The following is a 70012-nucleotide window of genomic DNA, read 5'->3' on the forward strand; positions in this document are numbered from 1 at the left end:
ATCCAAAATGAGAGGAAAATCAAGCTGCATCATTTGTCAGCTACATACTGCTAAAGGAAGGACACTACAGTATGAAACTGTCCAATAATGACGTTATAACTCCTTGAATTTAGCTTTTACACGAGAGATGGTTTGTATTAACAAGGCTTTCCTGGGGAAGCAGCTTACTTAAGTGTGTCCAGTTAGGTAGTTTCATTTGGTTGCCTCCAAAAGCCAGACATAGCCAAATATGCTAATGTAAAGGACCTCTTGTTTTATTCTACATCTTAAAGAGCCATCAGTACAATTTCTGATTCCTGAGTGCCTAACATATGGCAAACACCATACAGTCACATGACTCCGTCAATTGTGATGGTCAGGGCACAACCATTGTAGAGGGAGAAAAAATCCTGATTCCTGAGGTCTGTTCGCTTATTGGGAAGGAGAGCCTGGGCAAACCACTGGCCGTTGTTCGTTGGTTAGAGAGACACCAAATGAATCACAATATAGTTGGGTAAGGTGGTCCTGGAGAGCAGTCCTGGTTGAGAGATGCTGGCCAAAGGGAGTTTCCTTGAGTTGCACAGCAGTCAGATCAAACCAGGGGAAAGGCCTGGGGTGAAAAATAAATAAATACTGTTACTTTTTTTGTCTGTTCCATATATCTGATTAGGCTGTTAAACATTTCCTTTAAAGAAAGTTTTCCTCCACTTGGAAAAAAAGTTCTTCATTTTCTTATCAAACTAATCAAAATTCATGGTTAAATTTAAAATTCAGCTGGAACTATTCAATGTTTATTTAATTTTACTTATGATGAGTTTTCACACTTATGTACATTTCTCTAAGTGTGTTTGGGGAGGAATTCATAATTAAACAATGATTACAATAATGACATCCACATCCTTTTCAGTATATTTTCCTTGATTTAGGAAGAGAATACATAAGAGGATCATGGATATTAGGAATGGAGAAGATCTCATTTCTTTTAAGATATCCTCTTAAAAAAAAAATAGACACCCTGTTCAACTGTATAGGGGAAGAAGTAGAAGTTAATATGCAAATGAAAATGGAGCAATGTTAATTTGTTAATTTAAATAATTTAAGTAATATTAATTTAAAAAGCATTAAGACATAGGGTTGTTACAGTGTTAAAAAGATCAGGAGTAAGGCAAGGATTTCTGCTGTCACCACTCTTTTCAACATAATACTGCAAGTTGTAGCCAGTGCACTAAGGCAAGAAAAGGGAAGAAAAGGCATACAGATAGGAAACGAAGAAATAAAACTGTCCCAATTTATAGATGACATGATTGCCTATGTAGAAAATCCCAAGGAATCCACAAAAAAATCTCCTAGAACTAATAAATGAGTTCAACAAGGTTGCAGGATACAAAATAAACATACAAAAATCAATTGTATTTATATATATTAGCAGTGAACACTTGGGCACCAAAATTAAAAATGTAATTCCATTCACACACACAAAAAGGAATACTTAGGTGTAAATCTAACAAAACATGTACAGGACTTGCATACTGAAAACTACAAAATGCTGATGAATAAATCAAAGATGATGCAAATAAATGGAGAGACATACTGTGTTCATAGATGGGAAAACTCAACATAATAAAGATAGCAAGTCTCCACAAATTAATCTATAGGTGTAATGATAAAATAAAATTAAGTGACAACACCAAATGCTCATGAGGATGCAGAGAAACTGGATCATACATTGCTAGTGATAATTTTAAATGGTACAACCACTTCTGAGGAACAGTTTGGCAGTGACTAAAAAAAATAAACATTCAGGGGCCGGCCCTGTCACCGAGTGGTTAAGTTCGTGCACTCCACTTTGGTGGCCCAGGGTTTCACCAGTTCAGAACCTGGGCACAGACATGGGACCACTCATCAAGCCATGCTGAGGCGGCGTCCCACAGACCACAACCAGGGGGACCTACAACTAGAATACACAACTGTGTACTGGGGGCCTTTGGGGAGAAGAAGAAGAGGAAGAAGGAGGAGGAGGGGGAGGGGGAGGGGGAGGAGGGAGATTGGCAAAAAATAAAATAAAAATAAAAATGAAAAACATTCGACGACCATATGAGCCAGGAATTGCATTCCTGAGCATTTGTCCCAGAGAAATGAAAACTTATGTTCCCCCATAACCTGTATGTGAATGTTCATAGCTTTATTCATAATAGCCAAAAACTGGAAACAACCTAGATGTCCTTCACCAGGTGAATGATTAAACAAACTGTGGTACATCCACGCCAGGATACTACTTGGCAATCAAAAGGGATAAACTATTGATGCACACAGCAGCTGTGATGAATCTCCAGAGAATTACACTGAATGAAAAAGGTCAATCTCAAAAGGTTGCAGACTATGTGATTCCATTAAATAACAGCCTTGAAATGACAAAATCATAGAAACGGAGAACAGATGAATGGTTGCCAAGTTGGGGAGGAGGGGCCAGCATGCAGGATGGCTTGGTGATAGAGCTGTTCTGTATCTCGACTGGGTCACTGTCGAAGTCCTGGTTGTGGTCTTGTACTATAGCTTTACAATATCTGTATATAATTTGTACCATTGAGGGAAACTGGATAAATGAGTACATAAGATTTCTTTGTATTTCTTAACTGCTTGTGAATCTCAAAAGAAAAAGTTTAATTGAAAAAAGGGGGGATACCATTAAAAAGTATAATCCACCAAGAAGATATAAAAATTATGAACTTTTATTCATCAGATGATATGGCTTCAAACTTTATAAAACAAAGATGATTAGAAACATAGAGAATTTCAGAAACCACAATTACAGTGACAATATTAATATGCCATCCCTCTCATTCTCACAGATCTGATGAAAGAGAATGTAGAGCAGTATTTCTCCAACATTAATGTGCGCATCACTGGGATCTTGTAAAAATGCAGATTCTGAGTCCATATATCTAGGGTGGGGCCCCAGATTCTGTGTTTCTAAACAAACTCCCAGATGATGGCATGGATCCCAGGTAGTTTGAGTAGCAAGATGTAGCAAATTTGAATAACACAGGGACTTTGTGCCCAACAATGCAATCGTTATTTCAAAGGCCAATAGCACATAGCTAAAGAGATTAGATGAACATTCTTAGCTCTTATTATTTTTATAATAGTAATGTGACTGAAATCTTATGAGCCATAAATATTTAATTCAAGAAGCTAAGAAAAAGAACCACAAAATAAAGCAAAAGAAAAGAGGAAGGAACTAATTATTAAAGATTAAAATGTGGGGCCAGCCCTGTGGCTGAGTGGTTAAGTTCTCACGCTCTGCTTTGGCAGCCCAGGGTTTTGCTGGTTCAGATCCTGGGTGTGGACATGGCACCACTCGTCAGGCCACGCTGAGGCGGCGTCCCACATGCCACAACTAGAAGGACCCACAACTAAAATATACAACTATGTACTGGGGGATTTGGGGAGAGAAAGCAGGAAAAAAAAAAGATAAAAATGGAAATGCTTGAGTTAAAAAACAACAGCCCAGGGGCTGACCTGGTGGTGTAGTCATTAAGTTTGCATGCACCACTTTGGCAGACCGGGGTTCGTGGGTTCGGATCCCAGGGTGTGGACCTACACACCACTCATCAAGCCATGCTGTGGCAGCATCCCACATACAAAGTAGAGAAAGTTTGGCACAGATTTTAGCTCAGGCACAGTCTTCCTCATGCAAAAAGAAGATTGGCAATGGATGTTAGCTCAGGGCCAATCTTCCTCACCAAAAAAAGAAAATATAAGTACAACTTTATGCCATCAAATTTGAAATCCAGATAAAAATGAAATATTTTTGCTAGGAATTACCAAAATTGACTCAAAAAGTAGTAAATCTGAATAGATCATAAACTAGAAAAACTGAAAAGATAGTCAAATTTCAACCTCCCCCAAAAGATATTTGGGCCAGAGGGATCTACAGTTAAGTTCTGTCAAATCTTCAAGAAATCTGTAATTTCTGTGTTACTTACACTGTTCTATGATGCAATGATAAAGGCTTCCTAATTCTATAAAGTTAATACAACGTTGATACCAAATTTGAAAACTACATACCAATTTCAGTCATGAGTGTAGATGTAAATATCTTAAATAAATTTCAAGGAAACATCTGGAAGTGTTATTATTACATAGGGTTTATTTAAGAATGCAAGGAAAGCTTGACATTAGGAAATCTACTTATGTCGTTTACAACATTAATTACAGGAGGGCAACAATATGGAACCAACTCTATACCTGCATTTTGGTTAATGTGACTTTTAAGTCTTTTTGTAATCTATAAGGTCCCCTTCCTCTTTTTTTCTTCTCTGTTTATTTGTTGAAGAAATTGGGTTGTTTGTCTTCTAAAGTTTCCCACATTCTGGATTTTGCTGATTATATCTCATAGTCACTTAACACTTTCCTGTCTCTTGAATTTCCTATAAAAAGGTAATTATATGTATAGACTTGATCAAATTCAGGTTCAATTTTTTTGGCAAGAATATTTCATCAGCATCCATCTATATTTACCCAGAACCATATCACCTCTTTTTTTTTTTTTTTTTTTTTGGGTAAGATTAGCCCTGAGCTAACATCTGCTGCCAATCCTCCTCTTTTTGCTGAGGAAGACCGGCCCTGAGCTAACATCTGTGCCCATCTTCCTCTACTTTATACGTGGGACGCCTACCACAGCATGGCTTGCCAAGAAGTGCCGTGTCTGCACCCGGGATCCAAACTGTCAAACCCTGGGCTGCCAAAGTGGAACATGCAAACTTAACCACTGTGCCACGGAGCCAGCCCCCAATCCTCTTCTTTTTGCTTGAGGAAGACTGTTGCTGAGCTAACGCTTGTGCCAATCTTCCTCTATCTTGCATGTAGGGTGCTGCCATAGCATGGCTTGATGAGCAGTGCATAGGTCTACACCTGGGATCCGAACCTGCGAACTTAAACCACTATGCCACTGGGCCAGCCCCAACTTTTGTTACTTTCCTCATTTTTCAAGTTATTTTTTTTAAAGTTCACATAAAAGAATAAACGTGTGAGAAGGATTAAGATTTTGGAAAATAATAATGAAGAGGACTTGCTCTACCAGATGCCAAAGTATAGGTGGACAGTATAGTAATTAATTACAGTATGGGAATAGAGTGAGAGGTCCACAGTGCAGAATAGAGTCTAGAAATATACCCATGAATATCTTGCAGTTTATCAATGATAAAATCATATTTCAAATTGGTAGGAAAAGATTGGCTACTCTATAAATAGTGTTAGGACAATTGGCTTTCCAAAATGAATAAAAGATATCAAAAATCCCAAATTGATTATTTAAATATTTTAAAAATAAAATACCAGAAGAAAATATAGAATATCTTTGGATGAAGAGGGTCTTCATAACTTGAAACCCTGAAGCCATAAAGAAGTGATTTGACAATTTTGACTACAAAAATTAGAATCCTCTGAACAGCAAAAGATACCAAAAAGAAAGAGAAATAAAATGAAAAATATTTCCGGTGCACATAACATATTCCTCCTGAAAACCTCCTATAAACAATAAATAAAAGCAAACAATCGAAAAGAAAAATAGGCAAAGAACATAAAATGAGAAAGAGAGAGGACACAAGAGCAACAAGTTTGGAAGCTAGAAAGAAAATGGACCAAAAAATGACATGGAGCTGAATCCTGAGTCAGCAACAGGGAAAGCCAAGGCGCAGTCCATTTACATCACAGAGCCCTCAAGACTCGGGACGCAGTGGACCAGTACATCTGGAAGTGAGGGTGAGATGGGGCTACAAACAGGCTGACGGGTTGAAAATCTTAAAAAGATGAGACCCTCCCAGTAATGGTACTCCCAACGCTGCACAATCAAGAGAGTGTCCCTCCCTCTCCCCAGCAGCAGTGGTATTCTCTGGAGAGGGTTAGACAGAGGGTCTCTGAACAGGGGGACCATAGGCCTCTTGAGGGCAGGAATTTGCGGAAAAGGGGAGAAATAAAGTGAAAAAATACATACTGAGTGATGAGACCACCTGTCTTCCTCCACACACACACACAGCTTTCTTTACCCAAGTTGGGTCCCAAAGACTTAAAGATATCAATATTCAGGGTTTCCCAAGGAAACAGCTTACCAAATCTCTCTCTAGTAAAGACCACAGTAGCGAACGCTGAGTTGCCAGTGAAGTTTTCAGTAACCAGGATCTTAAATATGAGCAAACAGTCAAGGTTCTCCATACACTTGAAGAAACCCTCTAAAATGAATGGTAGAGACCAAAACAAATAATCAGAAAGCAACTTGGAGGAAACTCTTCAGAGGAAAAACTCTATCATTTATATTCTCACAGGGATAAGAGATGGTATTGCCTAGTGAAATGACAACAGGATGCCACATAAAAAATATTTGGAGGGGCTGGCCCCGTGGCCAAGTGGTTAAGTTCGCGCGCTCCGCTGCAGGCGGCCCAGTGTTTCGTTGGTTCGAATCCTGGGCGCGGACATGGCACTGCTCATCTAACCACGCTGAGGCGGCGTCCCACATGCCACAACTAGAAGGACCCACAACGAAGAATATACAACTATGTACTGCGGGGCTTTAGGGAGATAAAGGAAAAAATTTTAAAAATCTAAAAAAAAAAAAAATATTTGGATCTTCAAAAAAGAAAATCTTTGAAAATCAAAATACAGCAAAAATGAAAATATGCTCAAAATATGAGAGCAAAGACAATATAGTTGAGGAAGTCTCTCAGAAAGCACAATAAAAAGACGAAGATACTGAAAATAGGAGAGAGGAAGAAAATCAGTGGATTGGTTCAGGAGGTCTAACATTTGACTAACATATCCAGAACGAGAGAATAGAGAAAACAGATGAGAAGGGAGGAAATTATCAAAGATACAGCTGGAGAACTTGCGATCCAAAATCAAAAGGACCACTGGTGTTCTTTCTTTTATGGGTGGCAGTTACATGAGTATTTGCTTTACAATAATTCATTAAACAGTTTATGAATTTATGGAATGTGCATTTTCTGTGTATGTTATATTTCACAGTTTGTTTAAAGTTAAAGAAAAAGAATAAAAGGAAAGGCCCATCAAGAGGCCAACACAGTGAATTAAAATAGACCCACATCATGACACATCATAAAATTTCAGGATACTGAGGTGAAAAGATCCTATAAGCTTCCAGAGAGAAAAGAAACACGTTTCAGACAAAGGGTGAATTCAAGAATTAGAATGGCACTGCACCTTCTCAGCAGCAGCTCTAAACACTGAAAGACAATGAGCGATGCCTTTAAAATTCTGAGGGAAAATTATTTTTAACCTAGAATTCTATCCCTGGCTATGTTCTCAATAGAATAGCAGGCAAGAATAAAAACATCTTCAGACATAGTCTTTAAAAATTGCTTCCTATGCATCCTCTTCTAAGGAAGCTACTGGAGGAGGATACGATCTACCACAGTGAAGGAGTAAACCACACCAAAGGAAGAGGGATCCAGGAAAGAGATCAGCACAAGAGAGAGGTGAAGGGAACAAGGATCGGGGAAGGAAAATCACCAAACTGAAAATGTCACAGGCCATCGATGATTACTAACACAGTGTCACAGTGGTTAAGATCGTGCACTCCACTTTGGCAGCCCAGGGTTCGTGAGTTTGGATCCCAGGTGTGGACCTACACATCACTCATCAAGCCATGCTGTGGCAGTGTCCCACATACAAAATAGAGGAAGATTGGCACAGATGTTGGCTCAGCGACAATCTTCCTCAGGACCAATCTTCCTCACAAAAGTAAAATGCATATATGCATACACATTATAATATAATGACAATATAAATATATGCTTGTAAAGGCAAAGATAAAAAGACAAAAATACAAAAACCATTAGAAGTAAAGTCTAGGAAATAGTATTTTGGGGCTAAAAGGGCTTTCACTTTTCCACTAGTTGGATTTTTTACAAGAATGTATTCTCTTTATAAATTTTTAAAGATAATGTGAAAGGGAAAAAGGAAAAAAGCATCTGTTAAGACAACAGGGGCAGGCCCCGTGGCCGAGTGGTTAAGTTCAAGTACTCCGCTTTGGCGGCCCAGGGTTTCGCCAGTTCAGATCCTGGGCGTGGACATGGCACCGCTCGTCAAGCCATGCTGAGGCGGTGTCCCACATGCCACAACTAGAAGGAACCACAACTAAAATATACAACTGGGGGGATTTGGGGAGAAAAAGCAGAAGGAAAAAAAAACACGATTGGCAACAGTTGTTAGCTCAGGTGCCAATCTTAAAAAAAAAGACAAGAGTGGGAGAAATTAGAATGGCTAGCTGTCTGATACCTTACCTTCTCTGAGGTAGGTTCTTGGCGTAGACTTTGCTGACAAAATCTACTAACTGAAATTTGGGGCAGGACGCTCCGTCTTTCCCACAGCTTTCGAAGTGCACGGAGAGGAACAGTCCATTCAGAAGCTGCAGCACTTGTAAGTGGGGCATTTCCCTGGCCTTGCAGACGTTTAGGGCGGCATAGAAGACTCCCTCCAGCCACTTGATATTGAGGACAATTCCCCCTACACAGCAATGAGAAGGAAATGCCAGTTAGCACCACCTGAAAGGTTTGCGGGCAACCCAGGACGAACCCAGACAGTGCACGGCCACCTTTTTTCCAAGACGGGCTGGTCATATGAACCTCAGGATAAGCAAACACTACTCCTTCCTAGGCCAAGAGCCCTGCTTGTGCCCTTTATAACGCAGTGTGTGTTGACCCTACCACAGGACAACAGGTAGAACTACTGCAGACGTCGCTAATGGCAAAAGCATCTCTAAAAACCTCTAGAAAGATTCTTGTCAATAAGAAGGGACTAGGGAAAACTGCAAGAGTAGAGCAGGGAAAAGCCGTTTTAGTCCCAGACACTGCATCCTCCTGTTTAAATTGTTTCCAGTTCATCCCTAAACGGTCCAGATAATCAGACTTCTCAACTTTCCCTAATAAAGGCTGCTTTTTGCCACCAAAGCTGTTCCCCTACAAAACTAAATAGCTGAGAATGTATCTAGCTTGTACTTTCCCACACAACCCCAACACACACACACACACACACACACGGATTTAATAAGATAGCAAGAGTCCAAGAGGAGGGTAATTTTCAAACAAGTGCCAAAAAATATGGTGAGCTATTACCAGCAGGATTGTAGGGGCAGGTAGCATGAAGAATCACAGGATCCTGGAGAGCAGCTGTGATGTCCTTCTTGGACCCCCAGATGTTGACAGAATCACCACACTGATAGTGAGGCCGCAGGATACTGGTATGGTTCAGTAGCAGTCTCAACCTGGAAGGAAAGCCACCAGGACAGGGAGTGCAGGGCCAGGACTGGACTAAACCACCACATGATCCACTGCCTTCCCATCCAACCCAACTACAGACCCCCCGGCACAGCCCTGCTCCGAGGCAAACGTGGGTGTGGGTCTGCGCTGAGCGCCCTGCTTGTTACGGGAGTGTTCAGCCACCCACCTAGCAAACACTTATTGCATGTTACCATGTGCCTGGCACTGGGCAAGACACCAGGGATACAAAAATAGTATTTGACCCATGCTCTCAATCACTTTTCGTGCTGTTGACGGGTGGTTTCCCTTCTCGTTGATGCACTAGGGGAACACAAGTCAGCTTCCAGTAGTGGCAAGCAATGCTGTATTGCCATTGTAAACATCTGCACATCAAAGAAAATGTCCCACCCACGAATGCTGTTCGTGGAGAAGTGGGGAAAACACAAGTAGAAAGGGTGGCTGGGTCCGTCTGCCAAGGAAGCTGCTTCCACCTCACACCTGGGAGTGACCCGCTCTAAGAAGTAGGGGCTGGGCTGGAGGGGGCAGGCAGAAGTCAGAGATGAGGACACAGCAGTTCTGCCAGTTCCATGCTCACCCTAACAAGATACCTGGGTATTGGGACGGCAGCCACAAAGCTGTACACAATGCAGGCTTTGTCAAGGCTGCTGTTAATTTCCATGCAGATTTTAGGCAGCTGAGATGGCAGGCAGCAGAGGAATATGACGTCGGCCCAGACCACCAGAGAAGGGTTATCATAAAAGCACTGGATTCCCAGTTCCCGGAACTCAGCTGGAGGGATAAAGGAAGACAGAGATCACAGTGGAGCTGAGTCGGACCTGAACGGCACCCGCGGGGAGAGGAGGAGGAGGATTTGATCTCGAGTCTGTCGCCACATCCATCAGAAGAGATTGCCCATGTCTTCTAAAAGCCGCAGGGCAGTGCCTAAGCCATTACTAAAGCAGCTAGGGCCACCACAGCCTTGCTTGAGATTCCAGGTAATTCCCCATTATCTTACTTTCAGACCAAATGCTAGAATTTTTCAGATTTTTTTTTAGGAAGAAAAAATCTGAAAGAAGCCTTCTGTTCCAATTCACTGAAGGTTTATCATGTGCCTGATAATCTACAGTGTACTTTATGTACGTGATCTAAGGGACTCCTCACAAGGACCTTAGGAGGCAGAGACTAGTATCATTCCTTTATTCTAGATGAGGAAACCGAGGCTTCCAGAAGTCATGTGACTTGCCCAAAGTTACATGGCTAACTGGCTTGGGTTGGTGGGAAAGAGTGGAAGACTAGGGCCGAGGCTGGCAGGAGTTTGGAAAATATACTTACAGTTTCAGTAAAGTATACACAGTTTAATGTTAATAAGATATTTATAAATGTAGAGGAAAATGAGATAACTCACGTAGTTGCACGAAAACACTCATTGGTAGTTAATCATTTGATTGTGCTTATTGCAATATGGATTTTCAAAAGTAAAAATGTAAACTCACATATGGCAATATGTTGTAAGTGTTATTGCAAAACAGAATATTAGACATTGGAGGGGTCAGTGCTTATCTTAATCACCATGAGTACATGATAAACTTGATGCTGAGGGTGTCTGGGTACTCATAAACCTGGAAGATGAATAGGACAAAGAGGAACTTTAGAAAACACGTACATTCTTCTTTCATGTGTTGTTCTCAAAAGTGCATAGAAGCTGATGCTGAAAATTTTGAATTCTTGCTTCTTTACACAACATGATAAATAAAAATGGAACTTTTTATTAATAAACATATTGCTTCCCAAAGAATATATGCCCTTTATTGAAATATCATATATTCTAGTCCTATTGATGAGATTTAAGGAATTTGCCTTGAGTGGTAAGATTTTTTTGTTTCCTTAATATAGAAAGAACATTTACAAATCAATAAGAAAAATAAGGCACTCCAACAGAAAAAATGGACAAAAATAACTCAAAAAAGATGAAATAGCAATACGCCCATAAAAATATTCAATGAAAGATATATTAAAACAAGAAAAGTTTAAAAGGTATATTAAAGTCGTGATTAAAAAAAGAGATTTCCAGAATTGACAAGAATGTGGTGAAATAGGTGTTCTTACACAATGCTGGTGAAAGTTTACACCTAAACAACCTTTTTTTTTTTCCTTTTTTTAAATTAAGGTTATGAAAGTTAACATCCTTGTGAAATTACAGTTGTACATCATTATTAGTCATGTTGTAGGTACACCACTTCACCCCTAGTGCCCTCCCCCACCCCCCTTTCCCCTGGCAACCACTGATCAGTTCTCTTTGTCCATATGTTAACTACCACCTATGAGTGGAGTCATACAGAGTTCGTCTTTCTCTGTCTGGCTTATTTCACTCAACATAATACCCTCAAGGTCTATCCATGTTGTTGTGAATGGGATGACTTTGTCCTTTTTTATGGCTGAGTAGTATTCCATTGTATATATATACCACATCTTCTTTATCCAATCATCAGTTGCTGGGCACTTAGGTTGGTTCCATGACTTGGCTATTGTGAATAATGCTGCGATGAACATAGGGGTGCATGGAACTTTTGGAATTGCTGATTTCAGGTTCTTAGGATAGATACCCAGTAGTGTGATGGGTGGGTCATAAGGTATTTCTATTCTTAACTTTTTGAGGAATCTCCATACTGTTTTCCATAGCGGCTGCACCAGTTTGCATTCCCACCAACAGTGTATGAGTGTTCCCTTTTCTCCACAGCCTCTCCAAGATTTGTCACTCTTGGTTTTGGATATTTTTGCCATTCTAACAGGTGTAAGGTGATATCTTAGTGTAGTTTTGATTTGCATTTCCCTGATGATTAGCGATGATGAACATCTTTTCATGTGTCTATTGGCCATCCGTATATCTTCTTTGGAGAAATGTCTGTTCATGTCCCCTGCCCATTTTGTAATTGGGTTGTTTGATTTTTTATTGTTGAGTTGTGTGAGTTCTTTGTATATTATGGAGATTAACCCTTTGTCGGATAAATAACTTGTGAATATTTTTTCCCAATTAGTGGGCTGTTTTTTTGTTTCAATCCTGTTTTCCCTTGCCTTGAAGAAGCTCTTTAGTCTGATGAAGTCCCATTTGTTTATTCTTTCTATTGTTTCCCTCATGTGAGGGGCTATGGTGTCCGAAAAGATTCTTTTGAAGCTGATGTCAAAGAGTGTACTGCCAATATTCTCTTCCAGAAGACTTATTGTTTCAGGCCTAATCTTTAGGTCTTTGATCCATTTTGAGTTTATTTTAGTAAATGGTGAAAAAGAATGGTCGATTTTCATTCATTTACATGTGGCTGTCCAGTTTTCTCAGCACCATTTGTTGAAGAGACTTTCTTTTCTCCATTGTATGGCCTCAGCTCCTTTGTCAAAGATAAGCTGTCCATAGATGTGTGGTTTTATTTCTGGGCTTTCAATTCTGTTCCATTGATCTGTGCATCTGTTTTTGTACCAGTACCATGCTGTTTTGATTACTGTAGCTTTGTAGTGTGTTTTGAAGTCAGGGATTGTGATGCCTCTAGCTTTGTTCTTCTTTCTCAGGATTGCTTTAGCAATTCGGGGTCTTTTGTTGCCCCATATGAATTTTAGGATTCTTTGTTCAATTTCTGTAAAGAATGACATTGGAATTCTGATTGGGATAGCGTTGAATCTGTAGATTGCTTTAGGTAGTATGGACATTTTAACTATGTTTATTCTTCCAATCCATGTGCATGGAATGTCTTTCCATCTCTTTATGTCGTCGTCGATTTCTTTCAAGAAGGTCTTGTAGTTTTCGTTGTACAGATCTTTCACTTCCTTGGTTAAATTTATCCCAAGGTATTTTATTCTTAAACAACCTTTTTTGGAGGTCAATTTGAAAGCCTATAGTAGAAGTTTCTTTGAAAATTAAAGTATACCTACCATATGACCAGCCATTCCACCCCCAGGTGTTTACCCAAGAAAAATTAAAGCATTTGTCCACACTAATATTTGTTTGCAAATGTTCGTAATAGTCAAAAACTGGAAACAACCTGAATATCCATCAACAGATGAATAGATAAACTGTGAATTATTCATGTAATGAAATACTCAGAAATAAAAAGAATATCAACATGAAACAACGTGGATATATATCTCAAAGTAATTACACAGGGTGAAAAAAGTCAGATCAGAAAAAGTACAAACTGATGCCATTTAGATAATATTCTGGAAAACGCAAACTAATCGGTGGTGACAGAATTCAGATCAGTGGTTTCGTGGGCGGGGGGCTGCAGGGAGGTAGCGAGAGAGAAATTACAAGGAAACTTGGGGATGATCAGTAAGTTCATTACCTTGATTGCGCTGATGGTTCCACAGGTGCATACTCGTGTCAAAATGTCAAAGCGTACACTTTAAAAATGTGCGGTTTATTATATACAAATTATATCTTACGGAAGCTGTACCTATTCTTTGGTAATATTATTTTTAAAACTATGTACAAGGAAGTCCAACTACATAAGTCACAGTTACATAAATTATCATACAGCCATACTTTGCAATACCATACAACCTTAAAATCATGATTTTGAAGAATGTTAAATAATATGAGAATATGCTCATAAAACATTAAGTGAAAAAAGCAGGACACAAACAACTTTGTACAGTATCAATTACTGAATATAATCTGACATAATCAGAGAATAAAATGGGAAGGAAATGATAATTCTGGTAAGGAGAGTATAGGTAGTTATTATTTACTTCCCTATAGAGTAATTTTCTAAATTTTCTATAATATACATATGTGATTTTACATTTTTAAAATCATTGAAGTATAATTTACATACAGCATAACACACAGATCTGAAGTATATAGTTTGCTCTTTTTTTGTGTGTGAGGAAGATTGGCCCTGAGCTAACATCCATGCCAATCTTCCTCTATTTCTTGTATGTGGGATGCCACCACAGCATGGCTTGATGAGCAGTGTGTAGGTCCTTGTCCGGGATTGGAACCCACGATCCCCGGGCCACCAAAGTGGAGTCTGCAAACTTAACCTCTACACCACTGGGCCGGCCCTAGTTTGCTCATTTTTGACAAATTCATACACCCACGTAACTTATACCTCTCTCAAGATATAGAACATTTCCATCTCCTCAGAAAGTTCCCTTGGGCCTCCTCTCAATCTCCCCAGAAATAACCACTGTTCTGATCGCTCTCACCGTAGATTAACAAATGATATCATTACAAAGCATCTTAAAATTCAGTAAATGTTATTTTTAAAAACACAAGTCTAAATGTTTGGAACTGGTTAATACCTAGCAGTTGCTAAGTGGTCCAGTTAGAAGATCTGAACTCTGTTTGGAAAGCTTCTCTGTATCAAAGACCCAGAAAGATATCTCACCACCAAAGGCACAGAGGAGGGAGATGGATATAAAACATTTAAGTGGAGGGGCTGGCCCCGTGGCCGAGTGGTTAAGTTCGTGCACTCCGCTGCAGGAGGCCCAGTGTTTCGTTGGTTCGAATCCTGGGCAAGGACATGGCACTGCTCATCAGACCATGCTGAGGCAGCGTCCCACATGCCACCACTAGAAGGACCCACAACAAAGAATATACAACTATGTACTGGGGGGCTTTGGGGAGAAAAAGGAAAAAAAAAACATTTAAGTGGAGAAGAAAATTGTTTTAGGAACACGTTAAAAAACTATCTTTCTAGCTTGTCTCAGGGCTGGCAAGCTGAGAACGAGCATGCTGCATGCAAGGATTCCTCTTTCAAATGACTCTTTCAAAATGTCCTCGTCAGTACCTAAAAGCACACCCAAGCCCCCCTTCCTACCACACACTGCTCCTCACCCAGGGCCTCTGGCCTCCGAGTGGAGATCCGCAGACTTTCAGCAGGGATGGGGACCAGCTGAAACAGTACATGAGCCAGCTGCTTCCCAAGGCGGCCGCCTCCAATGATGCCCACCTTTAATGCACCATCGTCAGGAGTGTGAAGAGATCCAGTTGAGAGACATTTGGAAGTTTGCTTCTCATGTAAAGATTCTCTGGGGAATGAACACACAGACACATACATAAGGACACGCACACCCTGTAGCTCTTCTTGCCATCCACCTCTGACATTCTCTGCTTTAACTTTCTCATGTGGCAGCATGGTGGCACCTTAAGGACTTCAGAGATAAGGCATTCCAATTATGTGCCACTTATCCAGCAACGCCTGAGTGAATTTTCCAGAAAGTAAAGCATACTCCTTCAAGGAACCAATACTTGTTTAAAACATTTTTAAATGAACATTTTTTTGTTACATGTATTGTGTATTTCCCTGCCTTCTTAAACACAAGGTCTGAATATCTAACCATTTCATTGACTCAGGACCGTCATTGAGAAGAGCCACTATCAGACATCGTCTGGGAACACTGTGGGCCGGTTCCTCCATGGGTTGTTTCCTATGCAGACAGCTGTCAGCGTCATCGCTATCAGGATAAGGGCACCCCTTTCCTACTGTACACCTACTCGTTCCAGTTTGCTAGTTCAGTTCTGTACAGATCCAGGAAATTAGGTAACTTAGCTTTTTGCAAATCTTATGATTTCTAAAAGTAAATGGTTTATAAGGGAAAACAGATCTGAGAAATTGAGGATCAAAGGTTTGAGGCCACTCTTTCCAGAGGTTCACTGACTGTTGGTTCTGGATCTGTTTCCTTGGCCCAAGGCGAACACACACTGAATACATAAGGGATTGTTTTATGTTGTTATATGACAATCTTACAGTCTGTATTTCTGTAAAAATTGGAGTCTTAAAGCTTTAGAGTTTCTAGATAAGCATCACAAGCCCCATTCTATTGAAGGCTTGGTTAAAAGGAGAGCGTTTTCTCTCAGTGCCTGATCCTTCCAAATAGAAAATGCCTCCTGGAGGTTTCACATATTAGTTTCTCACCACCCATGTGGGATGCAACCAGTAGGTCTGTGCATCCTTACCAGTCAGCCATTTAGCAAGCTCAGTGAGCAGCCTGCCTCCTTGCTGTATCTGTAACATGTTCAGTTCAGATCTAGTCCCACCATCTAAGAGTTGATCTAATTCAGAGACAAGTTGACTGAGGCGGGGACAAATGCTCCAGGAGTAACCTGGAGTTTTAGAATCCAGGATCCTGGTCCTAGGTACCTGGCTCTCCCATGGCTCCTATTTAAGTATCTGAAGCCACATTGTACTAAGATATCAGAAGCCAGGGCCAGACTAAGAGCTTCTCTGCCAATCAGTATTCTTGGTTTCAAGCAAGTCACCTGGCCATAAGGACCCCCAGTGTCCCAAGTGGCTTTCCTGAGGGAGAATTCCACTATTAGTTCAGCCCCAAAGAAAGAACCAACCCCATTTTCAGCCAATAGCTATGGAATAGCTAGTCATCGGTAGCTGTGGAAGACAAGCTGGTGGTCCCAATGAGTAGTGAGTGAATGGATGAATGAATTGATCATTTAATCAATTCACCCACTGAAAGGAAATCACGCAAGCTTGCTCTATTACATAACGACAGCCAAGGGAACCTGCTATGCATTTCCCTGGTGCTTTTAGACCAGGAATGACTGACTGTGGGTTGGAAAAGGTAGGAAGACACTCCCCCTGCCAAAGTTATCCTCCAACATAAACAGTTTCAGTCATTTGGATTCTCCACAGTGAGATTCTTCTCCATCTGCCTGACCTCGGAGACCTAGCTTACCTCAAATTACAGAGTAGCTTGCAGAAGAAGGTTGCATGGGCACAGGCCTTGATCATCAGCCCCCGAGAACGGCCCTGCAAATACAGCCAGCAGTGGTCTTCCTCTTGAACCCCATACTCAAACTGCAGGGACTCAAGGTCCTTTAGCAAGTCCATTTCCAAGCCACCATCTCCTGCAGCGACAGATACCAATCAATTTGGTTCCCTGTCCTGGAAGAAGAGGGAGTCTGCGCAGCAGAGTGTGAGTGCCCAAGTCACAAGCTCTCGTGATGACGGGCTAAAGCACCTCTCCCCTTCCAGTTCTGACCTGCGGCTCTCATCCGCTTCTCCATCTGAGTTTGAGGCCTGGAGGATTCCCAAGCACTGGCTACCCATGAATCAGGGAAACCTGGATTCATGAAAAACGTGAACAAAAATCCAAAGTAATGTTCCTCTGCATAGGCTATGGGCACTTTTTTCAGCTGATGCATTTGCATTAGCAATGGGTTTCACAGGTGCTCCTGGGCCAGGACCTTCTCCCTTCCATTCCCTCCTAGATTTTAGAAATAGGGCTGAACACTCACTCAGATCACACTTCAAAGAAATTCTTCCCTTTCACTAAACTGTGTTTCCCCATAGGGTAGAAAAGACCCCAAACTAAATATCACGGTCTCCTGTCTCGGGCAGGGACATCTAGGTTTTAGAAAATGAAGCCAGAGGGCCAGCCCCAGTGGTCTAGTGGTTCAGTTTGGCTCTGCTTTGGTGGCCCAGGTTTGGTTCCTGGGGGCAGACCCACACCACTTGTCTGTCAGTGGCCATGCTGTGGTGGTGGCTCACATACAAAATAGGGGAAGATTGGCAACAGATGTTAGCTCAGGGCAAACATTCCTCAGCAAAAACAAGAAAAAGAACATGAAGCCAGAGATGTGTAAGCTCATCTACATATATCTCTTACCAACCAAACTCAGAAGATGGCTCCTCCTCAGTACTTCTGGCCCTGGAGGGTAGGAACTACATTTCCAGGGAGAATTACCCAAGAAAGTTGTCATAATGACTCCTAGCTACCAGATTACTTCAGTCTCTGAGTCTTAAAGGGGCCAGCCCCACCTAGAGGTTTTCCTGACCGCAACATGAGGACATGAACTCCTTTCATGGCTTCCGGGAGCGCTCCACCAGGGCAGTATGGGACCCTCCTCTTCCCAAGAAAAAGTCTGGATTTCTAGACTTTTTGCAGACTGGAATATCGTACAGATCTTAGCACTACTCAAGGAGTTCTTTTTCCAACCCCAACTTTTTGTGTTTAAGAAATCAATGAATAAGATGAATATGTTCTGGGGATCTAATGTACAGCAACACGACTGGAGTTAATACTCTACCGCATACCTGAAACTTGCTAAGAGAGTAGATCTTAAGTGTTCTCACCACACACACAAAAGTAACCATGCGAGGTGAGGATATGTTAATTAACTTGATTGTGATAATCAGTTCACAATGCACATCAAGTCATCACATTGGACAGGTTAAATATAAACCACTTTTATTTGTCAATTATACCTCAATAAAGTTGGAAAAACAGAAATCAAAGATATTCAAAACTAATCTATTTTATAGCAATGGCGAAATTGAGATAGAATTCAAAACTACTCATCTCTAATCCTCTTTGTAAATTAAAAAATTTTGAAGTGAAATTCACATAACACAGCCAATTAAAATGAACTATTCAGTACATTCACAACATTGTGGAACCACAACCTCTCTCTAGTTCCAAAACATTTTCATTCCCCACAAAGGAAGTCCTACACCAATTAAGCATTTACAAGAGTCCCCTCTTGTCCTTGGGAGATACGTTCCAAGACCTCCAGCGGATGCCTGAAACTGTGAATAGTGCTGAATCCTACATATACTACGTTTTTTCCTATACATACACACCTATGATAAAGTTTAATTTATAAATTAGGCACAGTAAGAGACTAACAACTAATAATAAGATAGAACCATTATAACAATACACTGTAATAAAAGTTACTGTAGATCTTAGCAACCTCAGACAACGATTTTTTTCTTCCCATATTGAGAACTTTCACCTTTTCACTGAAAGGAAGTACTTTATAGCTTCTCTTTGGCATATGCGAACTGCCAGCATCACTACTGTTGTACTTTGGGGTCATTATTAAGTAAAGTGCTACTTGAACACAGGCACTGTGCTACCGAGACAGTGATCTGATAACCGAGACAGCTACTAGTGACTAACAGGCGGGTAGTGTGTACAGCCTGGAGCTGGACAAAGGGATGATTCATGTCCCGGGCAGGATGCAGCAGGACGGCACAAGATTTCATCACGCCACGCAGAACGACAAGCAATTTAAAACTTACAAATTATTTCTGGAATTTTCCATTTAATATTTTGGACCTCAGTTGACCACAAGTAACTGAAACCTCAGAAAGCGAAACTGTGGATAAGGAGGGATTACTGTCCTCCCATTCCCCACCTGCCCTCAGGCCCTGGCAATCACCAATCTGCTTTTGTCTCTATGGATTTACCTTTTCTGGATATTTCATATGAAGGGAATCATACAATACGTGACTTTTGATGTCTGCCTTCTTTAATCGTTTTTAGAGGAGGGCTGTTATGTCACCCTCTCAATTTCTTTAAAAGCAGTCTCCAGCACTTGAACTGAGGCACGTGCCAAGTTCTCAAGTCTAACAAACACTTCCTTAGACTAAAATGTTGCAAGTGAAGTTTCCTGCTCTAAAGGAAAGAACGGCTCAACACTTCCCAGGTCAGCATGACAAGCACAGCACCAGTTAACTTGTACCAACATGGATCCTAGGCCCATCCTTCACTTACACATTCTCAAAACTGGGGATTCAGTGGTTATGGCTTTGTAACATGTCAAGTTGGCTAGGCTGACCTAGATTTGCCAGAATTCCCTTCCCTGTATGTTTCCAGTGAGAATGCATAAAGATTTTTGTGCAAGATCTGGAGGGTGGAAGTGAAACAGCAGCCACTTTGTAGTTATGCTTGCAAGGTCGGCAGGCACTTCAGTTAACTGCTGGTGACTCTGTTGGTTGGGGTAGCAGCTGAGCCTGCGACACCTTCCTCTGGGTCTTCCCGCAGCTTCTCACACTCCTGGCCCAGGGGTGTTGAGCTCTGTGACAAAGACCACCAGCTAGCTTCTGCAGGACACCCCTTTCATCAAGGTTGCAAGCAGTAAGAACTGACACTGACACAGGTTCCCGTCCATTCCCATGGGCTCCAGGCTGTCCCTGCTCTCCCTCACTTTATACCCTTCTTCCCTTCCCTACTGTCTGCCCTATGGATTTCCAGCTCTACTGCCAGACATGAAGACAACCTTCCAGAGACTGTTTAACCAACTGCCATACTTGAGTAAGGTCAAATCCCTGTAATGAATCCCACATACAGATGCGAGAGAGAGAGGGAACAATTGACTCCTAGCAATCTGCTTCTCTAAATGAACCCTGATAGACTAGTTAATAAAGTTACAACTGTTTCTCTGAAGATGAGCCAATAACTTTAGCACAACTTAGCAAATTAAGCTCCTGTTTCCTTATTAGCAAGAGAGATGATCAGGAAAGGAACGAAATGTGAGGTTACCTGGAATTTGCAAAGGGGATTACAAAGAGGAGGAGCAAAAGTTGGAGTCTGGTTCCTTTAAAGCAGTGTTTCTCAGCATTGGTATTCCTGACGTTTTGGGAAGGATAATTCCCCATTGTAGGGGCTGTCTCGTGCATCGCAGGATGTTTAGCAGCATCCCTTGCCTGTATCCACTAGATGCCAGTGGCACCATCCAGTTGTGCAACAAAAAGTGTCTCCAGACATTGACACACATCTCCTGGGGGCAAAATTGCCTCCAGGTGAGAACCACATTGCCCTAAAGCATGCCGTGTGCCTCCGTATGAGCATCGTCTCTTTTCCTCCCACCACTTCACCCACTCCAGTCACAGGAACATAGATAAGCTCTGAGAGAATCACGCCCTCCTATTACAGATGAAGATAACGAGTCCAGAGAGAAAGGGACTCACCCAGCGTCACACAGCTTGACAGTGGTAGAGCTGGGACAAGAGGCCAGGTCTTTAGTCTCCCAGCTCAGTGCTCCCTCTGTTAACCACACGGCCCTGCTTTCCCATAAGCAGTTACTCCAAAACCGAACATGTGTTGATAGGCTGCTGAATGCAGTGACTGAGGCAGACTTGTAGTGGTCCCAAGAGACAGGGCAATTATTTCATTATTCTGCACAGAACAACCAGGAGAGAAAGAGAAGGCACCAAGGAAGAAACAGCTTTATTAGGAGACTAGACGTGTCCAGGAAACCCAGTTCAGTCACAGAGAAGAGAGGCTAATATTGGTAGAGGGCAAGAATCTAGCATTACAGAATATTCTCTTGAAAACCAAGTGTGAAACTAAAACCTCCATCTTAATATCCTAACAGTCAAAAATGCTGCTGAGTTTAGCCCTGGTGAAACTTCTGGAAGCTCCTAGTAAAATAAGGACATTTATGCATAAAGGGAGAGCTGTCCAGCACTGCTGAATCCAAGCTCCATATAAGGTTATGGGTCTGGGGTGGGAGAAGTAGAGGAAAAGGTAAGGGGGATGTTCTCATCATTCACACAAGGCCATCTCAGTGTGCAGGTCAGAGAGGAAATCAAGCTTTTGGACAGAGGGTAGACTGGGGCGGCAGATGGACGCTGGCTGAAGAAACACAACGTCTGGGCAATCTCTGTCATAACAGGGAGGGCTCTGTGCAGTCTGGGGTGAGGGCGCCTCCAGCAGGTCCTGGCAACACCGGCAGCCCTTCTTGAGGCCCCTGGGAGAGAGCCATTTCAGTTCTGTGCTGACTTCATTCAGAGCAAACTGCCAATGTTCAGCACCAAGTCCAGGGTCACAATTAGCTGAGGGAATGGAGAAGCCACCCTATGACACCTGTACCTCTGGGTCTAGGAGACTTATTTTCTGGAGCAGTCACGTTTCTCAGACCAAGAGAGATCTTGCCCAATATGGGCTCAATCTAGAAATCACTCCCACCTTCACGTGAGCACCAGGTGGAGAGAATCCTTCTCATAAGTCAAAGCTTTAGGTCTTGGCCCTTAGATGATGGCCTTGGACAGAAGGTCAGTCTGAAGCTGTCTGTGCCCAGGCGCTGGCTTCTGTCCCAAGAGGAAGCAGGTACTTCCTGCTGACCTCGGGCCCAAACGATGTGATGCTGGAACTCTCCCACAGAAGAGCACTCTCTACTTTCACAGGTAGGAAAGGAAGAAATGAGGCAGCTTTCAGGGTAGCTAATGCCACTTAATTCTTCCATCGAATTTGCTGTGGAAAGAACAAACAATGATCAGTTTTCACTGATCCCTACAGAGAGGCAGAGGGAATGCAATAAAACAAGGCTCACAGCTAGCAATTATTCAGAGATGGATTAAACACCCATGCGGTATCTTACAAGCCTGATTTAGGGCATTTATTTTGGTTCTGCCCTCCTCAGGTCCCACTAGCTTTAGATGACCCTAGGGTAGGTCCCAAAATATCTAATGGGGAACTAAGCTCCATATTAACAAAAAGCTCAGCAATTTCATGCTATGAGAGACTAGCCAGACGTGTTCCCCAAATAGCTAAAACCTATTTCACCCAAACTGTTTTATTTCCCCCAGGTAGGTCATATCCAGCCCCAGGAAACTATACCGTCTAGATATTCTGAATCTGTAACATTTCGCTCTATACTTCCAGCAGTTAGTCCCTCCTACATGCTATGTTTAACAATTATGAGAACATTACAGTGAAGTCTCAGCCCAAGCTCCCCAGATTACCCTTATATCATCCCACATCTCAGGAGTAATTTCTCCTGCTCAAAGTAGTGCCTTTGACCTTTAGTCCCACAGGAGACCCTTACTTCCATGTGGCTCAGCTAACTGCAATCCCACCCAGGCCTTGGGAATGTCTCCTTGATGCTACTTTGTGAACTGTCTCCTGAGACTGCCGGAGGGTAAGCTGGAGCTGCTCACCGAGCTGTGGAGAATGGCATCAATCTTCTCCTCCTCTGCAGATCCTTTATCCACCTTACTCCTATATGCTAACAACTGCTGACGGTCCTTCAGGTCCCGGCAAGTCTGTACACCAAAACACACAACACAAACCCCCATTAGCCTTCTCTATGAAGGCCCTTTTCTTTTTGTCACTCCCACTTTGAGCCAAGGTTCAAGGAGAGGCCAGGAGGCTATAGTGAAATGAAAGTGGGGTCAAGCTCCCGCAGAACTTCATGCTGGAGAGACGTCTACAGAGCTTATGTGGCGTGATTCAGTCTATGAATTCTCCGAGTGCAACAAATTTATAAAAGCAAAGAAATCAGCCAGAGGGCTGGGAAAATAATACAGGCATGCTGGTCTCCAAACTACCTCTTGCCAGACCATTTTGTCCATTAAGTCAAAACTGATGGAAGCATCTCAGGATGGAGGACAGCGAATAAACCCCACTTTTTGCTGAGGGTCTAATTCAGGGTTCTTTCTTGGGGACTTACATCAATGACGACATCATGGCACTTGAACTTGGTGGCTAAGTTCAACTTTGTGTCCACATCTTCCACCAGATTGACATACTCCTGTAATATCTGTGGGAAGAGGTACTTCTGACTTATCATTCTCAGACCCATAAAACACAGAGCTCTAAAAGGTAGAAAAAGATTTCTGAAGAAGGCAGAAGAGTTCAAAATCTGACATCTCCAACTCGCATCATCAACCACAGGATTAGTTCTGCAATGGGAAATGAGGTAGATTCCATGCAGTGTTTCCATGTTCCCCCAGTGGAGAAGGGAAGAGTGCATTCCTCCTTATCCTAGAGCCTTATGCCAGCAGCAGGCACACTCTAGATCTGATCCAGTGCTGTGCCCATTTCTCCTTGATGTCCTTTCTCAGTGAGCTCTCCTTCTGTGTCATTTGAACGGTGTGTCAGTGGTCCACACGGGCTAAACACCGTAGACATCCCTCAGAGAGAGCCATCTGGGATTACTTCTACAGGGCAGAGGAGAACTTCCCTCTCTGGCCTTTTCTATCTCAAGATCCAGTACAGCCATTATGTTGCCTTTAAGATAAGACCAGAGCAGGTCAAGTCTACCATCACTGACCAGTAAGAGACTAAAAGTTAGGTCTACAAGAGGATCCTGTACCCAACTCTCTTTAGGAACCATTACCTGGACAGGGGCACTGTTCTTATGCAAAATTTCCACAACTCGATGGAAGCCAATGGGTGCTCTCTTCTTGGTGTAGCCCAGCCAGTTCTGAAAAAGGAAGGTGGGGCAGCAGTAGCTAGGCCAGACATACTCGACACACTCTGAGCTAGTCCCCCTACATTTTATGGTCAGAGCAGAATAACATGGTGGTGAGAGTGGATGGATGGGAGGTGGGGGGTAGAGAAATGAAAAGAGATGAGCTTTTCAGAAAAGTCAAGGAGGGGCCGGCTCCATGGCTGAGTGGTTAAGTTTGCGCACTCCGCTGCAGCAGCCCAGGGTTCGGATCCTGGGGGCGAACATGGCACCACTCATCAGGCTACGTTGAGGCGGCATCCCACATCCCACAACTAGAAGGACCTGCAACTAAGATATACAACTATGTACAGGGCGGATTTGGGGAGATAAAGCAGGGGAAAAAAAAAAAAAAGATTGGCAACAGTTGTTAGCCCAGGTGCCAATCTTAAAAAAAAAAAAAGAAAAAGAAAAAAGAAAAATCAAGGAACTTAAAGGGGTAGAAAGGAGTCAGAGGTATGAAATAAGTTCTTAGATCTGGAGGCAGTAACGCAGGAAAAAAGTCTGTGAAACACAGTTAAATGAAATAAGCAATTTACTTAGTAATACTTGTAGTATGAACTTATCTGGGTAGAAAAATCTTATCCTCTACATCTTTATATTTATATAAAGAGGTGTATCTGTAAATTCACGAGGAAAGTTCTGGAAAGCTACCAATCAAATTTTTAACAGCGTTTCCCTTGAGGAAGGGAGTGAGATAGAAGCAGGTGGTCAATGGAAGAGAACTTCAGTCTTTCCTCTATATATTCATAGAGTATTTCATTTTGACGCATGCATGTATTGCTCTGGTAGTTAACACAGCTAATTACATAACTAACAAAATGGAAAAACAGAAAATTCTCAAATCCATAATCGAAAAATGGATACTTAAAATGTAAATCAGTAGAGACATGATCACCAGATGTAATGCAAGATCTTTGATTAAATCCTGACAGCAAACACAAAAATGAACACAAAACAGCGCTAAAGAGCTATTTTTTTTTTTTCCTTTTTCTCCCCAAAGACCCCTGGTACATAGTTGTGTATATATATTTTTTTAGTTGTGGGTCCTTCTAGTTGTGGCATGTGGGACGCCGCCTCAGCATGGCTTGATGAGCTGTGCCATGTCCGCACCCAGGATCTGAACTGGGGAAACCCTGAGCTGCCGAAGCAGAGCGCGTGAACTTAACCACTCGGCCACGGGGCCAGCCCCTAAAGAGCTATTTTAAATATAGACTACATCTAATATTACTATATTAATGTTAAATTTCTTGAGAGTGATAGTAATATTGTGGTTACGAATGAGAAAATGCTTAAGTATTTAAGGGAGAAGTGTCATGATGTCTGCAACTTGCTTTCAAGTGGTTCAGCAAAGAAAAAGGCATATTTGCTTTCTCTTTTTCTTATACACATGGAGAAAACATAGAAAAAGAGAAACTAAATGTGGCAAAAATATTAATAAATTAGTGAAGTAGATAAAGACTATTACTGTTCATTATACTATTCTTTCAACTTTTCTTTAGGTTTGAAATTTGGGAAAATGAAAAGTAGGGGGGGAAGTGTAAAGCAGTAACTGGAACTAAGACTCCTGTGAGGCAGGGGGCAGCAAGATGGTAACTCCGTGGCGTGAGCAGCACGCAACAGTCCAGGGCTCACCTTTGTGGTGAAGAGGGCATCCACATCATGCCAGGCTCGAAGCTTGGCGCGAGCAGCCAGGGCTGTCAGCACATACTGTTTGTCTGGGATCTAGAACGCAGAGACCAGGGGAAATTAAGCGGGGGAGGTGCTCAAGACTTCTGGAGAAGAGAGGCACAAATACTCCCGGGTGTTGATTCCACCCCTTACAATCCAGAAATCGCTCAGGTCATGAAGAACGCCTTCATTCCCGGTCCCCGCACTGCTGCAGGCCACCCAGCCGAGGCGTTCTCCTTCCCCCGAACTCGGTCCCTTCTACCTTGGACCTCGAACGTCGAGGGACTTACTGTGCAGGTACAGTAAAGCAACATCCACTCCATGTAGTTACTATTACTGTTACCAAACACTGACCCATTTATATCTACCTTAAATGTCTTCTTCAGGTTGACCGGACTGCTGAATGTCCCCTAGGATGAAAGTGGAGAAGGAATTTTAGTGCTACTGACTTGCCCAATGCCACCCAATCTCCCATTTTCTAGTCCATCACCCAGACATTCTACACTTCACTCTGTAACCATTTAAACCCAGAAATTAATTGAAGAGAAAAGCTCCACTGGGTCTAACTGGATATCACCACAACCCGGCTTAACGGGAGTGGAGAGGTATGGAGTATTTCCCAATTTTATGCTAATCCTATGATCATTAGGATCATGTCCACCTATGATCATTGATCATTAAATTCAAGCTTCTTCAAAAAAATTTTTTTAAAAAGTACCTACAGATACCTAACACCTGCTGTTCTTCTCTACATGGTGCGAATCCATTTGAAATTATGGACCTTTGAACAGAGGCTGCCATGGGACCAGCAGTGGTGAGACGGAATGTGCTATGCTAGTCTGCCAGCTCACTGGAAGCCACGCAGGCCCTCACAAACCTTTTCCCCTCTTGGCTCACCCCTGCTGAGGGCCAAGGGAGATTCTAGGTAGATTTCCGAGAACTACATGCACCCATTGGTCACAGAGTACATCGAAATACTGGCTTCAAACTAAGCTCCTCTCGTGCAGTGAGGGTGTGCGGGATCTTTCTTTCACACTGTGCCTGTACCTCAGCCTCCGTGTAATGGTAGAAGCAGGAGTAGAAAAGCGTTGTCACTAATGGCATGTTGAGGATGGAAGCTTTCCGGGGGTGCTTCCGGAAGATCTCAGTCTGTCCCGCTGCTTCTAGATGTCGGTCATTTGCCTGTGGCGGAGTAAGCCAAGTGAAAAAAAAAGAACAATGTCCATGGAGTAGAGGCAGGAGAGAAACCTTTAATACTACAGCAGTTGTTCCCTACCCTAGAGGCAAAGAAGGAAAAAAGAAAGAAATTGCCTAGCATAGCCCAGGGGAGTTTAAAATTCATAAAATGATGACAAGTTAGATGGAGGAAGACCAGAGAAGTAGCAAGGAAATGAGAGTTCTGGGATGAAGAGAAAATACTTCCAACTTAAAAGCAGATGAGAAGAAAAGGGATGCCTGAGAACAATGGAGGGAAGGGAGCTATCATGCAGAGAGAGAAAATGAAAGGCTCTCAGGGACTGTAACAGGAAATGACATATACGGGCAGAGCGTAGAAGTCTTCTACATGCTGAATGGCACTGAGCACGGGCATTGAAGCAGAAAATGCAGAGATGAGGAGTCTCACCTCGATAATGATCTGACGTTCCAGGAGCGTGTAATGGTCTTGGATGTGTGCAGAATCTTCTGCTGAAAATGGCAAACTGACAGAGGGCCAGAAGGTTAGTGCCTCTTTCTCCACTCAAATAGGAAACAAACCCAACTAAACTAAATCACTACTGTAAGCATAAGAGGTTCACGGTGCATCACAAATCTGATCTCAATTCACCTTTACAGCATCCCTGAAAGGCAGAGAGAGAGAAAGCAGAAAGTACAGTACATCTTTGGCTGGGATTTTGTATTTAAGGTTTTGCCAATTCAAGAGGAATCCTGAAAGTCCATAAAATACCTATAGTCATTAGTGATTTTGCTGAGGAATTAATTAGAGTCCTCTCATTGTGGGAGTTGGAACATTTGGTGAATGAGTCACATTAGCTAGCGAGTGGGCCTAGTGAACTGTCCATCATACACATCCCAGGGAAGCACTGCGGTTCATGTCATTGCTCAATGTCAATACTTAACTCTCCTTAAGGGGCACTTACATCTGTTAGCCATTTTTTATTGCAGAGCAATAAGGTAAAATTAAATTACATGGCATGGTGGTACATTTGTAAATTGGTTAAGATCTCCACAAATGTCAAGGGTCCCATCTTCAACAGTACATCATATTGATGAAGAAGTTGAGGGACAAACAGTGTCTTGCCCAGTCATATGGTAAGTCAATGGGTAAGGCCCAGAACACAAGCCAGATTTTAAGCTCCCAGCTCACAGATCTATCCTTTAGAAAGTGCTGCCTTATTCCCCTACTTTACTCATTCCGGGAAGAATTCTGAAAATTCAATTATACTGTCCCAGATAAGTGTGAGCCACAGCCACTTGTTAGAAGAGATAAAGGGAGACAGCAATAGTTCCAGTTATTTCACTGTTCTAACTTTTCTCTTTGTTTACTAGAGGCCATATGACATAGCTCAGTTATTTGGAACATTAAAATTAAGGACTGTATTGTCAGAGACAAATTTGTAAATGTGAAGCCTAGAAATCATGTCGCATGAGGAATGACTGAAACAACTGAGAACACTGACCCTGGAGCAGTGGACCTGGCACTACTGCCACACACCCTACTTACTGGGTGACGCTAGATGGGTCTGGAAAGATCCAGGGAAGCAAGTTTCAGCTCAATATAAGGACGCACTTTCCAATAATGAAGGCTGTCCAACAATAAAATGAGCTGCTTCCAAGAGCAGAGAGCGCCCCGTCACTGGAAGAATATGTGGGGCTGGTTTTTACAGGGATTTGTATTCTGGATGAAAGCTTGCACTGAATCAGTGGTTCTTCAACTTTGAGGTTTCAAGAATTAGTAATATTGAAAAAAATATATAAAGTGTTGCCAACTTTTTATTTTAGTATAGAAGGTGATAAAAAAAAATTACAACCCATTTTACTACCAAAAAAGGAGAGAAAAAAATCCCAGATACAATGAAGTCATTCAAATTAAATAAATTTAGCTTTAGAAAAAACTCTCAGGGCCAGCCCCGTGGCCGAGTGGTTAAGTTTGCACACTCCGTTGTGGCAGCCCAGGGTTTCACCGGTTCGCATCCTGGGCGCGGACATGGCACTGCTCATCAAGCCATGCTGAGGTGGCGTCCCACATGCCACAACTAGAAGGACCCACAACTAAGAATATACAACTATGTACCGGGGGCTCTGGGGAAAAAAAGGAAAAATAAAATCTTGAAAAAAAAAAAAGAAAAAGAAAAAACTCTCTATGTTGTCTTTATTTTTCTCAATTTGTCACCAATCAATGAAAACTCTATTAGGGAGCAGCATTTGGAACCAGTGAATGAGACAATCTTTAATGATGCTGTATGATCCACTGTTAGCGTTTCCCTTCAACTATCTATCCATTCCACTTTCTTTTAGTCTCCTAATTCCTCCATGTAAGAGTACTTATACTTAAAAAGATTTCTCCCCCATACTTACCCAATGCAGGTCTTAAGAAATTCTTTTCGTTTCTCAGGGTCCTGAATGTTCAAGTGCTCTCGATAATGGGATAGCTACAAAAAACAGAGAAAGGTTTTGAGCTATTCTGTCTCCTTAGAAGGGCAAGGTAGCTCTGTAAGTAGAATTTCCATGCTTAAAAACTAACTTCTTCACTATCAGAGATTCCTTCTGGGCGTGGATTGGGTGAGGGGATGGAGGAAGGGCAAAGAGTGATGCAAAAATCACTCTTTGGTTTATCTATAACTGCAATATATAATACAGTCGCCAGTAGCTACATTTGGTTGTTTATATTTAAATTTAAATTAATTAAATTTCTTAATTAGAAACTTCTTATTTTCTAATTTCTCTTTGTTTACCAGAGGCCATATGACCTGTCAGTTGCACTGGTTCTTAGTTCACTCGTCACTTTTCATGTGCTCAATAGCTACATGTGACTAGTGGCTACCCTATCGGACAGCACAGATATAGACCATTCCCACCATCGTAGGAAGCTCTGCTGGACAGCGCTGACCTACAGTGAAGCACTACGTAGACAGAGCACCCAGCTTTACACTGAAGTTAGGCTTTAGCTTCAGTATTTAATCAAAACCAGCGTTTGCTTCAGTCTGAGACTTGGAAAGGCCGAAGAGCTAAATGCCTACTTCAACGTTATGTGTGGCATCCTTGACCTCGTACATGATCAATGGTAGCATGATCCTATAAATATCTAACAATTAACAATGCCAGTAACACGAATAGGGCATGGTACTCTGATTCACTGTTGATAACTAAATATTCACATTCAAATACTACAGCTTCCACATGTAACTCCAAAAGAAAATCTGATGGGCTTTGTATTTTGAAAGTAAAAAATGAACTGAAGTTTAAATGATGCAATAATGAATGACTGTGAAAGTTGTAATTCTACATATAATTATTGAAAACTTTCCAAGAGTTAAAAAATAAACAGATTGACAGTTAATATGAATATTAAGAGAATGAAGTGGCTTTAGGAAGGACAGTATATCCTTTTAGAGCCAAGAAATGTGTATAAAAATGTAAATAACAGAAAACAGAATAACAGAGATTACATTATATCATAATCTAATCTTTGTAAAATATTTGATATAAAATATATAGTATATAATCACTCCTAATAGTAAAGAAAGTAACCTTTAAGAGCTATAATTTTTTGGCATTAAGTCTTTCAAGAAAAAGTCCTACTTGGGAAATCTTCATATTCTATGAGGATAAACTAAAGCAGACTATGAGCTTTGCCACTTCCAAAGTTTACGAGGTTGGAAAACTCCAAATTTATATACAACGTGCAAGATAAATCATCTTCAATTCAAACATAATAGAGAATATAAAGAAAATAAGAAAGTTTCAGATAAAAATGAGTTACCCAAAACACATTTGTTTTCACTAATCGAACTTAAAAAAAAACTTTGTAAGAATGCTGTATGAAGAAAATTCCTCATAGATTCAAACCTATGGAGATTAAAAATGTAAACAAAAAGTTTTTCAAAATGATTACTACAGATTGCCAATCATTTTCAGTTGATTAAGATAAAGGAGTTTTGAGATTTGACCATGCCTCAAGTATTAGGAAGTACAAGTTCCTTTTACAAAATGTTACTGAAAAACATTCTCCTGAATTATCCTCTGCTGGGCAAAGAAGGTCACAATATTATTAAATGTGCCAGCTGAGCGTGAGCATTGCTATCACCACAAATGTGCAGGCAGCAATCATGCCATTGATGGCACTGAGAAATTCTTATGCCTGCACTATAACGTCAAACTTTTAAAAATGGATCACTAAAGTTTCAATAATACAATTAAATTTTTGGTAAAATTTCAGATTTATTCTCGTATTCCAAGAGTTCATTCCATGATGGTAAAAATCTGCCAAAAGTCCATTTTAATACCCGATCAGTGAGCTCTCAGCCAAAATGTGTATTGGGTGCACCACCACCTGGACCTATCTTCCTTCTTGACCTATATCTGGTTTCTTATCCCTCTTAGCCTTCAAAATTTTCTTTAGCATTAGAAGCCAAAACCCAAAAGCTCCCATAAACCAGGAATTGAAAACAACTAGAAACTAAAAAATAAATTACAAATTATCAGGCCAGTTTTCATTCATTTATTCAAAAAAAATATTTATTCATGGGCCCAATCAAAAGAGCAGACAGAAAGAAACAAAACAGTACATCCTTTGGATTCAGTTTTCAGGCTTCCCAGATGCCCCTCTCTTCTGGACACAATCAATACCAAAGGAAAGGAGATAGCTCAGTCCTACCGGGGTCAGGGAGCCTGGGTTTTGGCTTAGATTTCAGTTAAATAGGTCCCCAAGTGAAACAAAGGCCACACTTACCGCAAGCTCTTCTGTTCTATCTAGGAACCTGGGAGGAAGCAGAAGGCAGCAGGGCATTTTTATCTATTGACGTGTGGCAGCAGAACCTCACAAAAGAGGATGACTGCTCTAGGAGGACACAAGTCAAACTCATTTGCCTCCATACACAAAATAAGCCCTTCTCTTCTTAAACTTTCTACCACCAGCAGCCCTTTGAAAACACACGGTGGATCAGATGTCATTGCTCCCCTCATCTCTCTAGCTGAGCGAAAAGCAAGGACAAGAAGGCCTTGCAGGGCACTAATAACTTTGTCATGTTAACACGTCTGGCAGAAAGGCTCAGAGCCTCCACAAAACCTTAGGCCACAGTAATCTTATGGTTTTTTCCCTTTTTTGGAAAGATTAAAGCACTCTTCTCTGGCAGTACAATCTTGGAAACAGATTTTCTCTCTTGTTCTCTCTTGTTTTCACATACAGTATACAACGTGTTCTGTCTACCCCAAAAGGCAGTAAGGCCTTGGAGCACAAGGATTTTTGTCTTCTGATTCCTTCTTACTTTGAATGGACCACTATAATTAACAACACTGCTTTGGCAATAGAGGTGATGCTTAATAAAGTCTTGTTCACTGGGAAGGAAGGAAGAAAGGGAGGGAGGGAGCGAATAGCCTGCCTTGATGAACGTCTTCTGCAAATTCCTGGCCAACCATCTGTAATCTTGACCCTGACCAGGTGACCTGCTTTCCCCACCTGAGTCTTCAGGGCAGCTCATCACTGTACTGGAGTCACTGGAGTTACCGTGTGCCACATGTCAGCCTAAAGAGAGGTTCCAACCTCTTCCCTGACATTGAAGAAAGGACATAATACACATCCATTTTACTCTAAGGGTAGGAAATGGTCCCCACTGATCGGAATGAGATAGGGAAGGAAGTCACAAGAGAAGACACCGCCCCTCCCCACTCCCGCAGCCCCCAGCAGACATGCTCTTACTTCTCCACCTATCCGAATCCAACCTAGTCTCCTGGCCCCAAATCAATTCCTAACTGCTTCCATGAGGCTTTCCTGGGGTATCCTGACTGAAAATTATCATTTCTTCTTCTGCTCTTCCACTGTACTTCTCACTGCCATCACTGGGCACCAAGTGATATAAAAAATACCTTCATTCTAGGTCTTTTATACAAAAATACTTAATAAATATTAATACTATGGAACAGGCATTATGCCAAGTGCTTTTCACAACATTAACTCTTTTAATCTTCATAATGGCCCTGTGGGGCAGGTATCATCATCTCTATTTTACAGATGTGAAAACTGATGCTTGGAGAGGTTGGGTAACTTGCTCACTCTTTGAACCAAGGGGAGCCAGTATTCAATGCAGGTGTGTTTGACTCCAGAGCCTGATTCTTTTTTTTTTTTGAGGAAGATTAGCCCTGAGCTAAAATCCGTGCCCATCTTCCTCTACTTTATATGTGGGATGCCTACGAGACCATGGCCTGCCAAGCAGAGCCCGATCCTTAACCACCAGCTACACTGTAACCTTATCACAACCTATGGTGTATTATTAGTTGTTCTATCACATTTCAGTATCTTGTCTAAAAACCATTTCCAGAAAAAAAGGACAGGGTCTTCTCTTTCTCTGTATCCCTTGGAGGGCTTTGAACAAAGTACTTGATAAACTTTATGGGCCAGATGATCAGTTCTTACCTAAAGAGGTCTAAAAGCAGCTTTTGATCCCCTATTTCCTTAAGGAAGTGAATGAGATGTCGCAGGGCAACCTGTCGCACCTCCAGCTCTCGGAAGAGGATCTCTGGCAGGAAGAAGTTAGGTGGGGAAAGATTAAAGCCTATGACTCAAGTGAAAATTGGTCTCCCTCCTCACACATTCCAAACGTTAACTCCTCAAAGTTGATCAGAGGCTAGGAATGGTTTTTTTATGGTAGCCATCCCTAAGACTCATTCCACCATCAACCTACTCCATGGCTCAGGGCAACTCTTAGCCATTGAGTCAGCTTTTCAGTTCTCATCAACCCAAACAGCAGGCACTTAGCATCACCTGACTTCCTCAAACCAACACAGCCATCTGTCTGTCCAGTAAATAAGGCGGGGTTTGCAGTTAATGTAGTTATCACACCAAAGGATGACGACTGCCCTCAGACACGTGATGTACTCTGAAGTCTCAGGCCACCCCAGCCGTCTCTGAAGCACACTTGACACTGGCGAATTCTAGTATGAAAGCCACGTGCCATTCTCCCCTCAAATGCAGGACTGAAGATTGCAGACTGAAGAATTCCTTTAAACCATGCTCACCTTTGCTCAGCGTCCTCTTCAAGAAGATCAGAACCTACAGGAAAAGAAAACAAAGAACGAATTACCCTGTGCAACCTTTCAAACACAAAGCCCTGCCCTGAGCACCTGGTGTCTAAGACTGAGGTCAGCAACTCAGGAGAATCTTTGCAGGTCCAGATAACAGATTTCTCTATGCGATGGAAAGACAGGTGATAGATATCTGGGACTGAGCTGTGTCTTGGGAGTCCACATGCCCGTGTCCACACTGGCGAGAGACACCTCCCTCTGAGAGAGACTGCTCTCACATCTCTCCTCCCTCAGGTTAGTTTTTAGAACACAGAGCAGCCAACCTACTGCTTCTTGATCATAATCAAGAGTCCAAGACACAATGTACGTCCTGCCAACTGAGTCTTAGAATGCATATTACCGAGACTCCTACACTTCAAAAGGGAATCCAGGATCTTTACCTGACATTTAACCTAAAATGTTAGAGTCTATTCTGATTGGAGTTTCAGAAACTAATGAAAAGAACAACAAACGAAACCCACAACTCACTGCAGTAATGACGTTTCCATCGTGCATGCTTACTGCCTCTTCTAGGAGTTGTAGCTTGTCCTGTAAGGAGCGGAATCTTTCTAGCGAGCAGACCTGGCGGGATAAGAACAGAATTAGTGTGCAAGGAAGGCCATTTCCTATATTCCTTTGTCAGTGAATACTGAAGAATGGGCAAGAATAAAAGGAAATGACCCCAGGGAGAGTCTATTTTTACACTAGGTCCCTAGCACTCTGTGAGAGCAGACTCCCACCACACCCTCTTTGGTTCGGCCTGTGCCTGAGAAGACGCCAATGTCATGATGAAGTCTTACCCAAGTCAGTGGGTAGAGGATTACTTGTTCTCTTTTTAATGAGGTATAATTTACATACAGTAAAATCGACCCTATTTAAGTATACAGTTCAGTGAGTTTTGAAATTATATAATTTCATGTAACTACTACCACAATCAAGATACAGAACATTTCCATCGCCCCAGACTTCCCTGTCTACTTTAACGTCAATACCCTCCTTCCATCCACAGGCCCTGGCAACCACTCATCTGTTTCCAGTCACTAAAGTTTCCCCTTTTCTAGAATTTCATAAAAATAGAATCATACAACATCTGCCTGCTTTTTTTGTATCTGGCTTCTTTCACTCAACATTATGTTTCTGAGATGAACCTATGTGTTGTGGTGAGTATTAGTAGTTTGTGCCTATTTACTGGTAAGTAGTTTTCCATTGTATGGACATACCACAATTTCTTTATCCATTTACCTGCTGATGTGTATTTGGGTTGTTTCCACTTTTGGAGCTTTTATGAGTAAAGCTGCTATGAACATTTATGTACAAATCTTTGTATAAACATATGTTTTCATTTATCTTAGATTGTAAATGTCTACGAGTGAAATTAAGGGTATATTTAACTTGTAAGAAACTGCCAGACTATTTTCCAAAGTACTTTTAGCATTTTACCCTCCTGCTCGCAGTTACTGGAGTTCCAGTTCCGCACACGCTCCCAACGCTTGGTATGATCAATATTTCCAAATTTAGCCCTTCTAGTGGCTGTTTACTGGTACCTCACAGTTTTAATTCACCCTTTTTTGATAATAATAATGGTGAGCATCTTTCCAAGTGCTTATTGGCCATTCATGTATCTTTTTTGTGATTTAACTGATCATATCTTCTGCCAATTTTTTATTGGATTGTCTATCTTCTTATTACTGAAGATAATTTATTATTTACATATTCTAGATAAAAATCCTTTATAATACATCTATTTTGCAAATATTTTCTCTCAGCTATGGTGGTGGACTTTTCATTTTAACAGTGCTTTCAAAGAACAAAAGTTTTTAATTTTGATGAAGTCCATTTTATCAATTTTTTCTTTTTTGTGTCATGTTTTTTGTGTCCCAGGTAATAAATCTTTGCCTAATCCAAGGTCACAAGGATTTTCACCTATATTTTCTTCCAGGAAATTTATAGTTTTAGCACTTACATTGAGGTCTATGATCCATTAATTATCATGATGTCAATTCTCCCCAAACTGATCTACAGATTCAAGCAATCCCAATCAAAACCCCAGCAGCTCTTCTGCAGACGATGACAAGCTGTTACTAAAATTTACATGGAAATACAAAGGATCCAGAATAGCCAAAACAATTTTGGAAGAGAAGAGCAAAGTGGAAAGACTCATATTACCTAATTTAAGATTTACTACAAAGCTACATTTAATTAAGGCTGTGGTAATGGCGTAAGGATAGACAAACAAATGAACTAGAATCAAGAGTCCAGAAATAGACCTACACATATATGGTCAATTGATTTTTGACAAAGGCACCAAGGTAATTCAAGGAGAAAGGACAGTCTTTTCAACAAATAGTGCTGGAACAAATGGAGAATTACATGGGAAGAAAATGAGCCTCAATCCTGACCTCATACCATAAACAAAAGTTAACTCACAATGGATCACAGAACGTGAAAGATCGTTCTCATTCTGAAAGGTACTTTTCCGTCTCATCCATCACTCTTTCCCTACTACCTGATCAAAGCAACGCTAAACCCTGGAGAATCACAAATTCTGCAGCTCACTTTCCATCTTAGCGGATTTATTTTCCTCCTGAAAGCCACTTCATTTAATAAATAGAACTGGAGAGAGAGTCCGAGAAATCCCCCCTGTGGAACAAGCTGGCCAGTTTCCAAAAAAATTCCCTAAGAATTCTCTCTCCAGTGGCCTTACCTTGCCCTTCCGGAGGCGTCGCACTGTGTCACTGGGGCTCCAGTCATTGCTGTAATCCTGGAATATTAGCAACACGTGAATTATCAGTGTGCCAGCTCCTCACCTCAAATTCACGGTCTTAGTCCCTAAAGAGGAGACATTTTGTGGGAGGGAATGGATGAAAAAAATGAAGAACTGGGATGGTCTTGTTCTGAGTTTCTGAAAGAACTACAACAGCGACAATATAAGCAGGAGGTGGATCAAAGAGGGAATGAGCCGCCTGACAAAAACAGTCATCCTGTGCCTACTGGTTTAAGACTTCAATCCCAAGATGCAATTAGTCATATTTAGGACTCTGTTAATGGCTTTGTCAAAAGAAGAAAAGAGGGAGAAATGTTCCTTTTCTGGACATTACGATATAGTTTCTTCCTCATGAATCAATTTGTTTTTTTATGTGCTTCATGGAAATATGAGCTCCACCAAGTTTTCAGACCACAGGGATGATCAAAAACTTCCAGGGGCCAGCCTGGTGGCATAGTGGTTAAGTTTGCAAGCTCTGATTGGGCAGCCCAGGGTTGGCCGGTTTGGATCCAGGACACGGACCTACACACTGCTTATCAAGCCATGCTGTGGCAGACGTCCCACATATAAAATAGAGGAAGATGGGCATGGCTGTTAGCTCAGGGCCAATCTTCCTCAGCAAAAAGAGGAGGATTGGTGGCGGATGTTAGCTCAGGGCTAATTTTCCTCAAAAAAAAAAAAACTTAAAAGACAGCATAATAGGCAAGAGGGCTAGGACTGAATCAGAAAATAGAGATTTTTGAATCCAGGTTCTACCATTTACTAGCTGTGAGACCACAGGTAAGCCCTAATGTTTAGAAATCCAGTTTTCTCATCTATAAAAGGGGTTAAAATAATACCTACTCAAAAAGTTGGGAAGATCAAACAAGATTGCATACATCAAAGCATCCTACAGTGTGTAAAGTGTGACACCGCTGTAAGACGTAACTCACCCTATACTCCCCCTTGGGTCTCCCCAGCTCTGGAGCATAGCTTTTGGCAGGTGTGTCCGACAAAGCTGAAAAAGAACAGGCAGCTGGTTCAGAAGGACATCATCTTCTTGTCATTCCTTTCTTCTACCACTTCCTTCTCACATATTTTTTGACTTATGGGCTCCCAAGGTACCTTTATGGCCCAGAGGAGATCTCGGTTCCTCTCCAAACACAGCATCCCTAGGAGTCCCTCCTTGCCCCTGTAGCCAGAATGATCCTCCTTACTCAGTATCAGAAAATTTCTCTAATACTGATGGTAGATTCAGAAGAAACTTCATCTAATCATCATAATTACCACCCTTTCCCATGACTCCCCAGACCATATCCCAAATCAGGAACAGCTCCCACAGCAATCAGGAGAAGGGAGTCGATGCCTACCATCAGAAAGAGACTGGAAGCTTCCAGGTCTAGTTCTCCCTAAAGGTAGAGAACACATGAGGGAAGAGGTGAACAGATCAAGTCAGAGCCATTCAGACTTGGTTAACCACGTAGTATATACAGAACCTTATTCTGAAATGTGGGAACCGAAGGCTTAAAAACGCTTTTATTTAACTTTAGAAATTTGAGGTGCCATGGAAAAAAAAAGGCAGGGAGGAAATTTGTTTTAATTGTGGTAAAATATAAATAACATAAAATTTACCATTTTAACCATTTTTAAGTCTACAGTTTGGTGGCACTGAGTATATCCACAATGTACAACCATCACCATTATCCATCTCCAGAACTTTATCATCCCAAACTGAGACTCCGCGCCCGTTAGATAATAACTCCCCATTCCCCCTTATCCCAGCCCCTGGTAACCACTATTCTACTTGTCTCTCTGAATCTGACTGTTCCAGGTATTCCATAGAAATGGAATCATACGATATTTGTCTTTTTGGATCTGGCTTATTTCACTTAGCATAAAGTCCTCAAGGTTCATCCATCTTGTAGCATCTATCAGAATTTTGTTTCCTTTTGGCTGAATAAAATTCCACTGCATGTATATTTTGCTTATCCATTCATAAGTCAATGGACATTTGCGTTGTTTCCACTTTTTGGCTATTCTGAATAATGCTGCTAGGGGCATTGGTATATAAGTATCTGTTCAAGCCCCTGTTTTCAATTCTCTTTGGTATGTACCCAGATTGGAGTACTGGATCTATGGTGATTCGACATTTAATTTTTTGAAGAACTGCCATACCGTCTTCCACAGCGGCTGCACCATTTTACATTCCCACCAGCAATGCACGGGGGTGGGCAGGAATTTCGCCCTAGGCAAATTTCTTCAGTACCTGTCACAGGGTTAACGTCAGTTTTGTTCATCGTGTTCGAGAAAACCTACTGCAAGCCCTCTGAATTCCTCTCATTTCTCCCACTCCTAATCCCCGCTGCCAGCTCCAAAGACAATTCTTTATCCCTCAATAATCTTTTTCTTCCAGAGTAAACAAAAATTATAGTCTGAGTGTTTTTCTGAAAAAAGAAAAGGAGGACTCCCTGTCCCTTTAACTATCACTCTTTACCTCTGAAAAAGCTGCTCAGGGAGTAGGTAGAAGTAGGTTTGGGTAGTGGTGCATAGGAGGAGAAGCTGTTTCGGCTCTTTAGCTGTTCGCGGCCTTCATGGTTTGACACACTGGTACCAGCGGTCTCTTTGATGGACCATGAGATACCTGTGAGACAGTAAGAACCACATCAGTCTTCTCAGCCAAAATAGACCCTGGATAACAGGCATTCTAACAAATTCAAACGCTTTTCACCAGAGGCCCTGGTCCCTTGGCCGACAGGGACTCCAAAAATCCGGGCAGGGAAGAAAGGATAGAATCAAATAGACGAATTAACAGAAAAAGGGGCAAAGGAAAGGAATAAATGAATCACAGAAGAGGAAATTCAAGTGGCTATTAAACACATGAAAAGATGCTCAAGCTCACTCTTAATAAGAGAATTACAAAGTAAAAGTACACTGAGATACCACTGGCCCCCTAGCAGATTGACAAAGATCCAAAGTTTGATAATAGCCTGTGTTGGCAAAGTGGTGGGGGAAGAGGAGCCCTCCAACATTGTGAAGCCAGCACAAATCAGTGAACCTCTGCGGAGGGCACTTAGGCAACATCTGTCCAATACGGATGCAAATCCCCTCTGCCAGAAATCCCACTCCAAGAACTGACCTTTCATATACTCACATATGGGCAGAATATAAGATTATAGATAGCAATATAAACAACAAAAGGCTGGAAACAATCTAAACTTCATCAACAGCGGACTGGGTAAATAAATTATGGTAAGTCCATACAATGTAAGACTATGCTGCTGTTTAAAAAAAGGAGAGACAATGAGAAAGCTATTTATACAGTGATTTGGAAACAGCTCTAAGCTGTATTAGCAAGTGAAAAGAGCAGGGTATAAAGTAGAGGGCCACTTCTGTGAAAAGGGGGTAGGAATATATATTCTTTTTTTTTTTTCTGGTGAGGAAGATTGGTCCTGAGCTCACATCTGTTGCCAACTTTCCTCTTTTTGCTTGAAGGAGACTGTCGCTGAACTAATATCCATGCCAATCTTCCTCTATTTCATGTGGGATGCAGCCACAGTGTGGCTTGACAAGCAGTGCTAGGTCTGCACCTGGGATCTGAACCTGCAAACCCTGGGCCACTGAAGCGGAGCACCTGAACTTAACCACTATGCGACTGGGCTGGACCCCAAGAATATATATTCTTACATGCATTTGCAAATGTAAAAAGATTCTTTAGACAAATACCCAGGATGCAAACAACAGGGTTATTTTTGGGGAGGTAGGGACTGAGAACTGAGTGGATGCATGACAGTGTGGAAGGGAAATTTTCACTGTTATGCCTTAAGTACATTTTTTTTTAAAGATTGGCACCTGAGGGGCTGGCTCCGTGGCCGAGTGGTTAAGTCCGCGCGCTCCGCTGCAGGCAGCCCAGTGTTTCGTTGGTTCGAATCCTGGGCACGGACATGGCACTGCCCGTCAAGCCACGCTGAAGCAGCATCCCACATGCCACAACTAGAACGACCCACAACAAAGAATATGCAACTACGTACTGGGGGGCTTTGGGGAGAAAAACAACAAAAAAATCTTTGGATAAAGAAGTTGTGGTATATATATACAATGGAATACTACTCAGCCATAAAAAAGGACAAAGTCGTCCCATTCACAACAACATGGATAGACCTTGAGAGTATTATGTTGAGTGAAATAAGCCAGACAGAGAAAGACAAACTCTGTATGACTCCACTCATAGGTGGTAGTTAACATATGGACAAACAAAGAGAACTGATCAGTGGTTGCCAGGGGAAAGGGGGGTGGGGGGAAGGCACTAGGGGTGAAGTGGTGTACCTACAACATGACTAATAATGATGTACAACAGTAATTTCACAAGGATGTTAACTGTTATAACCTTAAAAAAAAAAAAAGATTGGCACCTGAGCTAACAACTGTTGCCAATCTTCTTTTTTCTGCTTTTTCTCCCCAAATCTCCCTAGTACATAGTTGTATATTTTAGTTGTGAGTCCTGTTAGTTGTGGCATGTGGGAAGCCGCCTCAGCATGGCCTAATGAGCAGTGCCATGTCCACGCCCAGGATCCGAACCAGCGAAACCCTGGGCCGCCGAAGTGGAGCGTGTGAACTTAACCACTTGGCCACAGGGCCGGCCCCTTAAGTACTTTTTGATTTTTAAATTATGTGGCAGTATTTCCTATGAAAAAAACTTCAAAAAATATTCTTCAAAATCAGGTTGGACTCTGCAAAGGTGGTATAAGTGGTGTGTCTTATATAACAGCTAGACAGTGAGACTTGGTGGTGAAGGAAGTGGGTTCTGTCAGGCAGTTATGAGCAATTAAGCCAGTAGTTCCCAAATATGACTGCCTATTAGAAGCACCTGCAGTACTTATTGCACACTGAGGCCACCATCCCCAGCCCTGAGACCCATTAAATCAGAGTCTCTGCAGTGAGGCCTAGGAACCTAATTTTAACATTCACCCCAAGTGAGTCTGAAACAGCCAGCCAGCATCGGCCCTAGGACAGCAGACCTAGAGTGTCATATGGGCATGACTGCTGTATCTCCCCAAGTCTATCTTCTCCTGGGGTTACATGTCCAGGTATACGCTCATGTGAAAACAATCTATCCTCATTCCCTTTCCTGTTAAGCACCGAGGAGACAAACAAGTGGAGCCTTCATTAGTGACAAGAACCCTGAATATGGATCCCCTCCTAGGGCCTCTTCTACTTACTTCCCACAGGTTCCCCGCCCCAGCTGACTCTCTCCAGGTCGTCGTCATCGTCATCGTCCACAAAGTCTCGAAGGCTGTTGACCGCTCGCTTGGACTCCTTTAACTGCAGAGGGACATAAGGCAGGGCACTCAGGCAATCGCCACTTCCCACCCCTCTCTCTGACAACCAAGAAGGCTGAGGAACTGGGACTTGAAGATGGCCAACAAGTTCACCCTCTGAATCGAAAGCCTAGCCTGCTAGATATTTGCCAAGAAAACAATTTGCTTTTTAGCTAACATTGCAGTCCAGTGACAAAAGAGTTAGGAAGATTCAAACCCACTTTTTAGTTCTAATCACACTCCTGGCAACGACCTGCTGTGTAAACCTGAGTGAGTTTATCCATCTCTTCAAAACGGAATGTTTCTCCATTTGTAAAATTGACTCGATAAAGACAAAACTTCCGATTCAGTCCATCTTTCAAAAATAACAAATTTTATTACATAATAAAAGATTCGGAGTTATCAAAAAAAAAAACCTGCAAGCAATGAATCATGTCAAGAATGGAAAGCAAGAGGGCAGAGAGCTGGTTTTTACAGTCCCTCTGGCTTTTTTCGGAGGGCTCTTCTCCAGGACGATTCTCCTAAAGATCCGACCCAAACGTTTCTGAGCCTAATGGAGACAGGGTCAAAGCCAGGCTTCCGAGGACGCAAGGGGAAGGACTTTTAGAGTGGCAGTGTGCAGGGGGGTGCGACCTTCAGCAACAGTTCATGGAAACCTACCTGTGACAGCTCATCATCTTCATCATCAAAGGTAAAAGCCTTGAACTTGGAGCTGTTCCAATATTCCTCCTCATCACCCTTTGTCCGATTCATCTGGAGTGAGAGGAAGACAGATGTCTGTCCCTTTCTGGATTCCCCCCAAAAGAGCTCTGAAATCATTAGGTTCCCTCACTACAAACTCCCACTACATACAAAATGGATGCATAAAAGAATCCGGTCAAGCACATACTGAACCTGCCATATAAAACCAGATCCTTGGGTGTCCAACTGATCAAAGCATACTTTCGATCCTCTAATTACCCACAAGTAGTCATTCCTTTCCAGGACACCTACTTTCTTCAAGGCACTCTCTCGGGGGTTGTAAGGGACATTTAAAAAGTGCCAGACACAGTCCCTCTCCTGAAGGACCCTACAACAGAGCGGGGTATTCAGCATAGGTACGTATAAAGGTAAGCATGCAAGGCAAGCAAGGGTTATAAGAATGCATCATGAACCGTGCTGAACACACAACATCAATCAAAATATGAACAAAACAGCTAATAACTGCACTTGTGCATTCAACGTGTATCTACCGAGTGCCATCTCTGAGGCACTGTTCGAGGTTCTACGAATACTACAGTGAAATAAACTGACAAATATCTTGCTCTCATGTATGCTTGTTAAATGCCTGAGAATGAAAGCAATTAAAAGAAGCCAAATTATTCTGCCTGTATCTTCAAATCATGATTAATTTATCAACATGCATTGGCCAAAATTTGGGAAATGAGGGCAGGGCTAAGAAATGAAAGCATATAAAGATTCAGTCAAAACACCACAAGTCCCTCTCATAACTACTCTAAAATTAGATTTCACTCTGAAAAATAACTTTTGCCCTAGAATTAATTACAAACTAAACTATCAATGCCACCTGGATCAGAGAGGAAACTGGTTTAAGCCAAGAGCTGGGTACCAAAACTTCCACAACATCAAAAATAACTCCAAAGACTACACACTGTCAACTCTAAAGGATCAATTTGCTTTTCCTTCAACAGCGCCTCTCTCAACAGAAGCTTGTCGGCAGCCCTGCTGAGGAGGCTTCTGACTTTCACTTCCTGCTTGACTTTCACTTCCTGCTCTTTTCAGGGGAAGTAGGGATGGGAAAGTCACGGTGGGAATCGTCTACCGTCTGATCCCTTCCCATGGCAGACACCACTAACCAACTTCTACTGAAACCAGATGTGGCGTAAAAATCCTTTTGTATATTTAATGCCAAGGAGTCAAAACCAAATAAAAAAGCTGGCAGACACAACGAAATCATCCCTCACAGTGGCAGAAGCATAGACTTTGTAGTCAGGCAGCCCTGAGTTCAAACCTTGGTTTCTCCAATTCTGAGCACTGGCTAAATAGTTTTACTTCTAAGCCTCGCAAAATTCATATCCTACCTCACAGGGTTGCAGTGAAGAATATACAGGACTTAGGCAACACTTAACAAAACGCTTAGCAGAAAGTAAATACTAAATGTTAGTTATTTTTAGTATAGGATATCTTACTGACATCTTTCTATCTCGGTTTCCCCATCTGTAAAATGGGCGTTAACGATAGAAACCTACATTACAAGATTGCTGTGAGGCTTAAAACAGTTAATACATATTTAGTACCTGACACAAAATTAATGCTCAGTATTAACTGTTATTAATAAATCGTCATGGTACCTTGGGAAAAGCTAGAAAGAAAATATTTTTAAGCAATCATAAAGATTAAAAAAATTAATTTGATACAAAAACTCTAGTGGCCATCACAAACACTGAAGGTGTGCATACAGCATGTACATGTAGCTGGCACAAGTGCCAGTTCACAAGACATTTTCTCATCCTCAGAACAACTCTGTACGGTAGGCCTGGCAGATTCCACGGCCATTTCACCAGTGAGGGAAATGAGGCGCAAAAGGATGACGTATCACACCCACCTTGCTACTTGCTCCTATTATCCAGGTTTTCTGACACCTGGATCATTTCACTCTGACTTGCACGGTCGTTCTAACTATTTTTCCCTCTAGGGACACCTAGGGCAGGTCATTATTTCACTACAGTAGATAAATATCTGTTAATATCTACAGCTGGGCACACCATGGGTCTAACACACCCAATAATCCAGGATTTCTGGAATCTTTTAAAACCATTCAACAGCAGTGGATACTTGACACCAATTTGTACTTCTAGTCCCAAATCAGAACCCGGATTTACTGGGCAAGCGAAGAGATAATGATTTAATGGCTCTAGAAGGTATAAAGCAACCAGGTACAATTTTAAGAGTAACCGAGAAAGGTGCTTCAACATGATTTAAAATACTTCAGAGGCTTGTCCTTATCGTCAGCAGTTTAACTCAAAGCCCACAAGACAGGGTAGCAGGTCCGAGGGGATAACAGGAACATGACAAAGTAAGGAAAACAGAGGCATCCGCAAAAGAAATCTACAACCAACACGCTCCCTGCTTGAGGACACTCCCGAAAGGAGCTGCTGAGAAGTCAGATGCAGATTCTGTCATCATCTTCCGAGCCAGGCCTACACCGGCGAGGCTATGAACGGAGACCAGAGAATGTGGGTTAAACGAGGAAGACTCTGCGGGCGAACGTCCAGGAAGCCACGGATCTCCGGCAGTCGCCACAGCCCGGCAGATCCCTGGCCAGGGAAATGCTCGTTCAAAATCAAACGTCGAGGCTCACTCACAGCCCCAACCCCGAGCGTACCCCGGCTCCCGGCCCAGCGGTTGCTCCGACTGGAAGAAGAGTCAGGCCTGGGGGGGGTCTACGGACGCCTCCGACAGCAGGCGAAAGGATCAGGATGCGGAGAGGCTGGACTCAGCCAGATTCACGGCCGAAGCGGTCTGAGACACCCTCACCTCTTCCACACCGAGCCCTCCCTCTCAGCACAGCGCGAGACACTTCTGCCGCTGGACCAGCCTCTCTAGTCAGGCTCTGCGGCATAGAAAACGGGCGGAAGGGGATAGTCCCGGGGAGGGTTGGGAGGGGGAAGAATGTGAGTCAAGTAAGAGGCCGCAGGGCCTGATGGAAGTTGTAGTTCCTTCCTCCTCTGCCGTCAGGCGCTGCCCGAACAGGCCACGGGGATGGTGGACTACAGCTCCCAGAACCCCCAGTGAACCGTGCCTGGTCGTTTCCTATAGTTTTAGCGCGACATTCTGCGGTTATCCAGCGGGTCACCCAACAAGACTACAACTCCCATGAGGCTCAGCAGGGCCGAGTCAGGGTCCAGGGAAACAATGGGACGTGTTCTTTGTGTCCCTACGGGTGAAGAATGGTCGCGTGAGCGGTTGCATTTCGGGCCCCTTTGGGGATAACCTGAGAGAGCTTGGAGGAACTCTAGAACAGGCGGAAGCTAAGGTCGGGCGAGGTGGAACGGAAGTACCTGGTGCAAGCGAGGAGGAGCCGGAAGTTAAGGCGGGGAGGGGGCGGGGGGGGTGGAGGGAAAAGCAAGCCAGGAGGTTCTGCGGTCGCTTCTAGTAGTTTCCAGGCGCTGCCGGGTGGCTGGGACCAAGCGGTCCTGAGGCTGTGACTGTGGCTGCTCGGGAGCTGGTGGCGGCGCGGTAGGAGAGCCAATGGCCAAGTGGGGTGAGGGCGACCCACGCTGGATCGTGGAGGAGCGGGCCGACGCCACCAACGTCAACAACTGGCACTGGTGAGGGCCAGCGGGCCAGGCCGCGGGAGCGGTACGGCCGAGCCAGGGTCGCAGGGTCCCTGGAACCTCGGCCGGGACAGAGCTGGGGCCGAGGCAGCCCTGCCCGGAGGTGGGGGTGGGTCTTTCCTGTTTCAGGGGGCTGTAGTCGCTGGTCCCTCCACCCCCCGGCCTCCGTTTCAGTGTTTGGGGGTCGGGGGGCAACGTAGAGGACTGCGCTCCAGAGGAGGAGTTTCAGAGATACGAGAACATAACCCCCTAGCTGCTGCATCCAGCCTGAACACGGGAGATGCTTCCCACACGTGGCCGGAGGAGTCAGCGAGACCCAGACCGCCTTGGGTTGTGTTGGGAGATTGCAGCGTTAGGCTCGGGGCCACAGGGCTGGAATTCCCATTTTGCGGTTTACGGGTGAAATTAAAAGTGGGTCATAGGGGACCACTACCTCAGTCCAGAGGGCAAAGGTTTGGAACGTGTTCTGTAGGTGCTCGGAGCTCAGTGATGCTGAAGACGCCATGGCCTCTTACCCGGAACTGTTAAGTTGGTTGTGTTGTAACTCCAGGCAGTGCCCCTGGTTGCCGGGCAATCATGGATTTTATAACTTAACCACTTTGAAAAGCCTAGCCTCCTTCATGAAATCTTTCGGAAGTAATGTTTCCTTATCTTTCATCTCCACTGAACTTTGTTCATACCGTGTTTACTGTATTTTTACTTTGTTGCCCCTCTTTTTGCTGTTTTCTCAACTAGTTAGTAAGTTGGGAGGCACATAGTGATTTTTCTTCTCAGCATCTCATCCTGCCTCCTCTTAACATACACAGAGTGCTTGACCTAATTTTTGTTTTGAAGCCCTGGACTTAGACTGTTTTCATGGCCATTTGGAGGGCACAGAAGGTGAAGGGCATTTACAGCACAGCCTGCATTTGACAGGTCAAGATTATTGGTTTACTCCTCACTGGACCTTTTGGCTAAATACTGCATTCTGTGGCCCAGTCTGTGCTCCTGATCCTAGCAGGATGTGTACAGTTTTCCACTTGGTCAAATGGGGGCACCATGTGAAAGTGTCGGATAGTGACCCCAGCACCATCATGCTGAGAAAGGAAAGCATAATTTCCCATTTAGTTTGTAACGGTTCTGGACAGCAGTTGTGTTTATAGACGTTACGGGACTCCTTGTCTCCTAGGAGAGGACATACTAGAGTGGGACTGAGGGTTTTGTGTTCTTTTCAAACTATTTGTCAGGCCTCCTTTAGCCTTGGATTCCCTTGCACGGAGCAAGCAGTGTATCCTCCATTTGCCTGCTGGTCCATAGCTTTGTTTCTGTTTTGCAGGACAGAGAGGGATGCTTCAAATTGGTCCACGGATAAGCTGAAAACGCTGTTCCTGGCAGTGCAGGTGCAAAATGAGGAAGGCAAGTGTGAGGTGACAGAGGTGAATAAGCTTGATGGAGAGGCATCCATTAACAATCGCAAAGGCAAACTTATCTTCTTTTATGAATGGAGCATCAAACTAAACTGGACAGGTAAGTCTGGTGGGCTGTTAGGGTAGACGTTAACTGCGTTTTGATGGACCTGTTGAGGAGGCTGGGAGGATAATTTTTGAGAGGTTATGAACTTTTCAAGGGAGATAGCTGGTGCTGCTTTGGAGGCGTATAGAAAGCAGTATTGGATGCTGGAATTTCTGTGCCTCTGGGACACTAAATGGTTTTCCTCAGAGTTTCATGAGTCCCCACCTGTGAAACAGCTGGGCCGCTGAATCATTGGGCCTTGGTCTGTACTGGGACATATAAGGTGACATATCTTCAGATTAGCTACTTGTGTCTCTTGGATGATTTAAAAGTGCGGAGGGGGATTATTTTGGTCTTGATCTTTGTTTCTCTCTCCAGTTCAGACTGCTGTGCTAATGAAGCTAGTATGTGACTAGAATTGGGGGCAGTTTTATCCTGTAATTTAATGTTCCTTCTCTGATGATATTAGCAAAGAATTAGGGCCATGCACCTACTGCAGTGACATTTGGGAGGCTAAATTTTAAAAGGCACTAAAAGTAAAGGAGCACATGTATGGGGCAAAGCATAAAATAAATTTGTGCTTCGTTAAACACTTCTCAAGTGAGTGGTAATAAAAAAGGAAAAAGATATATGTGTTCATGATTTTTTTTTTTTAACTGCTCGAGCTTAGTAGTCTGGAGAAGGTATCATCTTGTCCAGTCCTCTTTTTATAGCTCGAGAAACTGAGTCCTAGAGAAGTGAAGATAAATGTTTTGTTAGCTAATTTTGAAATAAAGTCACTTCTGCTATAACGTGAGATATGTGTTCCTGAAAATCACCAAATACAAAATCACTCAATAAAAATCGTAAGGTTTATAGGGAAGATGGGCTGAGGGACACAACACAAACCCTGCAAAAGCTTCATCGGTGACACATTTTTTAAAAGTTAGGAATGTAAAAGTTGGTAGCACAGTTTCACATGTGTTGAATGGTAAGAAATGCAGAAGTAATCCAATAAATGTGGTGCTTTACCTTGAAAGAGACCTGCAGTTTACTTGTGGAGGTAGGCGTCAGAAGGGTTGCGGCTTGTGGGTTGCTGTGAAGTGGTGGAAGGCGGGTCACCTGAAATCAGGAGGAACATTACCAGGTCACTTGTGGATAGCCTGGCTCATAACACACATGGTGAACTGAGGTCACTGGCAGAGAAATGTTTGAGGTGTGTGCGTTTCGTGTATTTCTACACAGCTCACTTTAGCTGGGTATGGTTTTTTGTGTCCACCTAGTGTTTCTCATGGATTAAATCACATATAAGCAAACATGAAATTCACGTTATGATCAAATTGTCCCCTAATAAATCAGTCGCATTGGAACAGATTTGTATTTTCGAAACAAGCATCCCAGCAGGACTGACTGTATTGGCTGTTGACCCAAGTCCTCCCTGGCGGAGTTGATGCTGCTGCCGAATCCACGTCGCTCTTAGTCCCAAGTCCCACACTGTAGTTACACAGTTGGTCTCAAGAAATCTGACGAGGAAAGACATTTCTTGGGGTGGGGGCGCAGGTGAGGAGGGTTTGGTTGCATCTGGCACGTGGCATTCTCTGAGAATAAAGAGGGTCAGGTAAGTTATCCAAAAGGATTGTAAGCAGAATAGTAGTTAGGACTCCAGAGAAGACTTCCCCTGCGAGGAGGAGACTAATGACATTGCACTGCTTTTGACAGGTACCTCTAAGACTGGAGTACAGTACAAGGGACATGTGGAGATCCCCAATTTGTCTGATGAAAACAGCGTGGATGAAGTAGAGGTTTGTGCTGCTTAATGCCTCATCTGAGTCTTCCACATCTTCTTCTCAAATGAGGAAAATGACCTGTCATTCAAGATTAAAGCCAGGCTTGACCCAAGCATTTAGAACCCTGGTTTACAGATGATTTTCTAGGTCTGTGGTGCCAGTGGGAGCTTCCAGAGCAGCTTGTGCTTATTTAACTACTTCGCTCTAGCTAGTAGCCTGGGTTCTAACATTAGCCACCTTTGCCTTGGCAGAGAGAACTCGAGAAGGAACACTCAGTGGGGATTGCCCGAATACCCCAGCCCTCAGGCATTTCCTTTGGAAATGTCAGCAGTTCTCTGATTGCTCAGCACCCACGTTCCACAATGTGGGTGCCCCTCAAGTTATTTACCACCTACTTCTGATCTTTCACTCAGATTAGTGTGAGCCTTGCCAAAGATGAGCCTGACACAAATCTCGTGGCCTTAATGAAGGAAGAAGGGGTGAAACTTCTCAGAGAAGCCATGGGAATTTACATCAGCACTCTCAAAACAGGTACCCCTTGAGTAGTTCTGTGCCTTGAGGAGGCAGCTTTCCACTGTCAGGCTCTGGCCAAGGGGCTGGACAGTCCTTTCTTTGGCAAATGGGTAAAGATTTGGGGGGAGGGGGCTCATTTCATCTCGCAGTCAGTCTATAAACTGAGTAAGCGAAAGATCTAGAGATCTGTTGTCTAATATGTTGGCTGTGGAGCACTTGCAATGTCGCTAGTCCAAACTGAGATGTGCTATGAGTCTAAAGTACACAATGGATTTTGAAGACTTGGTCCCAAGACAAAGAAGTAGTAGCTCAGTAATTTTTTGATATTGATAACATTGAAATGACAGTTTGCAAATATTGGGTTAAATATATTATTAAAACTATAATTTCATCTTTTTTAAACTCTTTAATGTGGCTACTAGAAAGTTTAAAATTCCGTTACATTTGTGTTGGATAGCACTGATCTAAAGACTTGGCACCGCCACACTCGCTCCTTGAGCCCAGTCCTGGACAGGCAGCCTGCAGGGACGTTGAGGGGCTTGTTAGAAAGCAGTGAGCTCAGCTCTCCTCTAGCCTGCCAGGTCTGCTAGTGGTCGTGGTGTTTGGAGTACATTTAATGACCATCAAAGGGAACCAGCAGAGCAGGTGATAGTTTTGTGGTGGGAACCAGTGCTCTGGTGCCGTAATGAGTTCTGGCCGTTCCACTGAGGTAAGGCAGAGTGGAGAAGGGGGGCTAATGTGCATCCATGGGCATCTTGCCCCACTCTTGACGTCACTGGAAGTGCCACCACATTCATTGGCCACCATCCGTAGTAGACCTCGTGTACATTTAACAAGATGTAATGCTTCTGACTGAGTCAGGTTTAGAATAATGCCAGCGAAGGTACTGCATTCTATAGCACACACTCAGATAGCTGTCTGGCATAGACCAAAGGTAAAGACGCAAAGCAGGTAGACCCTTCCTTTCCTTGTCATGACCTCATTCTGGGTTAAGATGGCCGTGTTGGTCAAACCATAATGAAGGCCCATATCAGCTACTAAGAAATAGCTTCCGAGAGCCGGGATTTATCTTTTCAGAGTTCACGCAGGGCATGATTTTGCCCACAATGAATGGAGACTCAGTAGACCCAACCGGGCAGCCAGCACCGAAGACTGAGGAGCGCAAGGTAAAGGGTACTCCCTCAGTTGGGGTGGGAGGCTGTTCGGAAAGTGAGTGGAGACACTGCCGCCTCCTCAGTTCCGCATTTCAGCTGTTTCTCTCCGACCCTAACCTCTAAGCCAGAGCAGCCTATGAGCCGTTCATGGTGCTTTTTTGAGAGTCTGTCGACGCATTTTTAACCTGGTTTTTATTCATTAGAACAGACTCCCAGAGCAAATGCAAGCCATTGGGGACTTCAAAGTCTGACTCCAGATTTCATTTAAACCAGTTAGGTTATGAACACAGCATGGTCTTCAGCCATGTATGTCTTCAGTATTATCTGTAACTAGAGAGTTTATATTTCGTTGTTTGGTACTAGAGGTCTCATCAGGGTATCAGGGGTTAGATCACTAACTTCACCTATCAGGAAATTGATGGCATTCAGCCCATTTGCAAGGTGAGCAACTGTTTTTTCTGGAGCTGGAACTTGTATGGCTCAGGCTCAGCACTTGGTTTTCAGCCCTCTTGCCCTTTTGTCAGCAGAGTGAAGGATATTCGGACTGCGGGGCTGCTTCCAGCTATTTAAGCATAGGAATTCTGTTTGAGAGGCTGAGCCCTACAGAAATGCCTAATGATTTGATGTGTGCTTTGGCCATTGGGTTTTTAAAAGAGAATCAGTCTTCCTTCACCTCGAGTGGTGATTTTCAATGGGAATTGAGGATTTTCTGGGAAAGTTTCCCCCATGACTGAAACACCCATACACACGAATTTCCTCCAATCCCCTGGAATAGTTAGCCTTCGAGGGGAAAAAGTTTGTGAGGATTATGGCAGGTCTCTCTTTAGAGCCATGTTAATCGAGGTATCACCATGACTCTAAATTGACAGTTTTCACTGCCGTTTCCACAGGCTAATAAGTCTGCTCCTTCAAAAACCCAGACCAGACCTGTTGGTGTCAAAATCCCCACTTGTAAGATCACCCTTAGAGAAACCTTCCTGACATCACCAGAGGAGCTCTATAGAGTCTTGACCACCCAAGAGGTAGGTATAATCTTCAGACCTCATGGCATCTCCCATTCCAGGGGACTTGGGTCGTGGCATCTTCCCTCAGCTTGCAGAGGAAGTGCTGATGAGGGGAACCATGTGGCTTTCCTCACATCAGCAGAGGCAGAGGAAAAACGCTTTTGTTCAGCCCACTTATCAAAGTGGATTTGCCCTCTTTTTTCTCTTCTGTACTAGTTTTGGGTCATGTAAGTAGGAACCACTGAGACTCGTTCTTGTTAGAAAAGTGAATAGATCTGGAGAAATGGCATCATAGATTCAGAAAGAATTACTCAAGTCGAAGCCTGGCCTATAGTGGAACAGACTAGAACCTGAACCTGGTCATTGGGCAAAGTGTAATCTTTGGAAATGAGAGCTGAGGCACGTAGGTGTCAGCTGGCGTTTGTTCCTTGGTCCCACTGAGCGCATGCACCTTCTCCCTACTGCCTTTTTTCCCCACAGCTCGTTCAGGCCTTCACTCATGCTCCTGCAATGTTAGAAGCAGACAAAGGTGGGAAATTTCACCTGGTAGATGGCAATGTCTCTGGGGAATTCACTGATCTGGTGAGTACCTGCCAGCCCCAGGCCCAGGATATAGCCTCTCTCGTCAGAAGAGTAACTTGTCTCCTTTTTTCAGCTCTGTAGGTAAAATCTAAGACTTTAATCTCTTTGGTTAGTAAAACCTCATTTTTGTTTCTCAAAAGAATGCCGCAGTGGGGCTGGCCTTGTGGCCAAGTGATTAAGTTCACGTCCCCTGCTTTGGCGGCCTGGGGTTCACTGGTTCGGATCCTGGGCGCAGAGCTAGCATTGCTCATCAAGCCATGCTGAGGCAGTGTCCCACGTAGAAGAACCTACAACTATGTACTGGGCTTTGGGGAGGAAAAAAACAAAAAGGAAGATTGGCAACAGGTGTTAGCTCAGGGCCAATTTTCCTCACCAAAGGGGGGAAAAAAGCAGCACTTGGAATAAATACTTCCATTTAAAAAAAAAAAGAATGCTGAGTTGAATTCTGTTGCTTTTCTAGAATTTTTCCCTTAGTGGAGTAAATTAGTCCTTCCTAGAGAAATCAAAGGTGGAAGAGGGGTTATATACATTGGTGGCTTGTGGCTTTCCATTTGCAGCTTGAAATTTCAGCTGGGCACAGTTGACCAGACCCGACTTAGGAGTAGGGGGAGAAGCTGCAGCCAACATCACTGCAGAAGCTCCCATCTCTCTGGTCTGCTTTGTCCTCATAAGCAGTATAATCGCACAGGTGGCAGACTCCGTACGAAAGGCAGATGGCTAATCCTAGCTGGGATCGGGTCAGTGGTAATCTGTGGCATAGGCTGACTACTCTGATTATTATAGGTCCCTGAGAAACACATCGTGATGAAGTGGAGGTTTAAATCTTGGCCAGAAGGTAAGCAAGCACATTTGTTTATTGCCATTACCCTCTAGAACTTTTCCTTTTCCCCTTAGTCTCAAACCCAGCTGGAAACCCTGGATCCGAAACCTCCCTCCCCTCTGCCTCTCCCCAGGACATTTTGCCACCATCACCTTGACCTTCGTTGACAAGAATGGAGAGACTGAGCTGTGCATGGAGGGCCGAGGCATCCCTGCCCCTGAGGAGGAGAGGACGCGGCAGGGCTGGCAGCGGTACTACTTTGAGGGCATCAAACAGACCTTTGGCTATGGCGCTCGCTTATTTTAGGGCCAGCGGCGGGGGCTACGACGGCCTGCCCAACCTTCAGTCCAGCCTCTCCTGACCGGGGCTTGTGACTCAACAGGATTGCACCATCCCAACCACTAACTTGGGGCTGGGGCCCCTTCCCTCCGTATATACCTTGGGTTTGTGCATGTTTTCTGCTGGGTGGGATCAGAGGGCAATTTCTTTTATGTGTACATAAGCTAAATAAACGTAATTTAAAAAACGTACGTATCTGGAACCTGTGTTGACTGGGGTAGCTGGCACTAAGAATTCTCCTGATTTTGAATGAAAAAAAAAACCCAGATGGAGGGGCTGGCCCCGTGGCCGAGTGGTTAAGTTCACGCGCTCCGCTGCAGGCGGCCCAGTGTTTTGTTGGTTCGAATCCTGGGCACAGACATGGCACTGCTCATCAAAACCACGCTGAGGCAGCATCCCACATACCACAACTAGAAGGACCCACAACGAAGAATATACAACTATGTACTGGGGGCTTTGGGGAGAAAAAAGGAAATAAAATAAAATCTTTAAAAAAAAAAAAAACCCAGATGGGTTTCATCTCTGTTCTAGGTGAGTGTAGGTGATTAAGAGGCATGAAGGGAGCCTGCTTCTCACCACCAAGCATTCCTGAGCTAGTCTGCTTTCTGCAGACTGGCAAACACTTCTGCCCGCCTCACGGAGGGAAAGACGGGGCGGGTTGGTGCTCTGGGGTAAACACTGCCAACAAACATTGTTGCTGGTGGAGCTGGCATCCTGGGCTTTCCAGTCTCCGGGGCCTCTTATCCTCTCCCAAGAAGAGATGATCCCCAGGTGGTGATTTGAGATGTGGAAGGAGACTGCCGCCCTCTGTCAGGGGAACTGTGGGCCTTGGGTTAACAGCTTCTGTTTATTGAGCAGAATTATTATTATTATTATCACTATGTACCAGACTCTACACTAAGCAGTTTCCTTGCATTCCCTCATTTAACCCCCATAACAGCCCTATGAAATAGATACTACCATCATTGATGTTTCACAGGAACCTGAGCCTTGGATTTCCTAAGTAACATCCCAGACCCTGCAACTGGCGTTTAGCAGAGTTGGGATTTGGAACAAGGACCATAACTGCAGAGCCAGTGCTCAAATATAAACCATTATGTGTGCTGCCTTGTCATTGGGTTCATCCCCACAAAGAAGCTGTGCATTTCTATTATGTCAGGCATCTGTCCTGGAGTAGGAAATGCCAGCCCTCTTAATACTCCCAGAAAGAGGAGGAAAGGTCCTTGTTAAGAGTATTGTTAAATATGTACCTGGTTCCATAAAGTGAGTTTACTGAGCACTGACCAAGTGCTGGGGATGTTCTAGTGGGGTTCAGACTGCCATGTGGAAGAGAGGCAACCACCTGAACAGGGAGGGCTACTTTCCTGGACCAGCCCCGCCCCAGCTTCCTGCAGCCCAGCGTGAGTCAGTGTCTCCGATCCAGACCCTGCCTCCTGCAGCTACAGCTATTTCCTTCAGCTATTTTTGCCTGTTTTATTAGCTGGCAGCAAGGCCTGCAGGCTAATCCTACCAGCATGACTTGGCCAAAACGTATTTAAATAAAGCAGAAAATCAGTACTGATCGGGATAATTTAGACCCTCCAAAAGCCAGCTTTGGCTTGAATTACTCAACCGAGTGCAAACTGAACTAATTCGCATTTAATTCAGCACTATATCTGCCTCCTGGGGGGTCCAAAAAGAGGCCTTTTGATAAAGAACCTGGACTCGCTTGAATCCAATCTATGGGCCCCCCCAACACAGACTCCTCCTCCTCCTAACAAAGAAACCAGTGACAAAAAAGGAGCCCTTTCACAGTGGGCTGGAGAGTTACCAATTCCAGAACACTTAGGAAACAATCTGGAGTTCCCAAACACCCTAATAAAAACCAAAGCACCAGGCAAAGGACCTGTCAGGTGACATGCGCAGGAACAGTGCACATCCCCAGGACTGATGGCTGTTCCAATCTCCACCACTGCCATCTTACTGATAGCGTTTCGGTTAGCCATCTGAGCCTAACACACAGAAGGACAGCTGAAAACAAAACTGTGGACCTGGCTGGACTTTGGTTTGGATGTAAACGCACCACCTCCTAATAAATTGGGCAAATGTTCTCATCCGTATAATGGGTATAACAGGTACCTTATGAGAGCATTAGAGATGATGGATGTAGAAGCACTGGCCCCTGGTGGCTTCCAGCAAATGGTACCTGCCGACTTCTGGACTCAGCTCAAGCGTTTTCCCTTGAGCAGGAATTGATATTTTGAAAAGCTCGTCAGTTCGCCAAATTGCAAATCCTAGGCCGAGGGCTCGCCTCACCTAAGAATCACCTGAACCTGTTAAATGCAGAAAAGTGGACTCCACCCCTAGAGATGCTAGTGGATGTAGGGTGTGGCCCGTGAACCTACATTTTAATGAACATCCCAGGTGATAGCGATGTCACGGAGGCGTTTTGAGAAGCACCTCAACAAGTTAAGAAAATCTAATTGTAATGGAGGAGCCAAAGAAGCACCTTTGGGTCCCTTTTGTGAATAATGGGACAAAGGATCTGAAGCATCCTCTCTTCCAAGAGACAAGGGAAGTCAGCAGGATCTGGCAGGGCTGGCACTACTGGTTATTTTAAACCCTAGTAAGAATTTAATTTGACCAGTCTTGCCTAGCCTAGGATCCTTTACGAGGTAAGCCAGAGGGGGGAAAATTGGGCAAAACCCTGCAGGGGCCTGGAGCAGCTAAGGTAGAAATAGTGGTGGTGTTCGCGTTTGGAAGCATGGCCACCGATGGCTCCTGGTGTTTGGGACAGAAAGAAGAGCTAGTTAAGCCAGTGACGTGGCCAACACCGGACCAGAAGGGAGGCGGGGAGCGGGAGGCTCCTGGCTCTGACACTAGCAGCTCCTAAAATCCCCCCTTTAACAGAGTCAGTGACCCCTCCGTTTGTGTTTCTCCTCATGCGCAGGTGTTCCCTAAGCCCGCGACCACCTGCACACTGTTTCTTTCTCCTTTGTGGAGTTTGACTAAACACCATTTCCTAGCTGACCTACTCCCCAGCCCCTGCAAGGCTCCTTTCCAGCCCCCTTTTCTTTATTTTCTCTCATCTGTGGCCTGACATGGTAGCAATTTAGTGTGTCACTTAGATTACAGATTAAAAATGGGGCTGGCTAAATTCAGTTTAGGTAATAGACAACCACTAGGTATAGATTAAATTTAGACTAAGTGTCAAGGTAAGTTCTAACAGAAAGGAGGGAAATAAACAGTTTCCTATGAACAGAGACGCTGGGATGTCTCTACCTTGTCATTAAAAAGTTTCTGCTAAAAAATAATTAAAACATATTCATGTTAATCATATTGAATTGCCCAGACAAGAGAAAGGGAATGAACTTGGTCTCATCTGGTGACCTGAGATGCTGCCCTCTCTGACCCTGTAATATTCTAGTTGCATCAGAGTATTTTTAGAGTGTGGTCCAAGACCAGACTAATAAATTTACCTCTGGGTGTGAAGGTAATTGGAAACATCTGGCTCTCTGAGCTTCTCCAGGAGGCAGCTCTGGACACACCTCGCCTCATTCTACTTCCTGGTGTCTCTGTCCTTCCCCAAATGCCAGGAGTCATGGTGGAGAGTCTAATAAGGGTATCAATTAAGGCAGGGCGCAGGTCTCCCTCTGTCATCTTACAGGTGTAGTCCTTTGGGCAACTCTGTGTCAGATTCCCTTGGGGCAAGTTACTTGGGGAAGTGGGGCCACTTCCTCATACAGTAAGTGCAATTTACCTCTCTAATCAAAGAACTCAGAGAGAATGCGCCCGTGAGGTCCAGCCAGCTCCTCCCGCCGCCCAGGCAGCCCTTCACAAGTTTGAGTAGGGATACTCATGTTTCCAGTCCAACCTCTGCAGCCCAGGAGCTCTGCCTGCCCAGCTGGGTTAGGTAGTCACAAACACGACCCATGGGAGCTTGCCTTGGGCTGTAAGCAAGGGCTCCCTGCACCCCTCTGCTCTGCTGGGGCCCCAAATTCTTCATCAGACAGAATTTGAAAATAAAGTGCTTTATTGCTGAGGATCCCAGAGAGCTTCAGGACAGCTCAAGTCCTCGACCTTTCAGAGGGTTTTATGAACAGGGACCGTTGGACTTCAGCATTTCAGCCCCATAGAAGGCAAGGGAGGGTGGTTCGGGGTGCGAGGGAGGGCAGGGAAGAGGCACCAGGTGTGCTGGGAGAGCCGATTATGTGCATCTCTTCCCAATTCTGAGCTCAGGGCATTCAGCGACACCACGTTGGGAGCCTGAAGTGGGTGACGGTGGAGTATGTACACCACAGAAATTGCCCAAATGCCACAAATCAGGCTCTGCCCACAGAACTGGTTTACCAGCTCACCACAGGAGCATGACACATCCTCCTGAGCTGGTGCTGAGCCCACCCCAAGCCTGGCTGTTGTGCCAATTTGGGGCAGTGCCATCTCCCCGCTCCGTACATTCTTACAATCTGGACAGAACAGAGGTGGACTGGACAAAAAAGGGACCTGAACTGGGTGATCCATTCCCCATCCGGAGCCTGCCTCAGCCTGCCTGTCCAGTGATGGCCTTCAGCCCTAGACTAAAGTGGGGTCCACCCAAAGGCAGCTTGGAGCTGAGAAAAACCCTCCTATGCAGTGCTCCCAGCAGGGCTGGGGCAAGAGAGCCACGTGCAACCCCCAGAGATAAGGAGGGCTGGCCACCCAGGGCTGGATGTCAGCCTGACTAAGGGCAGCTGTGGGGCCAGACGAAAGGACTGGTCCTCAGGGCCGGGGGTGAGTGATTCGGCGCAGGTCCCGGGAATCAGGATGTGTGTGGAGAGCCCAGCTTACACACGTGTGCAGAGCAAGGGCAGAATAGCCTAAAAGGAAAAGGGTGGCCAGGCAGGGACAGCGCCTCCAGCAGGCAGGTGAGGGAAGCCCCATAGACACACATTTCCCCCGCACCCCCAGGGACTTTGGGGCTGAGCTCCCTCCCCCTCCCCTGGGTTCTGTAAACCCTTCAACCTTCTCCCCAACCCGACAAGACACCTGGGCTGCTGACCTGCCTCCAGTCCACAGGCAGAGGGCGCGCGGCCCCAGCCCAGCCTCAGCGGGGTAGCCCTCGCGCTCAGCCAGTCTGGGCAGGGGCGGGGAGGGGCCCGCAAGGAGAGTTCCAGCACCGCAGCGCCCTCACTAGTACTCCTTGGCCTCCTGCAACTGGGCCAGGTACTCCTCCTCCGGGGGGTTGTCGGCGCAGGCGCGGCCGTTGTTGGGGGGCCGCACGGCGTGGTAGCGACGCCAGTCCCCCTTACACAGGATCCAGGGCAGCGTGTCCACCTTGAAGTGCAGCTCGGGCGAGAAGTCGGTGCTCACGAGGTCGGGGGCGCCGGCGCCCTTGCCGCGGGTCAGCAGCCGGCTGCCCGCGTCGTAGCAGCAGTGCTGGGCGGCCAGGGTGCTGCTCTCGGCGGACGGCAGGGAGCGCAGGCAGAAGCGCGCCGAGGGCTGGTAGACGTCCAGGCGCTCCCGCGGCCCGCTCGCGTCCCTCCAGCGGAAGCTGCGGCCCCGGCGCTCGTCCCGCAGGCTCACGGCGCTGCGCCCGGCCTCCGGCGGGTACGCGCACGGGCAGCTGGGCAGGTCCCGCAGCACCTGGCTCAGGTACTCGGCTAGGAAGTCGCTCTTGCAGTTCAGCCACTTCTCACAGCTGTCCACATCTACAGAGGGCAGGGAAGGGCGGGAGGGGAGCTGGTGAGCCCCCTGGGGGCGTGGGGGCTAAGCAAGGGCCAATGCATGGAGAGAGAAGGCCGGGGCGCCAGCGGGTGCCGAGGTGTGGCTTGGGAGGGGCTGAGGGGCAGGAGTGGAAGGACACGCACCGCAGCTGGGGCCAGTCCGACCTGGCCTCCACTGGTGACAGGCAGGGGCGACCACACCCCACCCAGGCAGCCTGAAGCAAGGGGCCATGACTCAGAAAGGACGCTGGGCACGGGGCTGGAGGCCCCCTGCTGTGCCAGGTGTGGTCCCTTTAGATGCTGGGAGACCCTGGGATCCTGGGGAAGGAGCTAGGGTGGTTTGGGGCAGGGGGAGCAGTTCTAACCAACTGGTAAGAAAGTGTTTCATTATTTTAACCACTGGCCCATTCTTTTTTTTTTTTTTTTTTTTTGAGGAAGATTAGCCCTGAGCTAATTACTGCCAATCCTCCACTTTTTGCTGAGGGAGACTGGCCCTGAGCTAACATCCATGCCCATCTTCCTCTATTTTATACATGGGACGCCTGCCACAGCATGGCTTTTGCCAAGCGGTGCCATGTCCGCACCAGGGATCCAGGCCAGCGAAACCCGGGCCGCTGAGAAGCAGAAGGTGCGCACTTAACTGCTGTGCCACCGGGCTGGCCCCAGCACTGGCCCATTCTTGTTTTTAACTCTGCCTTTCTCAGACTGACTCCGTCTCTCTGGGCCCCCTGTCGCACCCGCTATCTATGCTGCCCTCCTCCCCTGTCTCTGCCTCGGGAAATGTGGCCTCTTGACTCTGGCCACACAGAACAAATTGTTCCAGACCTTCTGGGCCCCCCTGGCAGCTCAAGGTGGTCAGGTGTGTCTCTCCCCCTGAGATCTGAGCTCTCCTGAGGGCAGGTACCAGGCCAGAGTCTTCTGGGAATCCCCTTCCAGCTGCACGATACTGGCTCATTGAGCTTCTGCGGTCTTGAGTATCGGCCCCATCTGCAAGGGGGGCTGTCAGCAGCTGCCTGCCTCCTTGCGGGGTGCAGATGAGACCAAGAGACACAGATGTGGAGGGTGCTGGTGAAAGTATGGCGTGCTCCAAACTGCTGGAAGGAGCAGTCCTGGAGTTCTGGACCCCGACCTATTTCTGACAGCACCTCCTCCCCAGACAGAGCCTGCCCAGGAGCCTCCAAGGGTGACCAGGGAGTGGAAGCCAGAATGTCCCCCTCCCATCCTGCTGCCAGGGAGAACATGCCCCACTGGATGATCTCCCAGCTCTGTGGCTGCCGTCCAGACCTCCTTCCCAGCAGGACTATCAGGCTGGGAAAGGCCGATGGGCCTGGCTAGGGCTGGAGGGGGGCAAGAAATGTAGGGCCCCCTTGCTGGGGAGGCTAACTTTCCAGCTGGAAGATGTGCTCTCAGCCTCAGTGGATGGAGGCAAGATTCTTGCTTGTCCAATGATGAGCCACCCTCCCAAGACAGGTTCTCCCCAACGCCCCCAGGGGCAGGGCCTAGCCCCCCACTGACGTGGACTAAGCATATCTGTAGCATTGTGAGCCAGGGGCTGCCCCCATCAGTGGGGAAGCCCAAGGGGTCCTTGTCCTTGGTGCCCTTGGGAAGAGAGGAGGCCAGGCTGGTGGAGCCCCAGGGTACCTCTGTGCTCCCAATAGGGAAGTCCAGCCCTCAGCAGGCTCTCGGTGCCCGCAGCATCTGGGAGAGGCCTGGGATGAGGCAGGACCACCATATTTACAAGCTTCCTGCATCCCCTCTCCCAAGCCCGCCTCTCAAACAACTGCCCACATTCCCAGGGGACCTCGTCCAGCATGTAAGCCACTCCCGATGCGGGAGCTGGGGCTCTTCTCACCAGGACAGGGGGCAGGTCACAGGCACGGGACTCGGTGGCACTGCAGGCGTAGCCACAGGGCCGAGTCCTCCGCTGGCTGCCGCGGCCACAGCTCCCGCTGCAGGGAGACCAGGGGCTCCACTCCTCTGGAAGCTCATAGTCTGGGTCGAGGCAGGGAGCCGGGGTGAGGGAGCACAGCCCACAGGGTGCACTAGTGCAAATCAGCCAAAGGCACCCCTTCCCCAGAAAGACACAACCCCTGCCAGGGCTCCCAGCCCAGGGGACGGAGCACGCGCTGCATTTCAGCCCCCACTCATGCCCTCAGCTGGGTACCCTTGTGTAGTAAATATTTGTGCAAAGGCAGGAGGGGCCCTACAGAGACAGCCCAACCTCCGCCACCCACTCTGTGTCAACAGTGCAATGAACAGGAAAAGACACCTGGGGCTGGAGCCACCGGACAGGTCAGTGTGACCTTGGGCAAGTACCCCTGCATCTCTGAACTATAGTTTTTATGTCAATCAAAACCAAGGATGACAATATTTCCCTAGCACCTGGGGGTATTAAAGAATGTCCTGCTGCCCACGTTAGAGGCACAGGGCTCTCTGTGGAACCCCCAAGGCGCTGACCCAGCCAGCACTCCCCTCGCTTCCCAGGCAGGCTGGAGCAGGCCGGCCCCAGGAGTTTAAGGAAAATGAATGGAAGAAAAGCTGAAAGTCATGGACATTCTGCCCGTTGGTTTACATTATTTTGGTGAATTGGGAAAAGGCTGCTGCCACTTACTCTCAATCATAGGCACCTCCGTCCAGTGACGGCACAGCAAGGCTGTGGGGAGAAGGGCTGTGGCTCTGCCTGAACTGTCTGCACCCGGGAAAACCTGAACTGCAGTGTGCAAAAACAAACATGGCTCTCATGGGGGCTGGCAGGCTCTAGGTGATATTTTCTGAAGAGTCCGTGCTGCTATGTCACATTCTAATAAAAATAATAAAAATAGACAGTACTTTGTTTACTATATGAGGGCACTAAGTCATTCAAGACCCTCTACACCCAATCCTACGTAGTAAGGGTTGTGCCATTCTCCATTTTATAGAGGAAGGAACGGAGGCACAGAGAGGTTAAGTAACTTGCCCAAGGTCACTCAGCTGGTAAGCAGAAGAGCCAGGATTCAAACCCATGCAGTCTGAAAATGAGGTCACTTGTGAGCAGTGGGATTTATAATATTTCCCAATTTGTTGGAAGCTGATAGACATGAATATGTATAATATTACCCAAAGTCTGTTTTGCTTAGGGGATCTCAGGGCTGTGGGGAGGGTCAAATGTTGGGGAAAAAAACTTTGCAAGCTGGGGGTAATGTTACTATTAAACTAAGCTCCTGGCCTGCCAGCTGCCCCTGCCCAGGAAGCTCTCTGCCCTCTCTCCACCCCCATTTCTACTCAGGACCTCCAGGGGCAGCAGCGAGGGGTGCCAACGGGGTGCTCACCGTAGCTGTCTGACTCCTTGAAGACCCAGTCTCCGGGGGCCAGCCAGCCCTGCTCCCAGCTGCCTGCGGCCCCACTAAACCCAGGGGGCTCGTCCTCTTCACCATCGTTGCCCTCCTGGTCCTCACTCTCGCCGTACTCTGCAGCGTAACCCTCCGCCTCCGCCTCCTCCTCCTCGGCCTCCGCCTCCTCCTCCTCTTCCTCCTCATCTTCCCCTGGGGCTCTGCCCTTGAGACCGGTCGCCCCTTCCTCGCCCTCCACATAGCCCCAGAAGAGGGGCCAGAAGAGCTCCTTGGTGGGCAGCCAGCTGGGGGCACCCTGGGGCCAGCGATTGCTGGGCTCGGCCAACAGGTCCATCTCCACCTCGGTCTGGGGGTCCTCGACCACCTCGATGGTCACCTGTAGGGAGACAGACCCCAGGCCGGCCAGTGAAGGAGGGCTCAGAGCCAGACTCCAAGGAGAGGGGAGTGACAAGTGCGGGGACAGGGGCAGCAGGGAGAGGCCCAAGCTCTCCTCCAAACCAGCGCATTCTATTGGCCAACCTTCTTGGCCTCCCAGGGCACATGGGGTCACAGTTTAAGAGCTGGCTGTGCCCCAGAATCCCCTGGAGATTTCTGACTCCCTGACCCCACCCCATGGATTTAACTGGACTGAGGTGGCGCTGAGCACGGTGGGTGTAATAGGCGCCAGGGCGGAGACCCACTAGTTTAAGAGAAGCCGGCTCTGAATTCTGGCCCCTCCAGCCTGTGTGCTGCCCGGCCTCAGGGGCCACTAACAGCCCGAGCCTCCACTTCCTCGTTGTAGGGCCAGAAAATGACAGCAAAGAGGGCAAATCCCCACAGAAGGCCTTGAGGGAGCTCTCTTCCACCCCACTGTGGACGGGAAATAAGTAATATGAAATCACTTATGGGAAAGTGAACTTTAAAAACATCATTTTGGCTTATTATAAAGTAATAAGAGGTCACTGAACAAAATTTGGCCCCAAGCAAGGGACCAGCCTGGTGGCGTAGCGGTTAAGTTTGTGCGCTCTGCTTCAGCGGCCTGGGGTTCTCAGGTTCAGGTCCTGGGTGCGAACCTAGCACCACTCATCAAGCCATGCTGTCGCAGCATCTCACATAAAGTGGAGGAAGATTGGCACAGATGTTAGCTCAGTGACAATCTTCCTCAAGCAAAAAGAGGAAGGCTGGCAACAGATGTTAGCTCAGGGCCAACCTTCCTCACAAAATAAATAAATAAATAAACAATAAAATAAAGGATGAGATAACGTTAGAAACAGTTAAAAAAAAAAGAAAAAGAAAAAACCAGCAAACCATAAGGAAAATGAAAGTCACTCATATTCCACCAGTGACATAACATTTTGGTGAATAACCTTCCAGGTTTTGTACACACACATACACTATTTCAGAACGTTATGTCCTACACTTTTGCAGCCTATTCTCTTTTGGTGAAAGTGCTTTGTAAACTGTAGATGCTACCCCAAAATGCAGAATTGTTACCATTAGGGTTCAGGACTGGCCTCGGACTATGCAAACTGGAATTCCACTGGCCCCTCTAGTTTCCTCTCCCTTTATGCCCCTCTGGTGGGCAGTCCCTCACCCCCCTCAGCCCACCCCATTCAGTCCTCAACCACTTCTTCAGGGGCCTGCAGTAAGGGGTTGGGCCTGGGCGGGATCAGACCTTCAGGCTTTTCCACAAGGCCTCCTCCCTTATTCCCAGATCCCCTGTAGCTCAGGAAGCATTCTCGCTCGCTCTCTCGCTCCTCACAACAGCCCTGCCAGGTTGATGCTGCCTGTCCCTCTCTATGGACCTGGAGACAGGCTCCGAGCATCACGTGGCTTGCCCGCGGTCTGCAGCTAGAAAGTGGAGGAGCAGGCACTCCTCCCACTACTCCACAGGGAGAGCATGGGCAGCCACCTTCTGCGACCCCACACAGGACTCCCACTGTCCAGGGAATACAGCATGGGGACGCGTGACCTCAGAGCTGAGCCGTGCTGCCCAGCTCCTCCCTGGGTCTCCGCTGGGCCCAGGGCCCTTCGCAAGCTCTCACCTGGATATTGGGGTTTGGGGCACTCAAGTCAGTGTTGGCCAATCCCGGCAGCTTCTGCAGCTCCAGCAGCAATGGGGTGTCTCCCAGGGTCCCGGGAGGGGCCGCCTTGGCGGGGGGCAGGGCTGCCGGCTCAGTGAGAGCCTGGCGCCTGTGCTGGCGTGACCCTGCCTGGAGGCGGGTTCTGGGGAGCAGTGGTGTCCCCTCCTCTTCCCTAGGAGAGCTGGGATCTGGGGACACCAAGACCTGAGAAGGAGAGACGGGGAGGGAGGGGTGACTGAGGTCAGACCCGAAATAGGCTAGTGAGGGGGGATTCAGGAGCCCTGCGGTCTGCCCAGGTGACAGACCCACCCTGTGACTGTATCCAAACATGCCCGCTTCAAGGCCTCGGAGGGGAAGTGAGGCTGCGTCCACAAAGCGCTTGGACAAATGGTGCCAACACGAGGCACCAGAGGAGGGTTAAAATCAGCATTCTACACATGGAAGAAGCACAAGCCAGCCTCCCCGTTTTACAGATGAGGAAACTGAGGCCCAGAGAGGAAAGCGAGCTGTTTGAGGCAGTGGTTCCCAAGTGCAGTTTGCAGACCACCTGCCTCAGAATCCCCCAGGGCTCTTGGCAGAGAATAGGCACCAGGGCCCTCGGGGCAGCGCAGAAGCCGCCGGAAGGCCTAGGGGAGCGAGCGGATGGCAGGCCAGGGCCCTCCCCTGGACAAGCTCCCCTGCCACCTGGCCCTCCCAAGCCCTGCACGTGGCTAAGGGCCATATTCCTTAGCATCTCTGACCACAGCTCCCTTCCTCCACCTGCCCACCGCGGCCCGGCCCCTTTTCCTATTCCAGGCTGGCTGCCAGTTAATTCCCTCCACCAGCCAGTGCCCACACGGGGACCATCCTTGCTTCAGCTCAGAGAGTAAGCCAAAGGCAGATCCTGCTTGTCTCTGACTCCACTCCAGGGTTCATCTGCTCAGACAGGGGGCCCTTCGGGCTCAGTGGCCATCCATGCACCTCCAGGCTGCAGCCATTGCCCAGGTCTCTACACCAGGGCAGAAAGAACACCACCCAGAGCCACCCTTATGAGCCTCAGGCCCCTGCCCCACCCAGGCCTCAGCCTTGACCCCACCTCCCATCTCACACCCAGGGCCGTGTGGTATGGCTGAAAAACATGGGTTCTGGAGAGTCAGATCAGTTTTGGGTTCAAATCCCAGCTCTGCCTCTTACAAGCTCATTCAACTTAATCTGCATAATGAGGAGAGTAATTCCCACCTGGAAGGACTGTCAGAATTTTATTTATCAAACACTTTCTCAGCATCTACTGTGTGCCAAGCACTATTCTAAACACTTAATCACTCATTTCATCCTCCCAACAACCCTCAGAGGTAGGTGCTAGCTGTGATTTCCATTTTGACGATGGAGACTAAAGCACAGAGAGGGCCAGTAACTTGCCCAAGGTCACACAGCCATTTGGAGGTAGAGCCAGGATTTGAACCAGGCAGCCTGGGCCCAGAACCCACGCTCTTAATCATCGTGCTCTAACACTGTGGGTGAGAGCACTGAGTCACCTTCACAAATCAGGGGCTTACTGAGTCTAGTTTCTCACTCTCTTTTCTTGGGTTGGAAGAGAGATTGAGAATCTTCTGTCTCTCGCCTTTGATCTCCCCTTCTGCGGTCCCCGGACGCCTGGTTCCGAGGCTTCTGCGCTGATCATGTGGTCCCACGGCAGCTGTGGGCCCATCTCAGCCTGGCCCCGGAGTCTCGCTGAGTTAAAGCGCTCTGGTCTAGACGGCCAGGGTGGATCAACAGAGGATGGACGGATGAGTAAGGGGACAACTCGACCCCCTCACTGACCAATCCTGGAGGCCAGGAATATCCCCCTACTTGCCTTCCCGCAGCTCCTGCCCACAATTCCACCAAAGCCCCAGCTGCCCCTGTGACTCTGCGCTGTAGGTCCTCTGTCTGCAGCCTCCGGAGCATGGGGACAGGCGGTCTTGGGGCAGCAGGAGTTCGGGGCCATGAGTCTTTCTGGCTGAGCTGGATGCCCTTGCCCCGTGGGCAGGTGGTTAAGCAGTGGTTCTCATCTCGGGACGTTTGGCAATGTCTGGAGACATGTGTGGTTGTCACAATTGGAAGGGGGTGCTACTGACACCTAGAGGGCAGAGGCCAGAGGCCCTACAAGGTCCAGGACAGCCCTCGCAACAAGGATGACCCAGCCCAGAATGTCAATGATGCTGCAGTGAAGAAACCCTGCTCTAGAGTCAGGCTGCCTGGGTCTGAACCCTGGTGGTGGCTGGTGTCTGCCCTGTGGGACCCTGGCAGGGGACAGAACCTCTGTGAGTGTGCTTATCTGAAGAGTGATGGGAAAGAGCTGCTATCCAGCAGGCGCTCAGAATGTTCCCTTCCAGCCCTCCTATCCTCTCCGCTCCCTGGTGCCCCGCTGGACCAGAGGACAAGCAAAGGCCATAGAAAGCCCTGGCTAAACATCGCAGCCACATATGCCGCCCTTCTCTGGGGCTGCTCCTGGAGCCTCTGGCCCCTGGAGCCCCCAGAGGACTCCAGGGAGTGGGCGGTGGCAGCGGGATGGGGGGACACAACACAACATCCAGTCTTAGTTTGGGTTCCCTCAGAAGCCGACCCTGAGACAAGGATGCAAGAGCAAGTGGTTCCTTTGGAAGGCTATCCCAGGAGACAGCATGGAGGTGGGGGAGCAAGTTAGGAAGGGGGGACAGCTAATAAAGATGCTCCATCAAGCTAGTGACCACGGTGGGCGACTGGCGCTCAGTCCCACTGGGTGCCTCAATTACCCCCCGGGGGGAGCTGGGCTCAACTCGGCCAGTCATTGGTGGAGGCCCCTGGGGTGGGGGAGAGGATCTGCTCTCCAGGCACGTGGGGCTTGCCTTGTACAGCTCAGAGCTGACAGTGCCGGCGAAAGCCCTCAGGACTGGACAGAGGCAACTGGAAGCAGGGCCTGAGGGGCTATGGGCAGAGCCCCCAGAGCCCTGGCCTGTGATCATGGCCTGAGCACATCTTCCGCACCAGGCCCCAGCCAGCCCCTCATGAGCCTCTGCCACTCACTCCATCTGGATGGTGAGCCCCGGGGGAGGGAATTCCTGTCTGCTTTGTTCAAGCTGCATCCCGTGCCTAGCACAGTGCCTGCTGCCCTGTGGGAGCTCAGGAAATCACTGCTAAGTGACTGAAAGAACGCCAGCAACCCTGAGGGCCAGGTGTGGCTGTCTCTATGGTAACGGGGAGTTCTGGGGGCTCAGAGAGGGTAAGGGATTTACGTAAGGTCTCAAAGCTTACCATATCGGAGCTCGGCTTCAAACTCAGCTCTGCCTGACCTCAGCACTCACACATCGGTGCATGCATGCGTGTGCAGACACACTCATAACCACAACCCTCATGCAGCCACAAAGCACATCCAGTGTCACCATCTTGTCCGGCAGCTGAATGTGGTGTAACGAGGGCAGGCTGGAGGCCGCATGGCCCGGGTTCAAATCCCAACGTGTGCACTTCCTAGCTGTGTGACCTTGGGCAGGGTCCTTAATCTGCCGCAGTTTCTCTCTCTGTAAAGAGGGAAACGCAGTCCGTGTCTTGGAGGGTCGTTGAGTTAGAAAGCCGCTTCCAACACGAAGCATGCAATGACTATGACCCAAAGGTGGTGACAGATGGCTCTCAGAGGGGAAAGGAGAGCAGCCCTCTCGCCAGACACAGTGCTGGCTCTTGACATCCTAACTGCTGTGAAGACCCCCCTCCCCCCACCTCTGAGGCAGGATCTCTGTGCAGGTGTATTCCTAGGATGTTCTGGAGCGAATTCTGAGGCTCCAGCCTGTATAAGGACACCTGTCCTACCCACAGGCCCACCTCCTCCACCTGTTAAGCTCGTATGTGGAGCTTCCCACACGTACAGATACGCAACTCCATTCTTTTGGAGGATGGTGTTATTGCCCAGATAGATATGAGATATACAGATATAGTCCGAGATATAGCCCCACCATTCTCTCTCTCTCCCTCACACTCACAGATGCACGCACATGCACCCTCCTCGGCTGGGCCAGGCAGCCCAGACCACGTGCTCCCAGTTAAAGTAAGAGCCCTCATCCCCACACCCCTCCCTGCACTGCAGGAGCCTGCCTGCTCATCTGTTTCAGCGACCCTCACCGTCCCCCCTCTCCCTTCTCCTCTCTGCCTCCGGGGTCAGGAACTTGTTCCGGATAATGAAGTCCAGGTGCCAGGTGCAGCCCAGACCTCCCCTCCCCGCAGCCCCAGCTGCTGGGGCCCCCACCCACCCCTCCAGAGTCACATGGCCTCCCAGGAGCTGCAGGAGACCCAGCACGCAGCAGCGACTGCCTCTTCAGCCAAACCAGAGGACCACAGGCACGGGCAGCCAGACGGGGCTGGACCTGGCCCTCCTCACTGGTGTGGGCTATCCTAACCCAGTCCTCCTGACACCCAGTGGAGACGTCAAAGCTCCTCACTGTAATAAGCTGCTGTCAGAGCACACCCTCCAGGCACCAGGGCTGGCCTCATGCTGTGTGACCTGTGGTTTAACGCGTTGCTGCTGCCATCTTGAAATGCTCAGAGGCCCCACATACCATGCTGCTGGTCCTGCTGAGCATCCTATGAGTACTTACTCGGTGAAACCTCACAACAGCCCTTTGGGCAGGTACTAGCATCATCCTCACTTCATAGATGAGGCAGCCAGGGATCAGAGAGGGGAAGTAACTTGCTCGGGGTCATACAGGGGGCTGGAGGAGCAAGA

General features: G+C 45.9%; 4 protein-coding genes across 8 annotated transcripts; 1 reads left to right on the forward strand and 3 right to left on the reverse strand.

The window, feature by feature from the left end:
- Positions 1 to 411: 411 nt before the first annotated feature.
- NOXRED1 (NADP dependent oxidoreductase domain containing 1) lies at positions 412 to 22089 on the reverse strand. Of its 3 annotated transcripts, none has more exons than XM_046647115.1 (8): positions 21954 to 22078; positions 20954 to 21161; positions 16932 to 17103; positions 15076 to 15269; positions 9860 to 10040; positions 9108 to 9256; positions 8277 to 8499; positions 412 to 589 (listed from the first exon to the last, which is right to left on the reverse strand). In XM_046647115.1, exons 3-8 carry the CDS (start codon positions 17084 to 17086, stop codon positions 412 to 414), a joined length of 1080 nt encoding a protein of 359 aa, XP_046503071.1. In that variant the 5' UTR covers positions 17087 to 17103; positions 20954 to 21161; positions 21954 to 22078. The 3 variants fall into 3 exon arrangements, 2 of the variants coding, with proteins under 2 accessions (XP_046503071.1, XP_046503070.1); XR_006886287.1 differs by lacking the exon at positions 20954 to 21161 and adding an exon at positions 6090 to 6209 and having other exon boundaries at positions 458 to 589; positions 21954 to 22089; XM_046647114.1 differs by lacking the exon at positions 20954 to 21161 and having other exon boundaries at positions 21954 to 22089.
- On the reverse strand, positions 21195 to 45860 carry VIPAS39 (VPS33B interacting protein, apical-basolateral polarity regulator, spe-39 homolog). Of its 3 annotated transcripts, none has more exons than XM_046647111.1 (20): positions 45608 to 45860; positions 42883 to 42975; positions 42124 to 42226; positions 39402 to 39548; positions 38278 to 38316; positions 37861 to 37925; positions 36869 to 36925; positions 34654 to 34746; positions 34120 to 34153; positions 33518 to 33620; positions 31838 to 31865; positions 29464 to 29537; positions 27512 to 27587; positions 26935 to 27069; positions 26256 to 26297; positions 25852 to 25941; positions 24106 to 24192; positions 23437 to 23526; positions 22925 to 23029; positions 21195 to 22238 (listed from the first exon to the last, which is right to left on the reverse strand). In XM_046647111.1, the coding sequence occupies exons 2-20, from the start codon at positions 42973 to 42975 to the stop codon at positions 22218 to 22220; spliced, it is 1482 nt and encodes a 493-aa protein (XP_046503067.1). In that variant the 5' UTR covers positions 45608 to 45860; the 3' UTR covers positions 21195 to 22217. The 3 variants fall into 3 exon arrangements, with proteins under 3 accessions (XP_046503067.1, XP_046503069.1, XP_046503068.1); XM_046647113.1 differs by having other exon boundaries at positions 45760 to 45854; XM_046647112.1 differs by having other exon boundaries at positions 44828 to 45854.
- Positions 45861 to 46324: 464 nt separating this feature from the next.
- AHSA1 (activator of HSP90 ATPase activity 1) lies at positions 46325 to 54419 on the forward strand. The gene is made up of 9 exons (XM_046647735.1): positions 46325 to 46553; positions 47875 to 48065; positions 49749 to 49831; positions 50230 to 50347; positions 51407 to 51495; positions 52374 to 52505; positions 52968 to 53069; positions 53853 to 53904; positions 54023 to 54419. Exons 1-9 carry the CDS (start codon positions 46474 to 46476, stop codon positions 54193 to 54195), a joined length of 1020 nt encoding a protein of 339 aa, XP_046503691.1. The 5' UTR covers positions 46325 to 46473; the 3' UTR covers positions 54196 to 54419.
- A 3839-nt stretch (positions 54420 to 58258) lies between these two features.
- Positions 58259 to 66962, reverse strand: ISM2 (isthmin 2). Its single transcript, XM_046647065.1, is given in 7 exon segments — positions 58259 to 59894; positions 61425 to 61469; positions 61472 to 61508; positions 61762 to 61901; positions 63218 to 63614; positions 65263 to 65505; positions 66854 to 66962. Coding segments are annotated over 7 exon segments (1488 nt in total). The 5' UTR covers position 66962; the 3' UTR covers positions 58259 to 59376.
- Between the last annotated feature and the right edge of the window lie 3050 nt (positions 66963 to 70012).

Source organism: Equus quagga, chromosome 20 (genome assembly GCF_021613505.1).
Source record: "Equus quagga isolate Etosha38 chromosome 20, UCLA_HA_Equagga_1.0, whole genome shotgun sequence".
In the NCBI taxonomy this organism is placed as follows: Eukaryota; Metazoa; Chordata; class Mammalia; order Perissodactyla; family Equidae; genus Equus; species Equus quagga.

Bases quoted from the DNA above. Each gene is read 5' to 3' on its own strand.
- NOXRED1 (XM_046647114.1), bottom strand. From the start codon at position 21,990: ATGAGAAGGATTCTCTCCACCTGGTGCTCACGTGAAG. The intron at 17,104-21,953 runs GTGGGAGTGATT...CTGTCGCTGCAG, and splicing joins CACCTGGTGCTCACGTGAAG to GAGATGGTGGCTTGGAAATG. The intron at 9,257-9,859 runs GTATCTTGTTAG...CTTTCCTTCCAG, and splicing joins GCTGCCGTCCCAATACCCAG to GTTGAGACTGCTACTGAACC.
- VIPAS39 (XM_046647111.1), bottom strand. From the start codon at position 42,975: ATGAATCGGACAAAGGGTGATGAGGAGGAATATTGGAACAGCTCCAAG. The intron at 38,317-39,401 runs GTAAAGAGTGAT...CTCTACCTTTAG, and splicing joins CCTGAGCAGCTTTTTCAGAG to GGAGAACTAGACCTGGAAGC. The intron at 29,538-31,837 runs GTAAGTGTGGCC...TGTTTTTTGTAG, and splicing joins ATAGAACAGAAGAGCTTGCG to CTATCCCATTATCGAGAGCA.
- AHSA1 (XM_046647735.1), top strand. From the start codon at position 46,474: ATGGCCAAGTGGGGTGAGGGCGACCCACGCTGGATCGTGGAGGAGCGG. The intron at 46,554-47,874 runs GTGAGGGCCAGC...TCTGTTTTGCAG, and splicing joins AACGTCAACAACTGGCACTG to GACAGAGAGGGATGCTTCAA. The intron at 51,496-52,373 runs GTAAAGGGTACT...CCGTTTCCACAG, and splicing joins CGAAGACTGAGGAGCGCAAG to GCTAATAAGTCTGCTCCTTC.